Source organism: Lygodium microphyllum, chromosome 30, assembly GCF_053477565.2.
Source record: "Lygodium microphyllum isolate KBCC chromosome 30, Lygodium_microphyllum_v1.1.10, whole genome shotgun sequence".
NCBI lineage: Eukaryota > Viridiplantae > Streptophyta > Polypodiopsida > Schizaeales > Lygodiaceae > Lygodium > Lygodium microphyllum.
This window is the reverse complement of record NC_141164.1, coordinates 96,810,930-96,883,018: the sequence shown is the minus strand read 5'-3', so window position 1 is coordinate 96,883,018 and position 72,089 is coordinate 96,810,930.

Genomic DNA, 72,089 nt, shown 5'->3' with positions numbered 1-72,089 from the left:
AATAACAATTTTATTTATTTCAAATAGAAGTTTTAAGGATCCATCGCTTCTAAAAATTTGAGCTACTTGCAAGCTCGATGAAGGTATCCATGCCAGTCCATTGAACCATAAGGACACAGAAGTGGGATGTAAAATCAGTAAACAATGATAGTCCATTAAAATGACTAGCAATGTGAAGCTCCTATCTTCTATCACAATCTTGTCTACTAGTGGGTGATGGAGCAACTCTTTGGGTGCGATGAGTTTGCAGGCCTCAAGGATAGATTGTAAGGATATTTAATTGTAGTAGGTGGGGTCATTACTCAGCAAATTGACATCAACAACTTGCTGATCTATGGTGAAAAAGTAGTTGCTCTTAATGACCATTTTGAGTGCTATTAGTACCAAGTCCATGAGCAAAGACTAGATGAGATATAATGTTGTTTAAGTTCTTTGATTTTAGAAGGATCTTAAAGCCTTGTAGCACTTACATGGATGGAAATAATATTACATTTTTAAAGTTAGTATTTGGGTATTTCATAAGAGAATTCACTTTTGATAGGGATACTAACACAATATAGGTATGCATGCTCTTCCCATGTGGGATACCACTGGCTTGCAAGCGTGGGCATATTAGCATTAGCTAGACCAAGATCCCTAGTGAGAAAATGCTTTGGAAAGGTGCCAAAGTTAGAGTCTAGTTATAGGAAGCTTTCGATGGGGATGCATTATGTTTTCTAGGCCACTTCTTTTTCCATTTCATAGATGGAGCAATAGAGCCAGATCTTTTCGATCATCAAGGAGAAGTGGCTTATGATTGCTATAGGGAGATGCATTGGAATCTTGTGTGGGGGTAGAATAGCTAGGGGAAATAAGGTACTTTATAAAGCATTTGGTTGTTGGCTAGGCTCATGGTTTCTAATGCCATTGGTGTCTTAGGGAGATTGAGAGGGTCTCAAGGATTTGCTTAGATCGATAAAGCAAGATGGACATAGTATCTTTTTAGGTATCAATGGTGGTGGATAGTCTATCTAGTGTTTGGCACAATGGGGTTTGTGGCTTGGATGGTAAGAGATTTTGGTTAGGTTAGCATGTAATATATCATGAGGTGCACCAGTGCTATAGGGTTTCTATTATTCTGGTCTCCAATTCTTTTGAGTGATTGTGAGGATTACCATATGGAAGGGTAATGGATCCTTACGATACATATATATTAGCATGATTTTCTTAGAAGATAGATGTATAGCCTTGATAATACCTTGAGTGCATACAAGAGCCTAGAGAGCCCATCGCAATGTCATTCGTAGTTTAGAAAGACTAAGATGACACTTAGTATGTGTTTATCTACAACCAACATTGGTCTTGGAATATTTAGTTGGGTCATGTGAGAAGTGACTTGGGGTATTTTGGTGGATTTGAGGTGGCAAATCATCAGTGCATACATGTCCTTGGTTGGTAGTTCATGTATTAGTAGCTATAAGAGAAAGATTGTGTTAATCATGGAAGTAGTTTGATGGGTTGATGTGGTAGAAGTATGATTTGGGTGGATCCTAGAGTTAGTCCCCTAAGGCTAAAGGTTTAGATTTCCCTTGCGCTATTAAATTTTGAGTGAGTGTGTTTGTTAACATAGTTGAAATGGTAATTTGTGACATATTTGAGGAAATGATGCAATAGGTTTTTGGTTCTAGCCCCTTCTCTACTTGTTAGAACATAGAAGGAGATGGTTTTAGTTTCTACTATCAATTGTATTTTACACTTACCTAACAAAATGAAGAATGTTGACCTCCATAGGTATATAGTTTTGTATTAGTGTGTTGTAGCATCAGTTAACCTAATTCTAGTAAATAATAGTAAGGAAGGGTGTTTAAGTAAGGACCTTCATTGATGAATGCATAGGTGATGATATATTTGGTAGAAATTAATTGAATGTGGAGGTAAGAAAGTGGAATTATAATGTTATCCTGTGATCCTAGGTTTTTGATAATGGTGGCATTGAAGTTCCTAGGGAGGAGACTAGGGTTTGTTGGTAGATTATATATATTGCCCCATTTTTTCATACCAAGATTGCTCACTAACCATGCTGGATCACATATGAACATTAGGTTCCTTCATGGGTGACTTGTGTAAGTAGTGTCTTGGAGGATAGTAGAGTTTAAAATGACTATCATCCTTAACGTGACCAACACTTTGCTCTTCCAATCTTTCTAAGTTTACATTAAATGTCCTGCTAATGGCATAGACATGATTGGATCCAATGCCTCAAAAACTAAGTTTCTATTTGTAAACTTTGACTAAATACATCAACATAAGGTCATCTCTCTCAAAGTATCACTACTGAACATGTTTATCAAAACCATCCTTTTGTAGGATTTTCTTAGCAAGGAGGGTGTGACTTGTAAGTGACTATATATTAGTGAAGCATTCAAGTTTAGTAAGAAATTTAGTTTAAGATCTTGTACCTTTTTAGTATTCTTATATTGTGATTCAAAGAATTAGGATAATGGACTCAATTGGTATAGTCATGTCAATCCCTTAAGGTACGTTGAAGGTTGTTTTGCATGCTACCATATTTATAGTCTGTGTGATAAGCCCAAAGTGCATCCATTAGCTTATTATCCCAATCAGATCAAGAAGTTGAGACAATTCTCATCAAAAAATTGAGTAAGACTTTATTACTTACTTCTACTTGGATATTTTCTTGTGGGTAGTAGGGACTGGACTTGTAGCAAGACTAATAATGTGGATAGAAGGTGTTCAATAACATCATTGAGGAAATGAGCTCCTTCATCTCACTGACAATCTCAATAGGGTAGCCAAAGTGTGAGATTACCTAATCCCACAAGAATTTAGTCATGCTTTTGGCTTGGGGAGTTCACTCCTTTTAAAGACACATCAATTGTAAGGAAATAATCTTGAAAAATGTGCTATGTATGGATCATGCAAGAGTGATATGACCCCTCCTTTTACATCTTTATGATCTATCAACAAATATTGTATACCCATTTTTAGATATAAGATTCTATATTATGTTTAGTTTTTGGCATTGATTAAGCTTAAAAGACTAGAATATTTCTAAAACAAGAATTACATGTTTCACTTTAAAGGCAATATATTGCTACGTCACTCCAAAAGTAGCATTTCATGATAATGCATTATGTTGAACGTAAAAAATGTAGTATTTACAAAATATGATAAATAAATAACTTGGCTATGGATAGTTGGAGAGAGGTTTTGGATATTCAAAAATATAACATCAAAGTAGTATGTCCAAAGCCCATTTTGGCATTGATTTGTGCAAACATTATTCACTAGAAGTGATGCAAAATAACTTGGCTTTCGATACTCGAAGAAATTCTGGATATCCAAAGAGATTGAGCAACATTGAAGCCTTTCAAGAGAAGAAAAATCAACATCCTCTTCCATTTTATTCCTCTTAAATGTGCATGCTATTTTATGTTCACTTTTGTAGAGTTTAATAGACTGAAAACAATTTGTGAATGCATTTTATATGTATTTGGTTTGAAGTGGCTATTTTATGCTCAAAGGATAGTCAAAATAAGCTTATAAAGAAATCATATATCTTTGGGAATACTAAAATATCATTTTTTCATCAATTCTATGCTAATGATGCAAATTGAAGTTATGGAAGATTATAATGCAGATGCAAATGTAGTTGTGTAAATTTTTTTCTTTTTTTGGCAGGTTTTTCTGGATTATCTTGTATATTTCTTTGGTGATACTAGTTCTTGTTCAAGATTCAATCTGTTACATTATTATGATATCGGAGCATCATCGATATATATCTTGTTTGATGCAATTACACTTTTTCATTGGAGTATACTTATTTAGTCAAAATTCTATATCTTCATTCTCTATGATATTCTATGGATGTCATTATAGTTACTCATAAATATATGAACAATAGCTTGAGATATATCCATGCTCAAAGTAGACTTTGCATATCTTTTGCATCTTAGATTTAGCTATGATTAAACCTTTCTATAGTTTGCAAATGACCTACTTTTTATTAAGTCAACCCTCCTAGCTTTTCCAATGATGAAGTAGTAGATTTTTAATCTATGATGTTCAAGTTATACTTGCAATTTCTGTAGTTCAAGATGCTTGAAAAACTCTTTTGTAGGTATTGCTTGAAAACTCCTATATTAATCAAATTTCTCTGCCCTATCAGAATGTCTCTAATAATTTTCTATATTTCACATTATTTCTATAATTTTTGTATATCATTCATACTTCAGCATCTCAAGTTATTCTTAAAATTGTTGTTATTTAGTTGTTCATGAATTTTTCGCATTTCAAGGTACTTGTAAAAATTCTTTATTATTTTTCCCAAAGAAAAGTGTATAGTTCTCTGATTCATCTTCTCCTTTTTATTCTTCTAAATTTTTATTTATCTTACTTTCTTCAACATCTTCATGTTCTTCATCATTTGCTTAAGGACTGTGTTTCTTATCAATCGGTTCCCATCCTTCTATTCTCTTGTTGTAATATTCCGATTTGCTAAACACACGCGTGAACTGCCTCAAATGAAAATGAAAATTGGATAAATGAATTTTTTTTTTCCCCCTTATCCCCCCAACCGACTGACGAGCTGGAGGGGGAGGGAAATAGAAGGAGCAATTAAGTTCCTTGGTGGAGCTTGGAGTGACGGGGAAGGCATGCGTCATGACACGCAGGGGAGGGAAGATCCCCCTCCCCTCCCCTATTTATAACCAAGGAGACGCAGGCTGAAGGGGTGCCATCGCCTGTTGTTGCCGTGAGGAAAGAGTGTTGTCGCTGGCTGATCTACGAGGAGAAAGAGAATCTCTCTCTTCAACTCGTGAGGAGAGGGCCATGACTCTGGGCAAGAGAGAGAGGTGGTCTTCGCTTCCAGAAGAGGAAGGTCGCTGTCGTGAAGCCGTTGGGGGACGAGATGTCGCTCAATCGCCATCGTAGCTGTCCCTACAGTCCGACTCTGCCCACATCGCCGCCAGCTGCCTTATCTTTGTCGCCATCTGTCAACGGCCTCCACCTCCCCACGTGCCCTTCGTAAGGCTTCTAGAAGGCCCTTGGAAGCTTCCAAGGGGCCTTCTTAAGCCCCCTTTTCCACACCTTTGCCTATTTTCCCCTCCAAAAATTCCCCTTAGGGCCCTATAAGCCCCCTTTCCCCCCCCTCATAAAAGGTTTTACCCTTAGACCCCCTTTCTTATAAGCCTTTAAGATTACCCCCCTGGAATTTCCCCCTTAGGGCTTTATAAGCCCTTTTCCCCCCAAATTCTCCCTACTATTTCCCCCCCCCCCCCCCCCCCGTGTTTTATTCCACTAAGCCCTTTTCACCCCCTTATAACCCTTTTCACCCCCCTCATAACTCTTTTATTTCCACAACCCCTAAGCTTTTTTCTTAATCCCCCGTATCCCCATTATTATTATTTTTCCCCCCTGAACTTCAAAATCCAAATCATCATCATGGCCTCTGATGATGTCCCGTAAGGAAAAAGTAGCCCGTGAGATAAAAGATAGGGAGGGAAAGTAGAGGAAGTGAAAAGAAGGAGTGAAGGAGGAAGAGTGGGAAAAAGATAAAAGATAGGTAAGGCAAGTAGAGGATAAGGAAGTGAAGTAAAATATAAGGAAGGGAAGTAGGGAGGAGTGAAGGAAAAAAGGGAGTAGTGTGAAAGAAGTAGAGGGTGAGGAAAAGATAAAGAAGAGTAAGAAAGGAGTAAAAGAGTTAGAAAAGAGAAGGAATAGAGGAAGGGCAAGGAAAGAGAATAAGTGCCTTCTATTCCTTTAACCCAAGTCAAAGTCCTCCAAGGGTTCCTGTGGTTGCAAAAACACACTCACCCATAAACTTTTTTTCCAAAGAGACGGTGGAATTCAAGAAGAAAGAGAAAAAGGCTATCTCACATTCGAACTACGATGCCGCCTAAGAAAGTCCAAGGTGTAGCTACGGGAGGGTCATCTCCCGGTATCCATGTGGATATCTCACCCCAAAACCAGGTTTTTCTCCTTGGCTTTAATTCGGTTTTAAGTCGATCATGCAAAGAGAAATTGTTAAGGATACGATATATTTGTTCGAGTTATTTGTAACGAAGGAGTTTAGCTTATGAATGATAATGTATAGAACTTAGTTTCCTTCAAATTGCATCAAGCATTATAGATTACAAGCAAGATTATCCATTTACTTTAGTAGTATATTTTAGTTAAATCCTAAGGGTATGGAAATTATATCTTGCACCATTAGTCTTATTCCTTTCGCAACGAATCATTGTAAATGATTAAATTCATGAAAGGTTTCTTTCGTTGCTCAAATTACTAGGAAGTTATCATTGCTAATTGCACATTGTAGCAAGGGAAATATTTGTTATTTGGCATGAGTTCATCTACAAGGAAAATGAAGTTTAAATTGAACTGTATTGACTGAAAAGTAAATTGTCATGAGGATAGCAAAATCGTGACAAGTTGATTAATATTACCTTCCAAGAGTTAACTAAACCAATCTAAACATAGAAATATTCATACCCTAAGCACTTGACTACTTTCCTTATTGTAGGGTCAATAAATTCGTAAAAATAAAGAACTAGGGTTTGTCCCTAAGGTTCTTAAAAAAAGAAACCCTAGGCCCGACATACGTCAGCTTAAAGGATCTAAAACAGATTATTCCATCGCAGGACTTGCGCAACAAGTACGAAATCATTTAGTCTTGTGATTGATTCATAAGAAGAAAGGGTAATAACCCTCAATAAGGATGGCAGATCCCTACGCAAGTTATCTTGTAAAAAGACGTATTTTTGGATATCCTTCTAAATAAGGAAAGTTGGAAACCAAAAACTAGCATATCTAAGGAACTTTAGGGTTAACCAAGTTGGGTTAATAAGGTACGCCCTACACCGGAATGTAAAAGATCTTGCCAATTTACAAGACACCTTGGGAACGAGTGCTGATACACTCAAAAGGAAAGAACACTTCCTTAGCAGTTTGCCAAACAACTCGGTTGATTAACGGAAATGTTTGTGCTTGCTAGAGATTTTAGGGCTCTGTTTGAATTATGAATTACAAATTAAATGAGTACCTATACTTCAAGTTAAAGGCCTGAAGGGAGAGGCAGCTTCAGTTACCCCCGACTGCCTGCTTGACCCTAACGAAGGGGGTTGTTGACCGCGCCGGGAATGTGGACCGAACCTGTTGCGAGAGGTCTCTCCATGGAGTTCTACTTGGTGCAGGAGGACGCTTGGGTGCCAGGGGGGGCTCTGGCCGTAAATCCCTCGCCTTCCGGGTCTTGCGCAAGAGGCTAACGTGACTCGGGATTGGATCTCGAGGCCCGCATACTAGTTTACGGGCGGAAGCTTGGAATAGTGATCCCTGGGGATTATTGGATAGCCTTCAGGCGGATTATGGACAAGCCTACGAGCGAAACTCCTTGTATTTCAAAGATAAAATGATGAAATGTTTTAAAAAAAGAACTTGCTTGATATTTTTTTTCTATGTCACGTGATAAGATTACGTGAAGGAACCAGTGCTTAACAGGATTAATTAAAGAAGTTGATTGTTATATGTCAAATTAGTGTGTTAGATAATTACATAACTAAAACAAACCAAGGAAAGTGCGGAGGATAGACTATGGGTCCGTCCTACGGTTGGGTGGTCCTAGTTAGCTAGGAACTTTTCTCAAAAATCTCGAAGAATAGCGGGATGATCATCATCAAAACGAATAACGAGAACGATGACCTAGAGTTACGTCTTACCCAATTTACACTGTTTTAGGGGAACGGAATGGGACTATGCCTTATGGCAGAGAGGTTGAGCTTTGCATCCCTCTCATTTCCCATTCTCCTTGAACCAAGTGCAGCATGAATCCGCTTCGGACCTGGCGTTTCTGCGTAAAGTAGTTCACTCGGGTTTGACGCTAGTTGCTGTTAGCTAATGACCAATCAGGAAAACCCTAATTTCGGTCGATCCTAAGTGGGGAATGGCCAGGATACTTCCGCTACGTGGCAGACGTGGAAAGACCTAGATCACAAAACCCATAACATTCCATGGGAGTGTCGGGCGGAGTTTTCTAGACATCCTTTCCGATGGACTGCTAAGACGTGTCCTGGATGATGCTAGGGGACACGTTACAGTTGGTATCAGAGCCGACCAATAACATAATTTCTTTTATAAGATCTCAATAAAATGAAGTAAAGAAATTGTTGCTATCCAAACATTTCCTTACCTTCAATGCTGTCTTGCAGAGTTATGAAGCGTGGAACAAGTTTTTGGTATTTCGGGTCATGTTTATGACTGCAATGCATTCTCCCCTTTATAGACAAAGAATTGGGATGGTGAACATCCTGGAGCAGATTTATAATCCATCACCTTTATACATAGAACGAAGATGGATGGGGTCTTCAGGAATCTACTATATAGCCGCCCACCAGTTTGCTTATCTACAGACCAACCTAAAGAGGATCAAGTGGTTGGAAGACTTGAAAGTCGTGAAGCTGTTCATTTTTGTGGAAGCTCACGTAAATTCGACTTTACATATTCAAGGTCGGAGGATTGAAATGAACTCATATGTATATGAGGAAGTAACCTGTGTAATCCCAGCCGACAAGATTAAATTGTTGGGCCGCCATGAGAAGTATCGATTCCAACAGAAAGGGTATCCTGAACTTCCAATGAACTATCGATTCCTAAAGATCCATGACCCAAAACCCTACTATTACACAGTTCCTATAGAAAAATGCAATACAACGTTGTTCTCCCCAAATTGAATGTAATGATTGGCCTATCATCACATGAAATGTCGTATTCAAAAAGGCTATGCCCATGTAAATACAAATAAAGACTTCTTTTTATCAATATCTGGCTGTGCATAAGAGTTGTTAAAAAGTTAAGTAGCTACATTGTTTACGAGATAGCTGAACTAAAAATGAAAAGCTAACGTCGATTATTATATAATAAACGTTAAGAAAACTTTTATCCTGGCACAACCCCAGGTACAGGTTCCAAATTCGCCTCCTACATCAAGTACTGCTGTGACCCGAGTTTGACGGGAGAGGTAGATTCGTCCAGGCTAATGCTGAAATTTGGATTGAATCTATGGAGGATTACTTTGAAGTAGCTGGTACTGCACCTACGAATCAGGCCATGCTCTCCAAGTTAAAGCTCACCGGCGAAGCCAGACTTTGGTGGAAGCAATGGTGCAGGGATCAAGGGATTTCAGAGGGGTCCGTTGCCTGGGAGAAGTTGAAAAAAGCCGTGCAGGGAAGATATTTACCACCTGCATATCGTACACAGAAATTGAATGAGTTCTACGAGCTAAAACAGCTAGGACTCAATCTTGATGCATACTACTTTAAATTCGTATCACTTTTAAAGTATGCGCCACAGATGGACATGACGCAGCAGGTGTCCAAATTTTGTGTGGGCTTAAATCCACCCATAAATACACGTCTCGAATCTATGCATCCATCAGATCTTCAGGATGCACTCATTCGAGCGGCGCCTATAATTCAGGAGGTGCAAGCTAGACCAAGGGGTAACAAAACTTGGTCCTATAGTGACCCGAACAGAGGAGCATTCAGACCTCAAATGAAGAGAGTTCAAGGTCACAATCAGGGACAAAGGAAGAAAGCAAGGACAAATAACGTCAACAACTTTGTTCCTACTCAAAGTAACGGCCAAAACCTCCGTTGTTTCCACTGTAACGAACCCGGTCACTTCAAGAGGCAATGTCCCAAGCTCAGCGGAGGACATCATCAAACGCCTTTCCAAGGTGCACGCCACGGTCAAGGAGCCGTTACCCATGGAAGAGGAAGAACCGCTTGCATTGCCAATAGGCAAAGATGCGAAGAAGAAGAAGAGGAAGATCCGACTATGGAAGCTGAATTCGAAAAAGCGACAGTCCATGCCGCTTTACACAAGAAAGGGCCGAATCGCCAGTTTTCGGTGATTCAGACACCGTCGGACTATCAAGGTAAAGGTTTCAAAACCTTGATTGATTGTGGCAGTACACATTCCTTTATCTCACCAGCATGTGCAAAAAGTTTAGGAATAACCACAGTAGAAGCACCTACCCTGCTTGTGGAGTTGGCAAACGGTCGTGAGGTAACTTGTACCAAGCAAACTGCTAAGGTGGAATTCTTTCTGGGAGGAAAGAAGACTTCAGTCAAATTCAGAGTCATGAATTTAGGTATCCATGAGTGTCTACTCGGGATGGATTGGCTTAAGCCCAACGACGCTCACATCCACTGTGGAAAGGGTCAAGTTTCCTTTCGAAACTCTGAAAGGGAATTTGTCACAACTCAAGGTGAGGCAGGAGTGCCAAGAATCCAATTAGCCAAAGTATCTTGAATCATAAAAGGAGTCAGAAAAGGATTACCCGTTTACCTGATCAAACTCAACAAGTTAGATCAAAAGCAAGAGTCTCATGAAGGACCTTCTTGGCTAAAGGAATACGCTGACGTATTCCTTGAGGAATTGATTGAACTTCCACCTCAAAGAGAAGTAGATCATGAGATTAGGCTAGTGCCTAGAGCTGCACCAATTGCAAAAAGACCTTATAGAATGTCCATACCAGAAGCAATTGAGTTGAAGGAACAACTCAAGCAACTGTTAGATCAGGGTTACATCCGGCCTAGCAACTCACCATGGGGAGCTCCAGTACTATTGTAGAAAAAGAAAGATGGGACACTTCGACTGTGTATTGATTACCGAGGGTTGAATCAATCAACAGTCAAGAACAAGTATCCTATTCCTAGAATAGATGAGCTTCTTGATCGTCTTCAAGGTGCAAATATTTTCTCCAAGATTGATCTCAGGTCAGGTTACTATCAGATAAGGATCAAGGAAGAAGATATTCCAAAGACGGCCTTCAATACAAGATATGGGCACTTTGAGTTCTTGGTTATGTCATTCCGGCTTACAAATGCACCTGCCACCTTCAATAGATTAATGCAAGATATCTTTAGACCATATCTTGATGATTTCGTGCTTGTATTCTTCGATGACACTTTAGTCTATTCTAAACAGGAAGAAGATCATGAACCTCAACTTCGGATTGTCCTTGAGACAATGAAGTCTCATAAGTTGTATGCAAAAATGAAGAAGTGTGCATTCTTCAAGAGTTAGATTGAATATCTGGGATTCATAGTATCATCAGAAGGAATATTAGTAGACCCAAGCCAAGGTCAGAGATGTGCTTGAATGGCCAATACCAGTATCCATCAAAGAGATACGTAGCTTTCTTGGATTGACAGGATGGTATAGGGTCTTCATAAAAAACTATGCTTTGATTGCAACACCTCTTACAGACTTACTAAAGAAGCAGACTTCCATTACATGGTCAACTTCCGAACAAAATAGCTTCGACAAATTGAAGCAAAGTTTGGTATCAGCACCTATTCTAAAACTTCCTGACCTCAATAAGGAGTTCGAGGTAGTAAATGATGCTAGCATTCTTGCCTTGGGGTGTGTACTTATGCAGGAAGGTCATCCAGTAGCATACTCTTCAAGGAAATTGAAGAGTCATGAAAAGAATTATGCCACGCATGATCTGGAATTACTAGCTGTCATCCATGCTCTAAAGCTTTGGAGACACTACCTGTTGGGTAACAAGTTTACTCTAGTAACTGATCATAAGAGTCTCAAATGGATTTTTACCCAGAACGAGCTCAACATGAGGCAACGTCAGTGGATTGAAGTATTGGAGGAATATGATTTTGAAATCAAGTACCGACCAAGGAAGGAGAATGTAGTTGCCGATGCACTCAGTCGCAAGGCATTCCTAAATTCCCTAATCTTGCAAAATCCATCAACGGCCAGATCTCTGGCTACAAAAGTATCTATGCCAAACAACCCTATACTTGAACTAGCTAGAAAGGAAGCATGCCATGATTTGGCCTACCAAACAATGATAAAGGAAATATCTACCAAGGAGCAGAATCAAAAGTTGCAAGCTAAGTATCAGGAATTTTCCATTGATAATGGACTTGTCTACTACAGAACAAGGCTGTGTATACCAGCAAGCCAGTCACTTAAGCAGAAGATATTATGGGAAGCTCATGATTCTCCTTTCGCAGGACATCCTGGCTATGCTAAGACTCTTAATGCAGTTAGGAAGAGCTACCATTGGGAGAGGCTTAAAGGTGACGTTCTCAAGTATGTCACTGAGTGTTTGTCTTGCCAACGTATCAAGGCCGAACATGTCATGATGCCAGGGAAACTGCAAACGCTTGACATTCCCCAAATGAAATGGGAATTCATCAGTATGGATTTTGTTGTGGGCTTACCCCAAGTCCAAGGAGGATACAATTCCATTATGGTTGTGGTTGACATGCTTACCAAGGTTGCACACCTGATTCCAGTAAAGACAAACTATAAAGCCTCCGACATTGCAAGATTGTTTATCAAGGAGATATTCAAGCTACATGGTTTACCCAGAAGAATCATTAGTGACCGAGATTCTCTCTTCACATCACACTTCTGGAGAGCTATCTTTGAAGCTATTGGGACTCAACTCTGTTTTAGCACCGCTTACCATCCCCAAACGGATGGCCAAACAGAGCGAGTAAATCAAATCATCGAGGATATGCTTAGGGCATACTGTTGTCGAGAGCCAAAGAGGTGGATTCAATACTTGCCTTTGGTTGAATTTTCCTACAATGCTTCTTACGCAGAGCATTCAAATGACCCCTTTTCAAGCATTATATGGTCATGATTGCAGAAGTCCCCTAAACTTTTCTGATCCAACCCTAAGAGTTGAAGCGTCAAGACAGATGTTGGAAGACATGGATGATCAAATAAAGTCAATAAGACAAGACATACAAGCGGCCAAGGATAGACAAAAGGCATACGCGGATTTGAAACGTCAAGAAAGAGTCTTCGTAGAAGGAGACATGGTCTTCATTCGTGTACACCCTAAAAAGAGTTCTCTATCCCTAGGAGAATGCAAGAAGCTAAGTCCAAGGTATTGTGGGCCATACAAAATCCTCAAATGCCTAGGACCCAATGCTTATAGATTGCAACTCCCTGAGAACCTAAAGGTTCACAATGTATTCCATATCAGCCTATTGAAAAAAATATGTACCCAACCCTAATCATGTACTTGATGACCAACAAATTGTAATGCCTAGTCAAGGAGTCCTTGAACTAAGGCCGGATAGGATCTTAGATGTTAGGGAAAGACAATTAAGATCTAGAACCCTCAGAGAATGCCTCGTCCAGTGAAAAGATTATCCCGAAGAGGATGCCACTTGGATAGATGAAAGCTCTCTCAACCATCAATATCCCCAGTTTATCTCGAGATGAGGACATCTCAATTCCTCCAAGGGGGAGAGAATGTAATATTCCGATTTCCTAAACACACGCATGAACTGCCTCAAATGAAAATGAAAATTGGATAAATGAAAAAAAAATTTCCCCCTTATCCCCCCAGCCGACTAACGAGCTAGAGGGGGAGGGAAATAGAAGGAGCAATTAAGCTCCTTGGTGGAGCTTGGAGTGAGGGGGAAGGCATGCGTGATGACACGCAGGGGAGGGAAGATCCCCCTCCCCTCCCCTATTTATAACCAAGGAGGCGCAGGCTGAAGGGGTGCCATCGCCTGTTGTTGCCGTGAGGAAAGAGTGTTGTCGTCGGCTGATCTACGAGGAGAAAGAGAATCTCTCTGTTCAACTCGCGAGGAGAGGGCCATGACTCTGGGCAAGAGAGAGAGGTGGTCTTCGCTTCCAGAAGAGGAAGGTTGCCGTCGTGAAGCCGTTGGGAGACGAGATGCCGCTCAATCGCCATCGTAGTTGTCGTTGCAGTCTGACTCTGCCCACATCGCCACCAGCTGCCTTATCTTTGTCGCCATCTGTCGACGGCCTCCACCTCCCCACGTGCCCTTCGTAAGGCTTCTAGAAGGCCCTTGGAAGCTTCCAAGGGGCCTTCTTAAGCCCCCTTTTCCACACCTTTGCCTATTTTCCCCCTCCAAAAATTTCCCCTTAGGGCCCTATAAGCCCCGTTTCCCCCCCCTCATAAAAGGTTTTACCCTTAGACCCCCTTTCTTATAAGCCTTTAAGATTACCCCACTGGAATTCCCCCCTTAGGGCTCTATAAACCCTTTTCCCCCCAAATTCTCCCTACTATTTCCCCCCCCCCCCCCCCCCCTGTTTTATTCCACTAAGCCCTTTTCCCCCCCCTTATAACCCTTTTAACCCTTTTCACCCCCCTCATAACTCTTTTATTTCCACAACCCCTAAGCTTTTTTCTTAATCCCCCATATCCCCATTATTATTATTTTTTCCCCCTGAACTTCAAAATCCAAATCATCATCATGGCCTCGGATGATGTCCTGTAAGGAAAAAGTAGCCCGTGAGATAAAAGATAGGGAGGGAAAGTAGAGGAAGTGAAAAGAAGGAGTGAAGGAGGAAGAGTGGGAAAAAGATAAAAGATAGGGAAGGCAAGTAGAGGATAAGGAAGTGAAGTAAAATATAAGGAAGGGAAGTAGGGAGGAGTGAAGGAAAAAAGGGAGTAGTGTGAAAGAAGTAGAGGGTGAGGAAAATATAAAGAAGAGTAAGAAAGGAGTAAAAGAGTTAGAAAAGAGAAGGAATAGAGGAAGGGCAAGGAAAGAGAATAAGTGCCTTCTATTCCTTTAACCCAAGTCAAAGTCCTCCAAGGGTTCCTGTGGTTGCAAAACCACACTCACCCATAAACTTTTTTTCCAAAGAGACGGTGGAATTCCATAAGAAAGAGAAAAAGGCTATCTCACATTCGAACTACGATGACGCCTAAGAAAGTCCAAGGTGTAGCTGCGGGAGGGTCATCTCCTGGTATCCATGTGGATATCTCACCCCAAAACCAGGTTTTTCTTCTTGGCTTTAATTCGGTTTTAAGTCGATCATTCAAAGAGAAATTGTTAAGGATAGGATATACTTGTAGTTAAATCCTAAGGGTATAGAAATTATATCTTGCACCATTAGTCTTATTCCTTTCGCAACGAATCATTGTAAATGATTAAATTCATGAAAGGTTTCTTTCGTTGCTCAAATTACTAGGAAGTTATCATTGCTAATTGCACACTGTAGCAAGGGAAATATTTGTTATTTGGCATGAGTTCATCTGCAAGGGAAAAGGAAGTTTCAATTGAACTGTATTGACTGAAAAGTAAATTGTCACGAGGATAGAAAAACCGTGACAAGACGATTAATATTACCTTCCAAGAGTTAACTAAACCAATCTAAACATAGAAATATTCATACCCTAAGCACTTGACTACTTTCCTTATTGTAGGGTCAATAAATTCGTAAAAATAAAGAACTAGGGTTTGTCCCTAAGGTTCTTAAAAAAAGAAACCCTAGGCCCGACATATGTCAGCTTAAAGGATCTAAAACAGATTATTCCATCGCAGGACTTGCGCAGCAAGTACGAAATCATTTAGTCTTGTGATTGATTCACAAGGAGAAAGGGTAATAACCCTCAATAAGGATGGCAGATCCCTACGCAAGTTATCTTGTAAAAAGACGTATTTTTGGATATCCTTCTAAATAAGGAAAGTTGTAAACCGAAAACTAGCATATCTAAGGAGCTTTAGGGTTAACCAAGTTGGGTCAATAAGGTACGCCCTACACCGGAATGTAAAAGATCTTGCCAATTTACAAGACACCTTGGGAACGAGTGCTGATACACTCAAAAGGAAAGAACACTTCCTTAGCAGTTTGCCAAACAACTTGGTTGATTAACGGAAATGTTTGTGCTTGCTAGAGATTTTAGGGCTCTGTTTGAATTATGAATTACAAATTAAATGAGTACCTATACTTCAGGTTAAAGGCCTAAAGGGAGAGGCAGCTTCAATTACCCCCGACTGCCTGCCTGACCCTAACCAAGGGGGTTGTTGACCGCGCCAAGAACGTGGATCGAACCCGCCGCGAGAGGTCTCTCCATTGAGTTCTACTTGGTGCAGGAGGACGCTTGGGTGCCAGGGGGGCTCTGGCCATAAATCCCTTGCCTTCCAGGTCCTGCGCAAGAGGCTAACGTGACTCGGGATTGGATCTCGAGGCCCGCATACTAGTTTACGGGCGGAAGCTTGGAATAGTGATCCCTGGGGATTACTGGATAGCCTTCGGGCGGATTATGGACAAGCCTACCGGCGGAACTCCTTGTATTTCAAAGATAAAATGATGAAATGTTTAAAAAAAAGAACTTGCTTGATATTGTTTTTCTATGTCACGTGATAAGATTACGTGAAGGAACTAGTGCTTAACAAGATTAATTAAAGAAGCTGATTGTCATATGTCAAATTAATGTGTTAGATAATTACATAACTAAAACAAACCGAGGAAAGTGCGGAGGATAGACCATGGGTCCGTCCTACGGTTGGGTGGTCCTGGTTAGCTGGGAACTTTTCTCAAAAATCTCGAAGAATAGCGGGATGATCATCATCAAAACGAATAACGAGAACGATGACCCAGAGTTACGTCTTACCCAATTTACGCTGTTTTAGGGGAACGGAATGGAACTATGCCTTATGGTGGCAGAGAGGTTGAGCTTTGCATCCCTCTCGTTTCCCATTCTCCTTGAACCAAGTGTAGCGTGAATCCGCTTCGGACCTGGCGTTTCTGCGTAAAGTAGTTCGCTCGGATCTGACGCTAGTTGCTGTTAGCTAATGACCAATCAGGAAAACCCTAATTTCGATCGATCCTAAGTGGGGAACGACCAGGATACTTCCGCTAGGTGGCAGATGCAGAAAGACCTAGATCACAAAACCCGTAACATTCCATGGGAGTGTCGGACGGAGTTTTCTAGACATCCTTTCCGATGGACTGCTAAGACGTGTCCTGGATGATACTAGGGGACACGTTACACTTGTAACTACTCTCACTACAAGGATATAGGAGTATAGTGACGACCATTTCTGACACAAAATAGTGATGTCAACAGTACTCATGCCAAAAAAAGCGGGCCAAAACTCGAGTGCAACATTTTGTGCGAAAGAGTGAAAGAGGGAGCAAAAGGAAGAGAAAACTGCATCTTGTGTTTGAGAGGGAGAGGGAGAGAAAGAGAGAAAGAGGGAGAAGGAGAGCTTCTCACCGCCATCACAGCCATTTGTGAAGAAGAGGAGGAAGTGCACAGAGGGTGAAGAGGAGCTGCCGTCGCGAAGAGAAGCTGTTGAATCCATCCTTGGGCCTTTGCAGTGAGTGTATTGTTCCCTCTTGGTTTGTTTTTGTTTTTTCTCCTTTTCTTTTACTTGTTTTTGTTAAAAATGATGTGGATGAGAGAGAAAGAGAGGAAATGAGAGAGGGAGAGGAAGAGAGAAAAAGAAAGAAGAAACGAGAGAGAGAGGGGGAGAGAGAGGGGGAGAGAGAGAGGAGAATGAATGGATAAAAAACAAAGAGAGGGTAAGATATTGTTCTTTAATTTCTTTTTTTCTTGTTTCTAGTAGTAGTAGTAGTAGTAGTAGTAGTAGTAGTAGTAGTAGTTGTTCTTTAATTTCTTCTTTTCTTGTTGGTAGTGGTAGTGGTAGTGGTAGTGGTAGTGGTAGTGGTAGTGGTAGTGGTTGTGGTAGTGGTTGTGGTAGTGGTAGTGGTAGTGGTCGTGGTGATGATGGTGTAGTGGTGGTGGTGTAGTGGTAGTGGTAGTGGTAGTGGTAGTGGTAGTGGTAGTGGTAGTGGTAGTCCTTCCAATTAGCCACTTCTCTTTTTTCATCCCTCTTTGTAACATTTTCAAACTACAAACCATACAAGTAGTATCTTCAATAGAAGAGAAAAGCATACCTAAAAGGTGTACCTTCCACTAGATTTCTCATACCACCTTTCCCAAAACTAACACCAAGTAGCATCCCTAATTTATGAAAATGAATCTTACCATCTTTTAAGGAAATAATACCTTTATTTAAGGCATCCTTGTAAATATCACTATCCTTTTGGGAATTCTTAGTGATATCACATAAAATATATCTATACATAAACCCTTTATGATTTGGAGGTTTAGATCCAAAAGATGTTGAATAATAGCCTTTATTTTTTAAGTTTGCAAAATTTGATTGCGAAATGTGCACTCTTTTCATTATTTTTTCCATCATATCATCCTTCTTTGAAGTTGAAGTTGCAGTTACAACAATCAATTGTTTACTTACATGCTCCATCTTCTATAAAACTGGAGTGATTCCTACATTAGCCAATTTGTCTCTTCATCTCTATATTTTCACCAGCTTAGACACTGCACCCTATACATCTTTCCATTCAATCTCTAGTCCTTATTTTTTGTTTTCATCTAAAAATTTTTCAAGGGCTAACTGGAATGAAGAATCTATAGCTCGAAGAAACAATTCTATTTTCTCCATCATCAAATTCAATTGCACTCTTTTATCTAGCTATGTATATATGTGCTCAAATTCTTGTAGCAATTCTATTGTTGTTAAAATTTTTTAGTCCACTCCAAGAAATTTCTTTTCGTCACTTCTTCTGCATCCTTTATGAAATATTTATCCTTCAGCATTTTTGAAAAATCATCTTGACTTAAGCCATGATCTGCAAAAAATTTGCTTACACATGATCTTGGTTTTGGGTCTACAACTTGAGCAAAGTACCCATGCATCTAATTTATAAGGGCCCCAAAATTTTAAAATTTCTATATGGATCATCGAATACTTATGTATATCTCATCCTCCACATTTCTATGTGAAATTAAACAAGGATTCAAAACATAAAGAGTTAACTAGTAGCAAAGAAGTTTTTCAAAGGAGAGATAGTAGAAGCATTCATCATGACTTGGATCAAGAATTTTCACAATTAGATGGTTGGCATTGAAATACAAGATATTAATGAGGAGCTAACTCAAATGTATCTTTAGATTTGTCCACCAAATTTTGATGGGGACTAGTAACCACCCTAAATAGTCATGTGAGACCCTAAGCTTTGATGTTTGAGAAGTTTTAAGCACTATTAATGGAGGAGTTGCAACTTTAAGCCTAAGAAGGTACTAGTAATGTAGATGTTGCGTTCCCTAACAAAAGTAAAGGCAAAGGTGATTCCTCTATCACACACAGCAAAAAGAAGAAGTGCAGCAAGGAAAAGTTTTTTTGAGTGCGCAACGAAAATGAATAGAAACATAGAGACAAAGGAATAGGGAGAGACTGCAAGAAAAGAAGAATGAAATCTTCACGAAACAAGAAAATATATTGATACAAACGAACACTATACTAGGAAATTTTTAAATTTTTATGTAGTTTGGGAATTCCCAATATAGATAATATTTGGCCACATGATTAACTCTTGTTCCCTTATTTGAAAGTGGAGGCTACCCTAAACACTATATAAGTTGTCTTTCCAAGTCCCATTTTGAAGCATGGATTAAGATTTAGACACATGCCCAAATCTTTACCCCTTATTTGAAAGTGGGACACCGAAGATTCCCAAATTCTCTAATATGGTATTAACAGGAAAGCAGGAGATTGATCAATCCCTTGCACATAGCTTGCAGCATTAGTGAGGACACCAGATCAATCTGATGATGATGTTAGGACTGGCGATAGAGGAAGATGATGAAGTCAGAATATGCACATGTCCAAAAAGGAGAAAGATGAATGAATGAATGTGGAAGGGGCAAGCTATATATAGCCAACTGACTCCAAATCTTGCTGTCTACAATCTGCAACCAAGATTAGTATCTAATGTTGGTATAAAATAACAAAAATTCTCAAGGAAATAGTGAACAATATCTGATAGTAGGTGAGGCAAACTATTGTATGTAAAAACTGCCTAAGAAATGCACACAACATCTCAACTGAAGGAGAAAATGCATTGAAAAGAAATAAAATGAGTACTCTAGAATGAGCTACTCCTTTGTCAAAATAGTTTATAGACAGATCAAAGCTCCTAAAGTCCTCGTTTGTCTCAAACTCAAGCTTACCAGGTGGGAGATGAAAATGCATGATAAACATGATCATTAACACCTTCTCTCTAATCCTAGATGTGGTGAAAGGCCAAGAACGAAATGAATTATAGGGTGGCAAGAGGAATGCCAATGTTGAGGAAGTTTGCTAAGGAATAATGCTGATGAAGAAGCTCCTCACGAACTTGGGAAACCCCCTTTGAAACACTAGGGGTCAATGAGTCCACAACTGCATCACCAAGATGATCCCCCTCTAAAAGGGATGGGGGATATGAGGGAACCACTATAGGAGAGGGTGGGGGATGGGAAGGAACCTATTGAAGAGATGGTGCAAAAGTGGGAGTGGGTGTAGCAATAGACAAATACCTTAGAGAACCTTCATAAGAGAAGGGGAACGAAGCCTATAAAGCCCACTCTCCTACAGACCTATTACGATAATAGCCTCTGTAGAATAACCCTCAATACAAATTGCCTGCTTGATGAAGAAAACTTAGGTACCAAGACACTAAAGGCCATAAACTGAGAGGAGTGGAAAGCCCAAGGCCAAAACATAGAGGGCCTATGAAACGGGACTAGAAGGGTGGTTGAAAAACAAAGGCAAAGTGCCAATGCCACAAATAGGCACCAATACAATGTCACACTAAACTCTTAGAAGGACATAGACCCTACAACAAATCACATCATGGAGTAATATGGCTAGAAGATCCACTATCAACTAACCAAGGCCTCTCAAAAGACAAGGAAACCACTAAAGAAGGCTCCTCCAACTCAAAAATATGAAGAAACATTGACTCATGGGTAATTTTTGAGTAGAGGTAGAAAGCTGGAATGTTTTAATGCCATCCTTTGAGCTTGGACAAAGGTGAGGGTACCTCTTCCAATGAACATCTATAATTTCTTCTTGAGAGTACTCTGGTGGACAAATGTCTTTCGATGGTACAAAGAAGCAAGCTTTGTCTACGCTTTTACTACTTTTCACAACCTACACACATGCAATATGATAAAGTCCTATAAACTCATAATGAGGAAAGATCGGGTTCTATAGTTGAGCCAAACCCATAAGGCTACATGATTGATCAAAGATGGAATCCTCCATTGAATGGGGAATAGGGTTGGTAAAAAAACTCCCAAAGATCAAATGTATCAAGGATACACCTTCTTCTTGAGATAGTGCATTCCAAGTGGTACTAACATCCTCAAAAGGCATAATAGGCTTCCAGCCATACATTAATTCATGATGCATATATCTAGTGGTTGTACTATGTGTATTATGATCAATCCATAAAGTTTAAGAAGGTAATGTAGACCACTCATGAATCTTCTCTCGGTATGCTTTATCCAAAGCTTTCATAATATGCAGATGCTCTCTTTCTCTTTTTCCATTTACTTAGGGATTATAAGGTATAGCAGAAGTAAGATTTATTCCCATTCTTGAGAAGAATTTCCTAGTTTCATTTGTATCCAATACTCCTCTATCTCTGGTTACTTTTCCAACATGACCAGAGCAACATATTACATATTTTGAGAGAAATTCACATGTCATAATAGTAGTCTTCATTATTAGAGCTCTTCCTTCAACTTGATTTGTTAGGTCTTGTCTTGCAATTGCAATGTTTCACATTTACTAAAGACCCTCAACGATAGTCAAAAAGTCAACCACCCACTTATAATGTATAGCTAATGGATATGTAGAATGTAGCCCATCTCAATAGTATGCTGATGAATACATTTGACAGATAATACAAGTCTCCACAAATTGTAATACATCTTTGTAAATATATTTTCAACATATATTTCTTTTATTGTTGTAAATATAGCCAAAACACCTCTACAACTAGCTCACTAACTTTTATGAAATTATTTTATAATCTACTACAAAATTTCTTTGTTGTAAACTACCTTTAGTGAAGTGTCATTTATTTGCTTTGGATGCTTCCATAAATATCCATTCTTCAAAAAAAAAAATGCTTTCCTTCAAAAGCTTTTGAAACCTTGATCAATCCATCCTTCTTGTCTTGATAACGTGGTTAAATAATGTCCAATTAGCTCTCATTAACCATCATTTATGTCTTCTTAAAAAGACCCAATAGAATATTAAGCATAGAACATATGATTAGGGTTGTAGTTCCATTACCCATTTCTTCAACTTTAAAGACTATATCTTCCTCATTATCATATTTGGCTCTTGATAGAATATGTGTAGTTGGATTATCTTTGTTTCTAGTATGACAAAGCTTTGGGCTTAAAGCTTTGATATAAGAAATCCACCATAATATAGCAATATTCAAGTAGAACAACTAGCAATCAAACCAAGGATTGGTAATAAGAAATCTATGTCAATAATGAATGATACTCTTATAAAATATTATTTATAGCACTTTGATTCTATAAGCACTCCCCATAACTCTCTTTTTTTTGTCACACTACACAAGCTTGACCTCGAGACCATTGGATACACTCTTATCGTTTCAAGAGTTTCAATGCATAAAACACATGACTAGATGTCACCTCATCTACTCACATGTTAGATTCATGACTAGAATTAGCAAAACATATTTATATATACTAACCTTATTTTAGTTGTTGTGTTAGTTTCCCTTATCTTGGATCCAAGTGCACATTTCTTCACCTTTGATCTCACGTTCTTGTTGTTTTGATAAAGAGGAAACACCCACAATGAGCTTAAGCAGATGAATAGAAAAATCTAAGCTTCTCATTTTACGTCTCTCATCCTTTCACACTCTCAACTCGTGCACTCCCACTCTCGAAGGTACTTACCATAGAGATCATAGAATGGAGAAGAAGAGGATAGGATGAAAGGAGCTTTACAAAACTTTATCCATCACACTTTATTCACTAAAATAAAGATTGCAAGAAGGTAAGAGAGCAAAGTTTGCATACATATCTTCTTTCATTAGTTTTCATCATTTTTGTACATAGATTTTATAGTTAGGATATTTCCATCCCTCTTCGAGCATCTTGCCCCCCTTTTGTAGATTTTTGATCAGTCATGTCTCCTAGTCTTGATTGGAGATTTGGCTAATACAACTTAAAACTTCAAAGTATCATTTGATTTATACAATTTATATGGGAGGGAAGCCTATATCTCAACAAAATAATAGAATAAATTCTATAGTAACAATTTTTTTTCAACAAATGTAGGTATTTTCTCCATGCAATTAACATTATCCCCCCTCTTAGATGGGTACTAGTTCCATGGTATGCATGCCAAGGATAACATGTTGTATTGTCAAGAAGTGCTCGAATAACTAGTGGAAGGTTTTTGATAGAGGAAAAATGGTGTGTTGAGATAAAGGAACTAAGAAGTTATTGGGGGTTAAAGGCCATATGTGCCTAGTCACCTACATTTACTTGTAGTTACTACCACACAATTATACACTACAACTACAATTGTGCATCACTGTCATTTTATTTTCTATTATTTACATAAAAATTGAATAAGGGAAGGCAAGTCACACATTGTAATTGTTGGAGTTTCCACATACTATTGTTTTGGGAGCGGTGAGAGAGACAAACCCCAAGCACAACCTGAAAACACGTGAGAAAAAGGAGTGCCAAAAAAATTATAAGACTTTATGAAAGAATGGGACTCAACAAGAAAAATGTTTCAAACACAATAAAATTCCAACACTTAAACCTCTTGGATTTGTAGAATATAAACATCCAAAGAAGAAATTCTTGTCCAAGCAACAAAGATCATACCTCAATGTGTCAAAAATTCTGAATAGTACAAAAAGCTTGTTACCTCCTCTATATTCAAATCTCAAATGTATCAAGCTCTTCAAAATAAAGCTTTAGTCTCTACAATCCATTTTTACTTTGGTGTGACCATCCTTCTCTCAAATTAGCATAAGTCTATGGCAACAAGAGAAGGGTCCTAAGTCTTCTAGGGTTTATATAGTTTCCTACCCTCTCAAACATAAACATGCCTTTTAAAAAAGCTTAAAACTTTTACCTTGTAATTTAAAATCCATAATTCTTTTTTATATTTCTTTTGCATTATGATTTTTGTAGAGAGCAAGCTGCCATATAACACCAATCAACCATAATTGTAGGTATGCCTTCCCTAAAGCCATTTGGCCGAATGAAAGAGCCTTCTCAACATTATGTTTGCCATTTGAAGTGCACCATCTCCTCTTAAAAATCTTCTCTTTCCTACTCCTTGTGGTGATGGCCCTCCCAATTTGGTGCGTCATCTCACAGTCCAAAGTCGAGCTACCTCTAATGGAAAACTGCTATCTCACTCTTCTTCAACATTTTTAGCATTCACCTTGGTGCTTCTATGTCATTCACTAGCTCTAAATTCTTGTTGGTCATGTTGGAATAGCTCAAATAATAATTAATCATTTTCTTTCTACAATAATGCAATGCCATGAATTTTAGTGCAGTCACCTTTACTCAGAAGTCCTCCTTATTGCACTTTATTATCTTCATGCCCTCCATGGTATCACATGGCTGCAATTGGTGGGAATTCTCTTTACTATGATAATCCCCACAAAACACGTAGACCATCCCAATTAATGATCACAACTAGCTCGTCTCTATCATAATTCCCTATTCTAACAAAATAAGAAATAGACCATCTCCCACTACTTGCACTGGTTTATATTGTAGTAGATAGCCTCAAAGCTAGCAAGACTACCTCACAAGCAATGAATTAACTATTTGTCAATCCCATAGAGCAATAAATGACCTCTCTCATAATCTCAAGGAGTCCACCTAATAAGAAATCATCTATATAATGTGCATTCAATGGTTATTAAGAAATACCCTTTCTTTACATGCTAGAAGAGCTTAAAATGACCCCTCTTACTTTACAAAACTTAGGGTTTTTTTTTCAAATTGTAATTAAAAAAACCCTTTTTGTAAATGTAATAAAGCTTCTCTTCCGTAAACCACCTTATACGGAGAAAATCAAGTACTCTTTTTTTTGGCTAAATGGTAAGCCCATAATGCGAAGCCCAATATCCCATGTTTAAGAAGGTCTTTAGTCATCTTTGACAACATCCTAATTAGCTCACCATTGAATTGTTAATTCAATCCATTATATTGAGGATAATAAGGTGAAGCAAATTATTTCCTTATCTTCATTTTCTCACAAAGCCAATCAATCAATTCTCCTGTAATATTCCCGTTTGAATAAAAGTATTACTAGACCAACCTCGTGCGCACTGTAAACTCATGAAAAGATTATCACTAGTGCCGGCAGTTGATCTATAACCGTACGCAAGAAATGGAGTATTGCACATTAGTAAACCGTGACCAAGGTGCAAAACTGCATCAACTGCGGGGAAACGTCCTCTTAGGAGGAAGTTAAGAGGATAATGATAGAATTAAAATTCAAATTTTTTTTATTTATTTTCTTCTCCCCCAGCCGATGCACGGCTAGAGAAGAGGGAATGTAGAGAGATGGCCTAGTAGGGCTGCATTTGGAAGGAAGGGAAGAATGCCATGCAAGGGGGCCACGTGGGGGAGGTCCCCTCTCCCCCCTTGTCCTATAAATACACCCCTCTAAGGGAGTGAAAGGGGGAGATTGTGCCAGACTGTGGGAGGCTCGAAGCTGCCATTGTAGACGTGTGTGGAGGAAGGAGGAGTGGAGCAACGAGTTGCCGTGCTGCGCCATGAGGAGGAGAGGGAGCCGCCAGCTAAGACGTGCACCGCCACCTGTGACTGAGCCCGCCGCTGCCATTGTCGAAAGCTGCCAGCTTTGCCTGAGGCTTGATACGCCACCACGTAGCTACCAGAAGCTATTAGAAGCTTCTTAAAAGCTTCTAAAGAAAAGAAGAGGACTTCCTTAGACCCCCTCCCCACTGGATTCCACATAAGCCCGTTCCTACCCCTTTTTCCCCTGGAATTTCAAGGAGAAGAATAGCTCTCAAGCCTCCATTGCCGCAAGGGCCTTCACAAGAACCCTAAGGCCTTCCAAAGACGAATTCCACAAGTCCGTACTTCTGTCAAGGAGCCGTACCTCAAAGGGAATTGCGCGTACGAAGGAGACGGCCAAAGATCATAAGGCTGCAAACCAAGGCAAGTATTCAAATCTGCAAAGGCTAACCGGAGGTCGAATTCACGATGGCCCCTAAAAAGTCACAAGGCGCAACCGCAGGAGGATCATCTCCTAATATTCATGTGGATATTTCACCGAGCCCACAAGTCCAGGTTTTCTTCCTATTTTTGATTTACGTAGAAGTATGGCAATTATGCATGGTTATTTCATGGAATTAGGATGCACTTATGCTTGTCAAATCCACCTAGTTTGATGCAATTGAAATTCATTGGCTATTTTAAAATAAGTAACTCACGATTAAAGATTGGTCATTTGTATTTTTCAATGGAATGGACGAAAAAGATCATAAGATGTCTATGCTTTGTTAGCAAGTTGCCTTTGTGCATTGCAAAGTAACGAATCTAGAACAACTAATGACTATCATTACAAAGTCAAAATTATTGTAGTACGCCTTTGATTATGCATGGAAAGATTAAGTTGCATGTCGCAATTTTTAGAAAAATCTTCTTCGTAATGATTCATTAAAAAAAGTAGTTATCAACCATAGGAAATTGCAAGGCATTGAAAGATTATAGGGGCTGCATGAAGTAGGATATCTCTAGCTTCAATTGGCATAAATATCATTTAACTGCGTAGTAGTTAGGAAAGGTTGCATAATGTCCATTCGTCGTATAAATAATTTTCATTCAGAAATGTAGTTAGGGAAAGGCTGCATGGTTCGTTTTAACATAAAACCTTAAAAGCTTAGTGGCATAAATCGTGAATGCATGTCCTAGTATAATCAATGGAAATTATGCTATAACTTAACATGTGTTTTGGTCTTAACAAGAAGAGTTAGGGATTGTGAATCTAGTCGTACGCAGAGGCAATGGATCGCGTGCTTACGTGAATTGTAACGTAATGCAACTAGTTTTTCCCCTCTTTGATCAAGACAACATCTTTAGGAATGGTTCGTCCTTGTTGTATGACAAGTCAATTGGATTACCCAAAACACCTAAACCGCAAAGGATTCGCATAGGATGGTTAAATTGATACAATATATCCCAAGTGCTAACTAGGGTTTAGCATGTTAAGGACTTGACCTAGTTTCACCCTTGTTGCCAAGTCGAAATCCTCATACCCAAAGGTCCTGTCCACATTCACGGAATGTAGGGACAATTGGACGTACTTGCAAGAAACGATCTAGGGTTTCTACCCTAAGGATCACTCGTTAAAAAGATGAAACTCGGATTGAGTTGGAACCCTAGGCCCCGAACGATGTCGGCCTAGTGCAATTGAGAATGGATTGGATATGAAGACACCCTAAACCATGTTTCTTATCTAATCATGATTCCATGATTAGAAGACGCCGTTCGATGGGTAAAATAGTCCCATGGATTAGATGCGACACTTTGTGCAACAAGTTGCAACGTCGTATGATCTTGTGGTTTGATCACAAGAGAATGGCCAATTCCTCGGAATGAGATTGGCAGATTCTTGCGCAAGTTTATCTTGCAAGAGGATGAGTAGTTGTCCTGATATAGCATCTTTCTTGGGAAAAGTGACCAAGATAAGGGAATTAGGTATTTTCTTGGAAACAAAGGACCAATCAATAATTTGGAGCAACATATTTGCCATGATTTACTGTTAATAGAACTTAAGGTATTGGTTAAGTTGGGTTAATAGGGTATGGTCCTAACCCAAGGACATAAGGGATTAACAAACAAACCCTTGGGTATCTTGCCAAGTCGCAATTTGATCCCGGATCGAATGCTGGGTGCATTCAGAGAGAAGGATTCACTCCTTAGCAGTTGGCCAAATAGACGACCACTGGATATGATTGTGCTTGTAACAGTTTAGAGAGCACTATTTGCTTTGTTTGCTCAAGGAACTAAAGGATGAAAAGATATCTAATGCTTCAGGTTGAAGGCCTGAAGGGACCTCAGTTACCCCCCGATTGTCTGTCTGACCCTAATCAAGGGGGTTATTAGGCCGCGTTGGGAACATGGACCGAACCCACCGTGTGGGGTCTCTCTGTTGAGCACTACTTGGAGCAGGAGGACGCTTGGATGCCATGGGGGCTCTGGCCGTAAATCCCTCGCCTTTCAGGCCCTGCACAAGAGGCCAACATGACTCGGGATTGGATCTCGAGGACCACATACTAGTCTACAGGCAGAATCTTGGATTAGTAATCCCTGTGGATTGCTGGATAGCCTTTTGGTGGATTATGGATAAGCTTGCGGGCTGGACTTTGTGAATGTATTCCAAAGATAAATATGATAACCTGTTGAAAAGGAACTTGTTTGACACTGTTTTTCTATGTCAAGCGCTAAGATTACGTGAAGGAACCGATGTCTAACGGGCTAATTAAGGAAGCTGCTTGATGCACATCCAACTAAATGTGGTAGGTAATTAGACAACTAAAGCAAGCTTGAGGAAAGTGCGGTGGATGTGGCCATGGGTTCGTCCTACGGATGAGTGGTCCTAGTTGGCCGGGAACTTTTCTCAATCATAATGAACAGCAAGGAGATCTTCTCAAAGGAAATGAATAGCAAGGGCACTAACCTAGAGTCTAGGTTATAATAATCCCAGTTTATGCTGTTTTAGGAAAAGGGAATGGGACTATGCCTTATGGCAGAGAGGTCGAGCCTTGCATCCCTCTCGTTTCCCATTCTCCTTGAATCAAGTGCAGCGTGAATCCACTTCGGCCCTAACGTTTCTGCGTAAAGTAGTTCGCTCGGGGTTCGACGCTAGTTGCCGACTAGAAAATGACCATTAGAGAAAACCCTGATTCAGGGTCGGTCCTAAGTGGGAACGGCCAGAATACTTCCGCTACGTGGCAAACGTGGAAAGTCCTAGATCGCAAACCCCGTAACAGTCCATGGAAGTGCCGGGTGGAGCTTTCTAGACCTCCTTTTCGATGGACTGCTAAGACGTGTCCTCACGGGAACAGGTGGACACGTTACATCTCCTTTGAAACTAGGTCCCCTATCAGAAAATATTTCTAAGGTATCCCAAACTTGGAGCATGTCCTCATATATAAAATTTCCCACATCGATGGCTTTGATGTTTTTAACTGCTTTATCTTCTACCCAATGGAAAATGTAATCATCTGCAGTCAAAATATAAATCTTTTCTCTTGATGTATGAGATAAAGGATCAATTATAAAAATTCTCTATTTTTTTAAAATATCATACGCAAGAATAGTCTTTCTTGTTTCTAATTTTAAAATTTTATTACGCATTCTCTAACATTCATGACATGATCTACACCAATGATTTATATCTTTATACAAATTTGGCCACATATATCCCTCAGTTGAAAGTTTTTGAAGTGTGATTTTGTAGGAATAATGCCCTCCATATGAACCCTCATTATTACTTTCAAGAATATGATATATTTCCTCTTTCCATGGCACTCTTCTTAGAATCAAATCATGTCCATTTGCAAAAAGAATGCCATTTACTAATTTCTACCTTCTAGTCCTTCTAAAAAACCGGTTTTTTTTTTCTTTAGGAATACTAGATGATACTTTCCTAGTTAAAAAAAATTATGCTTCCAATTCAAATGTCTCTCTTCCTCTAATAGTGATTTTTAAAGACTATTTTTTGAAGCGACAAAGAGCTCGAGAAGTCGTAAAAAACCATATTTTCATGAAAAATGAAACAGCTCTAGATCGATAAGCTAGAGTTTTCCTAGATGCAGTTTGATGCCAATTCGCCAACACAAGTCTCGGTTCATCAATCTGAGTCCGTTTGGCCCCCCATTTAATCCCTGTAAGGTTTCACGTTATGAAGTATCTACATGATCCTGAAGTTGAAAAGTGTGTCACAGTGGCCAAGTTTATAGATTTCAATGTCATGAAGTAGATCGTCTAGACGGATCTCAATTCTGAGTGTGTTTGTCCCCTCAAAAGCAAAAAAACCACTTGGCAGGAAATGTGAAATCAAAAACTTGAACCAATTTTTTTAAAGCGAAGCTTTAAGCTTGTTAAAGCTTATTGAGACGAAGAGGCATGAAAAAAAAGGGAGACACCATTTTTTTTGTGCCCCTTCCACGATTAAAATAATCAAATTTTGAGTTTTCAATCAATTAAGGAACCACCTTGGCTATGATCTCCATCAATTTCTCACTTCTCATCGCTAGAGGAATGATTGAATTTGATGCACTATTCACCAAGATCTCATTTTAGTATTTCTCTCTCCTCTCTCCTCACTCCTCTTCTGGAAATTCTTATGGATCAATGTAAACGAGAGGGGGATGGGCTACGATGGATATTTTTTATCAAAAGATGATGCAAGAGTGGAGAGACACATGAATTAGAGTTGGATGGATCATCAATGGCGGCTGTGAAAGAGCATCAACGGGCCTCCAACGTCGAAAAGCGTGTATTATAATGAATAGTTATGTGATAGAATTTAGGTTTTACCGTTTATGATGGAATCTTGTTTGAAATTGTTAGTAATACTTGGATTTGATTGCCAATTCCCTATTTGATCAATCATGTTGAAATAATCATTAAAAAAAGTCATATAATAAATGTATGCAAAATTCGAAAAACTCAAGACTAGGTAGTTTTAGAGAAAATATACAGTTTTTGGATTGTGCATTTGCCATTTTCCCATGGAATGAAACATTCTAAGAAAATTATTTTCTACACAGAGTAATCACTCCACACATGAAAATCAATAATTATATGTAGTTTTCTATAAATAAATAGAGAGAATTAAAGAAAAATGAAAAAGATAAGTTTTTTACATCATAAAAATAAGAAAAAATAAGATTAATATATGTGGACATATGATGGATCTGAACCATGAGGTTTTTAGCCTTAGTTGAGTCCCATTTCTTTGTTAGAGTGAGTTTTTTTATCTTTCAATAAACCATGCCTACACCTATCAACACATGAAAAATTTAAACACTAGGGAGTAGGGGGTTGTTAAGGGTTGTAGTAAATTAAATTTTGATGCTTGATGCTGCATGTCATTATATAGAGTTCATCGTTGTTTAAAATTTGAAGGGACTAGTAGCACAAGGAAACTTGGTGCTAGCCCTAAGCAACAAAGCACTATCGTACTGTAGAAAATAAAAATCATGAAAAGAATTGTCTTCGCACTTTCATGTTGTTGATTTTCAATGAATATTTATTTGAGCAAGATATTGGTCATATTCACACTTGCATTGACGCACCTCATGGTATCGTATCCTGGATGCATGGCACCTGTTTGTATGAGTGATGACCTGACACTAAGAGTGTGAGGTATCCTAAGTTGTAGGGCTAGATATTTGGTTCTTTGGGAGTTATTTGGTAAGGATTATCTATCATCTCCTAGATCTTTTATCAAAGGATTTGACTTTGTTTCCAATGTGTTTTATGTTTACAACGCATCTTGGGGCCAATCCCTGAGGTGTACGGAGAGCCACAGTTGTGGAGTTCCAGTGACCAACCGAGGGGTGCTCCCTATATATGTGCTACATCGTGGTGTATAACACCAACATGTTTAGGGACTCCTTTTGAGGAGTAGGGAAAGAATTAGTTGTTGGACTATGAAAAATGGTTTTAGGTGAGTAGTGAGGCCCGGCTAGTGCCTTAGAGCCAGTGTTAGGCCCATTTTAGGTCCTAATAGGTGGTTAATTTTTCAAGAGATGCTAATAGGTGGTGGTTTATGAATCTCAGTAAATAGGGACCAGTTTATTAGTGTATGCCAAAAGACAGTGAGATAGATTCAAAAGACCGTCAAGTGGAACTTCAAAAGCAAGAAAGAGCTGAAAAGGCTAAACAGCAGGCTGAACACATTAGAAAATATTCTCCACAAAGGAGTTCTGCAATATCCTTACAAGGGTATGTTCTTAGTACACCTAGCTCGATGCATAGTCCATTAGGAGGAGGATATTCTAGTACTTCCCCTGATCTTGCAATTAGTTCGTCCACTTCGAGTGGAGTAATAGTTTCAATCGTTCAAACTCCTTTAGTGACTCTGGTTGTTACTATGGGGCAACCCATTGCAATCCCAACAGGAACACTGGACTTGCCACAGTCGCCTTGGAGTTTCCTCTACCTATTTTGGGTTAGCAAGGGAAGATGCAAAAGTTCATATCAATGAATTCCAAAAGTTAATTTTTAATTGTGTCTGTTTGAGTGGAATGAAGCTTGTCAAGTATCCTTTGAGGATGTGAAGTAGGAACTAGCAAAAGTATCCTTTAATATAAAAAGCACCGAGAAAGAGGTAAAGCTTTTTATATATTTTTGGTAGCCACAATGTATAGTATCAGTTGTTGCTCTTTAGCCCAAATTTGGGAAGAGAACTGGTATCATCCAATTTCCTTTGCTAGCAGAAAGGTGAGAATATCAGAAGTTAATAACACTTACATGAAGAAATTGTGCCTTGGAATGGTCTTTGCGATGAAGAAATTTAGGCATTATATTCTCTCTTTACAAATGTAGAAGGCCTTAGATTATTTTTGAATAAGTTTCAATTGCCTAACCATTGAGAAAAGTGGTTAATCACTTCGCACGAGATAACCCCTTTATATTACACCCTTTTATATGTTAAAAATGGTATTTTAAAAATACCTTATTTTGAACCCACGTGATGCACACATATATTCGTAAGTAACTTACCCAAGAGAAAGATATACTTCTCTTGCACATCTTGATGGGATTTCATTGCAAGCTTTAGTACATACAGACGTAGGGAAGTAGAGAATGAAATCCCTTCATGATCTTTGGGCTAAGAAGTACAAATTTGTAAAAGGTCAGTTGGTGTTGTATTATGATGCATGTCATGAGCTATTCTTCCCTAGTAAACTAGAACCCAAGTCGGATGAACCATACAAGATTGTACGTTTAGAAAAAAATGGCTCTACAATCCTTCTAGCAAGTTTGGAGGGGGTAGAGTTTAGGAATAAGGTTAATTTTATTAAGCTGAAGCCTTACTATGTGTAAGGGCTAACATTGGGTTTGGTGCTTGTGCAGGTCCTTCAGGATTTACCTGTAATGTGCAATAGATTTCAAGATGAGCGAATGGTATGAATCATACCTATTTGGAGCATTCGTATCTAGAGAAATATTACCACCAAGGTCAAGTGATATGAAGGAGTAAAGGGTATCAGGTTATTGAGTGGTAAGACAGATCTTTTACGTGGGAGATTAAGGTCTATTACCACCATTGTCAATGAACTTTAACTAGCATTCCTATTGAGTTCAATGAAGAAGGAGGTATTTTTCTTGTTATACATCCTCTCTCTCGGCTTAATTTTGATTATCAAAAGTATGAGTAAGCTTATTAGTATAGTGTGGCCTATCATTGAAGACTAGGTTTATACTCTATATTTTGACGGTCAAAGTTTCTAGAGGGCCCCCTAAACATGCGAGCATTGGTGTGGTCATAAAAGACCCCAAACATAGGGTTGCCATGAAAGTGCGAGTCTATTTAGGACCATGTTTTACTAATAATTTGTCAGAATACAAGGCCTTGATCATGGGGTTGAATGTAGCCCGATGTGATGGTATCTGCTAATTATTGGTTAAAAGTGACTTGTAGTTAGTAATCAATCAGTTGAATGGAACCTATAGTGTGTGAGATCCCATTTTATGGATGTACCATCATGTAGCCTTGGATATATTTCATATTTTTGAGATGGTGACGTGTTAGTTAGTTTATCGATAGTGGTATCGCTTTGCGGATTCCTTGGCTAACTATGCTTTTGTTGAAGATGTCTTTTTCAATTGTGGTCCATAGGAGCCTTTAGAACTACCTCCTAACATTATCCCTAGACTACTTTGGGGTCTTCTTGCTGACACATCATATTTTGGTCGTTGATGGTTAGTTTGGGTTATGAGTCAAGTAGTTAGTGAGCACCTTCCTACTCTGTCATGGACACATAGGATAGTGTATCGTCATATTCTTGATGACACATCATATTTCGGTCATCAATGGATAGTTTGGGTTAGAAGTCAGGTAGTTAGTGAGTACCTTCACACTCTGTCATGCACACATAGAATTTTGTATCATCATATTCATCGGACATCTCTTGCTATTTATGCATGGAGTTAGCTAAAAACCTAATGGATTTAGTATAGGGTCTGAGGAGCCCTTTCCCTTGGTCCATTTTGTGCTTTAGTAAAGTTATGTTCGGAGAACCAAGGGTTTGTTTCAGAAGTACATTGTTGAATGGTAGTGTAGTGTTTTATTCCCTAAGGCTAAGAGGTTCATTTATGTAGGTTCCTAATGTTTTCTTTCCTACAGCCAAGAGGGCCAGCTTGTTGGTTGTGTTAAGGCCAAGAGGGCCATGTGTCTATTTTTTGTAGATATTTTTAATGGTTTTCAGGTTTAGTGGTTGCATCAGGCACATTTGAGGATGAAGTGCTTGGAGGGAGCCTTTGCTACAAGCGAGAGCTTCTTGTGGCCATTCCAGGTGGTGTCATTTCCTTTTCGAGTTTTTCCCTTAACCTGATATTGTTATATATGTATGTGGGGCTTATTTTCTTTTCGTTCATGGGGACCGACAATCAAGGCGGCATGAAGTCCTACGATTTAGTTAGTTATATTTGAGGGAGATTCCAGTAGTCTCCTCTTGTTGTCAAGAGATTGTCCCATTGAAAGATCTATTTTTGAAGGCAGTCCTAGTGACCTTATCCTTCCTAGCCTACAAGGTAATTGTTCTAGGCATTCCTTGCTAGTGTGAAGATAGCTAGAGAAGGTTTCCAAAATAGAACAGAAGAGAAAGTTTTGAATCTATATAAAGATAAAATTACAGAGATGTGTAAAATGGGGTTCTAACCCCTTACATTAGAAAATAAAATAAAATAAAATCCTAAAAGTAGTTTATTATCACATTTCGGAGACCTGGTAGGTTCTTTGGGATGAGTCAAACATCGGAGGGGCCAATGCCTTGTCTTCCTAGGGGTAGCAGCTAGCCAAATAAAGTATAAGGAAGATTAGTGGAGTCCCAAGAAAGACAACAAGGAAAAGGGGTTTCTACTGCAAGAAAATATATCTTGTAACATCAACAAGCTTTTAATTCATTCTTTTGAGAACCACAACAAGGAAAAGAACCACTCTTCACGTAGCATCATAGTAGATTTCTTCCATGGATTCAATAGAATCAACCATAATCTTCAACATCTTCATAAAATCCATCAATAGAACAAGAAACACAAAAGAATACACCATTTTTGAATGAAAATAATCACATAGTATTCATCTTCATTGTCTTCATATTTCTCTCTCTCAATCTTTCATAAATATATACATTGTTTTGATAGAATTGACTATCTTTGACTCTCTCTCTCTCTCAATCAATAGTACATCATCTCCTCACTACAATAATCAATAATCACTCATAATAATCCTTCTTCGATCATGGATGCACCTCCCAAGAGGCATGGGAGGTATGAAAGGGCACCAAAGCCACTACAATGTCTCTTCATAGCTCACTTCTATCTCTGTCACTTCAGTCTGCTCTTCAATCTTTAGGAGCTACTTCTTCCATTTCTTTAAAGATCTTTTGAACTTAGATTTATCCTTTCCAAAAGTTAGAAAACTTTCCCAAATTACAATTGCATATCATAGAACACTTATAGAAGATCTATAGAGGATTTACAGAAATAGAAACAGAGCAGAGACAAAGGCTTTACAGAAGTTCATCAGAGGGTTACACAAGGTCAATAGAAAACAACAGATCCTCATAACTCATACTAAAACCATTCCAAACTATCAAAAACTATTTAATAAGCTTTCAAAAGAGTTCAACCTTCGTCCATCAATCCATGCTTCATACATAAGAAAATCAGAACAAAACAGAAGCTAAACAGAAGGTATCAGAACCAATCAAAACCTCAACAGAACCCATCAGAACATCACAGAGCTTCATATTTCTGCTAAAAATCATCATGAGCTTCCAAAACATAATCAATATCATCCAAAGACACTTCAAACACTTCCAAAATAACCAATCATCACTCAAAATCCATCAAAAATCAACCATTCAGACCTCAAAAATAACAAAAATTAGTCAAAAATTCTGTCTTTTTCCACTCTCAACAATTAGGAACACAATATTAGTGAGTTTGGGAATCTCCCAATTCCCATTTTTTGATTACTAAAAAGGTGGCACCCGGATAACATGCCCATAAGTTTCTCAAAACCATATGATGTGACCTATCATTGGAAAGCGCTTGAAAAATGGAATCTATTGAGCTATAGAGCGCTCGATTTGGAGTTATAGTGTTCAATTTATGACAAATCCAAAGATTTGACCACGCACCCCAATATGGTGTTTAGGGGGAAAATAAAAGAGAGCAAAATAGAAAAATGATTAAGTGGTGCCTCATGAGAGCTTGATAGGTTCTTGGGTGTCGAGTCAAGACCTAAGGCCAATACCCTGTTCTCCTTGGGTCACTTTATGCTCAACTCCCTCCTTTTTACATGCTTGAGTATGAAAACTTTGAAAGGCAAATGTGTTAAAGGAAATATATAATGACTAGGCTATAGGAGTCCTCGACTAGTAGGAGTTCCTGGTCCAATTTTCCTAGTTAGGTAGGTAGGTCACCTAGGATGACCTATTTACTAGTTCTTTTTTCTAGTCTATGTTGGATCAGTTGGTTAGCGACTCGCTCTAGATGTTTGTTAGATTATGTTGGGCCTATCCCTTGTGGATTTTCATGCCTTGATTTTGTCAAGGGGTAGGGTGAGAGTTGTTCTTCTGCTTTATTGAATATATTTTTTGTGGCAGCTTGATGCTTTCTATGGTTGTTGTTTGTGTAGCTTAGTTCGTGGGATCCAAAGGGTTGAGTTGCCCTATCCTGTGGTTGCCAATGAGAGAAGATTTTAAAGACTATTTACTGAAGTGAAAAAAAGCCCGAGATGCCGTAAAAGACTAAATTTTCATGCGTTGCAAATCGATGAGCTAGAGTTTTCCTAGATGGAGTTCAATGCCAAGAAGCCAACACAAGTTTCGGTTCATCGATCGGAGTCCAATTTTCCCTCCATTTAATCCCCACAAGTTTTCGCGTTATGAAGCGCCTACATGATCTGAAAGCTAAAAGGTGCACCATAGTGGACAAGTTTATAGATTTCGACACTCACAAAGGCAGCCATCTAGATGGATCTTAATTTCGAGTGTGTTTGCCCCCTCAAAAGTGAGAAAACCACTTGGCGAGAAGTATTAAACCAAAAAATTGAACTAATTTTTTAAAGCCAAGCTTTAAGCTTGTCAAAGATTATGGGAATGAAGAGGCATGAAAAAAAAATGCGGGCAGAGGAGGGGAGAGGGGGAGGCACCGTTTTTTTCGATGCCCCTTCCATGATTAAAATAATCAAATTTTGAGTCTGCAATCAATCAAGGAACCATCTTTGTTGTGATCTCCATCATATTCTTACTTCTCATCACACTAGAGGAATGACTAAATTTGATGCACTATTTAGCAAGATCTCATTTTAGTCTCTCTCTCCTCTATCCTCTCTCCTCTTGTGGACTATTCTTATGGATAAATGCTAAAAAGAAGGGGATGGGTTGGGATGGACGTATTCTGTCAAATGATGATGAGAAAGTGGAGATTTATACGTGAATTGGAGATCGTCAAAGACTATGAAAGAGTGTCACGGGCTTCCAATGTTGAAAAATGTGTGTCATAATGAGCAGCTTTATGAGAAAATTGTAGATTTTACCGTTTTATGATGGATTCTTATTTGAAATTGTTAGTAATGCTTGGATTTGATTGCCAATTCTCTACTTTATCAATCATGTTGAAAGAATCATAAAAAATCAATCGTATAATAATTGTATGTGAAACACATAACACGAGACTAGGTGGTATTATGAAAAATATGTGGTTTTTGGGTTTTTGGTGTGCATTTTCCATTCCCATGGAATGAAACATGCTAAGAAAATCATTTTCTATAAGAGTAGTCAGTCTACACTTGAAAATCAGTAAATATCCAATATTTTCTATAAATACATAGAGAAAATTAAAGAAAAATGGAGAAATTATATTTTTTACATCATAAAAATAAGAAAAAATATGATCAATGTGTGTGAACATATGATTGAGCTGAAGCATGTTTAGGGACTCCTTTTGAGGAGTAGGAAAATAATTATTCATTGAACTACGAAAAATGCTACAAATGCAAAGTCTTAGATGCTCCTGGTCTCGCGAGGTTGTGTGGGGTGGTTTTAGATGAGTAGTGAGGCCCCTGCCTAGTACCTTAGAGCCAATGTCGCACCCATTGTCATGCCACTACTTGCACATAGTGTGAAAAACTCTAGAGTGCAGCTTTCTTATTGATCTAGAGAGCCAATGCCATATTAGTCATTGATGTCAAGGTTCGTAGTGTGGATGGTTCAAAAATTCTAGATTTTTGGACAAGTTTAGCCAATTTGTGATATTTTAGATATTATCTCTTGTAAAAATCCAAAAACTATAGACAACTTCTCGAATAGGATGACGTGTCAAAGAAAGCAGGTAGCTTTGAGCATTTTTGGGAGGATTTATATAAAAAGAAGGATTGACGAAATCGGGCAACGTGCGATCAAGGTTTTCAGGCACTGAATAGCATTCCCAACTAGGGGAAGAAGAAGAAGTAATCTGGGAGTATTTTGGCTAGTTGTGTTGGTATTTTACCTCCCTATCAAAACCAATGAAAGCATCAGATTGGCGGTTTGAGTAGCACAGAGGAAGGTATTGTTTTTTGCACGTTTTTGTCTATAAGAGATTTATCTTCTCATAATGCAGAAATAAATTAACAGGCTTCACCTCTGAGAGTATTCTTCCACATCTTCCATTTCTTTCAACCCCTTTGGTTGTTTTCCTTTGATCTTCAGGAGCAATGGGTGATTGAAAATAACCAGAATAGTCATCACAAACACTCTACCTTTCTACAACAATTAAATCCAAAATCTTATTTATGAAAGGATGTGGATAATGATCTCTCCTTGTGGTTGCATTTAAAGATTTATAATTGATACAAATTCACCAACCTCCTTTTTTCTTTGGATCTATGACTGTTGTGCTCACCCATTCAGAATATTCAACTGGATAAATAAATCTTGCTTGCAACATCTTTTTAATCTCTTCTCTCAAAATAGTCATTTTTTCTAAAATCAAGGGCTTAAGTTTTTGACAAATACGTTTTGTGTCTTCCTTAAGTTCAATTTTTGGCCCTTTTCCTTGCATACCTTTGATTTCTTTGTAAGAGGTTATAAAGATTTCAAAGACCAAACATGGGCCCAGTACTGGCTCTAGGGCTTTACCTAAGCCTCCTAAACTCACCTAAACAAACCCACAGCCTTGTAGCTAGAAGGGTATAGACATTATGAACTAATTTATCCAAAGAATGCATTTGTAGATATAATCTCTAAATCAAAGTCCAATGTGTTGCTTTTCTTGACTCCAAGAAATTGGAGTACCCAAACATATCGGTGGCTAACACCTTGTAGTACAAACGAAGGGAGCACCCTCGAGCTTATTGCTATGGCCCCACTACAGCTCTCCTACACCCTAGGGATTAGCCTCAGGATGGGTTGTCTAAACATAAAACACATACACTACATAGTCATCTCTTTTAATAAAATGTTCCAAGAGATAATATAATCCTTATCACATGAGCCCCCAACGAAATGATTGTACTAAACCTATAGCTCAAGGGGTCCTTGCACTCCGCATGGTTCAATCATTTGAAACCAAGTGCTATGCATCTAAGAGATAGTTCTCTTGATACCATGTATGAAAATGTGGATGAAAAGTAAATGACATATAGTGCGCAAACAAGTAAACTTATAAATCAAATAGTATGGATGTGCACGAATAGCCCTTTCATGATTTCGCGCATATTGATTCATTGCTAAGGCAACATCAGAATAGCCTCTGCTACTGCCCTTTTAAGACTTAATTCAAAGGAATCCTATATGCTAGAATATGCATAAAATCAGAATTCAAAAGACACTCAACTCCAAAAATCCCATTCTCCCTACCATTGTCGAAGGGATTTTAGTTGAAAGGTTGTATCCACCGGGGATTAGATGATAGAGAAGTAAGTAGAGAATAGGAGATAGAAGAGAAGAAAAAGAATATTCAAGAGGTACACAAGATAAAGATAAAGCTCAATGATTTGAAGCACTATGTGTTGATAGATTGTGAGAAGATTAAAAAAATCCTTGTATAGAACTCCAAATACACTTCAGCCTTATGTATTTCTTATTATTATAGTATTCATAAGCTGATTGTTTGATGGTTAGATGCTAAGAAAAATGGTTCTTCGATTATCTAGATAATGCCTACTACTACTTGGAAGAAATGTCCAAGCATTAGATCTCCTAGAGCTCCCTATTATACCAAAAATGTGCAAGAAACACTTGCTTCTTCTCTACAGCTCAGATGGCAAGTCATATGGTTTCCTTGGCTTTGAAAGGGGGGTAAAACCCCAAGACACCTACTCCAAATTCTCTCTGATCACTTTTTTCTTTTCCCTAGTTTGAAGTGTTGTTTGTTGCCTAAAAATTTCAATCGTGCATTGCACGAATTTGAGAGCCCTTCTTTTTGCATGAGATCTTTGAGAAAATGGCTGAAAAGAAATTTTGTTTTTGCATGATATCCTATTCTCAAAGTTTACTATACCTTTTGAGGCTATTTACAAGAAATGATATCCAAATTATCAAAAACAGGTTAAAATTATCCAAAAATATTTTATTTTGAAATTATCTAAGCTATAGACACTAACATTAATGACTAATATGACATTGACTCTCTAGATTAATAAGAAATATATATGATGATGTACTCCAAGTTTTTCACATTTTGCCCATGTAGCAGCATGACATCCATCCCCTTTGAACATGCACATCCTCCCGTATGTGCCAAAGTCCTAGTTGTCATCAAGTTCTGAGTTCTCCTTATCCTCTACAAAAACCATATCATTCGCTTCTTTAGCTTCCATATCTTCTTGGCTAGCCCTTGTATCATGATGTCCCAATGCATAGGGTTGAAGGTCACCATAGGGGTTTGGCAAAAAAACTGGACAAGATAGATAGAGATGTGTCTTCAAGAGATAAGTAGATTATAGTGAATGTTTAAAGGTTCAAGAGGTACTTCACGGTCAATCATAGAGGTTTGAGAGAGAAGAATGTATGGGGGTTCAAGAGCTTAGACTTAGAAGATGGTAGAGATAAGAGAAAGGTTGAAGGTTTCAAGCCAAGTTCTTGAAGATGTTAATAGAGCTTCCAAGTGCATGTTCTTAGCAAAGATCACAAGAGTATTATCTCATAAGTTCTAACTCAAATCAAGCTTGTTTTCTTGAACATAAGAGTAATCAAAAATCATAAAATCAAGTACAATATGCTGTCATGTATCATACAAAACTCTGCATCATCCCATCATTCATACATGACACCGTAGCATGAATCAACTTTGCATGATTACATTCAATGTAGACTGTTAGGGACAAAAGCTTATGAGTCAATTACAAGGCTTGTAGGGCAAAGAGACTTGCTTCAAGAGAGCTTTAAATTGATTTCCTGGTAAGGATAACTTACCACAGCCAAGAAATAAGAGAAAAAGCTCCTCTTAATTCAACTCAAAGCATCTATGAATGATCTACAAACATTGCCCTGCCATAGGGGCAAATAATACTTGCATATTTTGACAAGATGACTTTTGTAGAGTAAGAAATGAATTAAAAGAACAATGTTGTAGCTAATTCTTTGAATATGGTTGAAGATATTAGCCCCAAATAAGCCCAAATATATTCCAGAATTCACCTCTGATGATAGCATAAACTTCCCCTAACACGGTGTCGATGTGTTTGGTGTGGAGAGTCCACCATGGGGGTAAGAGACAATATGGTGAAGGTAGATTTAGGGAGTGGAGTAGACAGAAGAGAAGGGGTTCGAAGAAATTGAGGACGTAAAAGAATACTCCCAAAAATAATTAGAAAATGTAGAAGAATACTAACAGAGATGAAGCTTGTCATTTTCTTTCAGCATTATGAGATGATAAAACTCTAGTAGATGAAAACATGTATAAAATAATACATTCCTCTATACTACTGAGATCGCCAAAATGTTGCTTTCATTGGCTCTAAAAGGGGGTAAAATATTAGGACACCTATCCAGAATTCATCCTGATCACTCTTTCTTCATCTCCCACTTTAGAGTGCTGTTCATTGCCTAAAAATAGTGATCATGCATCTCACGATTTTGTCAATCTCTCTTTTTTACATAAAATCCTCTCAGATCGGCTGAAAGCTACACGTTTTCTTTTACATGTTATCATAATCTAGAAGTTGTCTACAGTTTTATGGTGTTTTACAAGAGATAATATCTAAAATATAAAAAAATGGCTAAAATCTAATATTTTTGAACCATGGATACTAATACTAATGTCTAAAATGACATTGGCTCTCTAAATCTGTAAAGAAGCCGCACTCTAGAGTTTTTCACACGATGTGCGCATAGCAGCATGACATCCACCCCCTCCTAACCTGCACATCCTCTAGCATGTGCCAAAGTCTTATGGATCTACAGTGTCAGAAGAAGTATCTTCTACCATGTCAACGTCTTCATCTTCTGCCTCTTCTTCTTCCTCTATGTCTTCATGCTCTTAAAATTATATCCAAGTCTTCTAACTCATATGTTTAAGTTTCTCTTCTTTTGAAGAGCTTGATTCTTTTTCCAGCTAGGGGTATCTTCATCCTTGTTCTGTCCAATTCACCCAATAAATATCTGGCATTGTCATGAAGGACCTTTACCACATACGGGCCAAACCAACACTTTACCATCTTCCTAGAAGAATTGTATCGATTGTCTAGGTTTCTATCATAGACAAGCATCTAGTCATTTTCTTGAATTGCTCTTGGCCGAAGTTGATGTTGCTTATCAAATCTTTTTTTTCTCTTTAGTCTTGCTATCTTTAGCTTCTCAATAGCTGCTTGAACATCTTTAGGCCTTCTTTCTAGCTGCCACATTATGCGCAAAGTCAACAACTCTTCTCTACTGATGCCTTCCTCCCAAGGTAGAAGACTCCATGTGAGAATAGATTCTTCAATTGGCATAATCGGTTGTTGTCCATGCATAAGTTTAGCAGGCATATAGCGATTCACTATACTGTGAGTAGTCTAGTTAGCCCATAATGCAAAAGGTAGCATTTTAGGCCATTCTTTGATCTTTCCTCTACAAGACTTTGCTAGAGCTTTGAGAATAGGTTGATGTCCTCTCTCACTCTTTCCATTGCCTTCATGATTGTAGGTTGATGTCAAAGGCAACTTGATACGCAATTGAGCAAAGAAGTTGCGTGCCTCATCAGCATCCAATTCTCCTTTATCTGCGGTTACCTTGCTAACATAGCCATATCTACAAAATACTTCTCTGACAAGCCTTTCAAAAGGCAGTTTTTGAATTGCATTATCCAAATCCTTCATTGCACTTCTAATCTCCTTTAGGCATCTAACATGCCTTGAAAACCTTCTCCTTGGCTTGATTTCCTTGTAATTTTGGAAGACTTGGAGGACTAATGAATCTTTGAGGCAAGACCTCTAGGATCAAATTTCTATTTCCTTGTAGTGGCCTTAGTTCTAGCCATCTGAAATATCCAAAAAAAACAAAACAAAACTAAAAATTAGGATAGATCTCCAAATCTTTGATATAATGCCATTTGCAATCACTTAGTGGTAAACAAATACTACTCAGATAGTCTTAATCCCAGACCAATTATATATTTACTACTTGACAATGCAACCCCGACAACTGTTACACAAGTGAATTAGGTTTCAAGATTGAGACTTGAACTCATAAACACAATCTTGTGTATGGACAAAAATGACACAAACACTTGACATAAGAGACAATTACTATTGCATTATCATCATATGAAAGTGATAGTTCAAGTACATCATTATATAGAGTTCTTTGCTAGCACTTAACATCCACTGTGCATATGGGATTTTGTCTCTCTTCCTAGAATGGATTGCATCTTCCTTGCCTAGCTGTCCTATACAAAGGGACTAGAGTAGGTGTGATTGTAAGTATCTCAACAAGATCCACACAGGCCCTGTGTATTTGTACCATGCCAGACATTCCACTGATGATGTCCATAAGTGTTTGGAGTGTCTCCTTGACCTCGAAAAGAGCCACGGCCTCTGTCATCTCTATCACGCTGGCTAGAGTAAAATTATATAAGATCAATAACCCATCTATAATGTATAGACAAGGGATAAGTTGATTGTAACCCATCTCGATACTTGACCATAGAATACATCTGACACACATAACAAGTTTCAACAAAATGCTCTATATCTCGATACATGTTCTGTCACCAGTATTTTTATTTGACTTTAATAAAGGTTCCCCATATACCTCTATGACCAGCCCACAAGCTTTCATGAAATTCCTTCATTACTTGTAGTTGCAACCTTTTATTATCTAAAACTCGGACAAGCACTCCTTTCTTCTTCTTTGCATGCTTCCATAGATGCCCTTCTTTAAGAAAAAATCCATAAGCTTTCCTCTTGATATGCTTGAACTCCTCATCGGTCCAAGTCTCCTTCTTCTTCAGCATGCTCAAATATTGGCCAATCTTCAGCCAATCTTCTTCATAATCTTCTTCAAGGAAATGAACTAGAACTTGAGGAATGCAATGAGCATGTTGGCTTCTAGTTGACCACCCTATTGTTTTCAACTTTGGACCAGTATATGCATTAACTTAAAAGGTATTTTCAACAGCCATGGAATGAAATTCAACAAGTATAGATTCTTAGCTTCATCTTCTTCCATAAGCTCTTCTTCATTGTCATATCTTGCACGTGATAGCATGTCAGCAACTAGATTCACCTTTCCTGCAATATGCTTTAATTCGGGGTTGAGGGATTTAATATATGCAATCCATCTTAGTATAGCAATGTCGGGTGTAGAGCAGTTGGCAATCATGCCAAGAGTGGAAGACAACCAGTTTCTACCACTAGGAAAGCACTTATAAAGTATTCATGATTAAACTTTAATGATGTTACAACTCCCCACAATTCCCTTTTTACTTGTGCATACCTTCTTTGACGTTCATTGAGAACCTTTTCTCCAAAATGAATTGCATACGTGTTACCTTCAAAGTCTTCTTGGCCAACAACCCATCCTATCCCAATGGGACTTGTATCCATAATAAGGATGATAAGTTGACCATTTGAATAATCAGCCCTTTTGAGAGTGGAGACTAAAATTAACAACTTCTTTAGTTTGGGTGCATTGAGATAATACTCTTTCCTCCAAGAGAATCTTTGTTCTTTTCTTAATAATTGATAGAGATTTTTGGCTACATAAGCAAAATGTGGTATCCATATGAGATAGAATACTCATGCGCCAATAAATCTTCTTACCTCTGAGATATTTGTGCATTTTTCTTGCATTCTGTTGATGGCATCTATCTTGATTGGTGAAGGTTTATGTCCATAGGGGCCACATAGATGTCTGTCAACCACCAGGACTTATTCTACTCCAAAAATCGACTTAGCTCCAGAAAGGGTAAGATATACCTCTTCTAGCCTTGTCAAAATCCTATCACAATCATGAATATGGTTAACTACAAATGTCTTGCAACCATCTTTGTCAAGCTCCTCATTCTTTCCATTGACTTTACATCCCTTGATAGGTATATCATCAAGAAATGGAAGAGTAAGTTCTGGAATAAAGTCCCTTAAGACTTTCTGCATGGCATCCATCATATGGGCTACCGAGTTTGTTGCACCTTGTGGTAGAGTGCACATGCGGACCAATCCAAGAGGTGTCTTCATTGTGGTAATATCTTGGCTTTCTAATGAAAGCTAAAATTGGTGATATGCTGAATATAGGTCACCCATACAATAAATTACTCTACGTGCAAAAGCTTCAACAAACTCGTCAATGATTGGACCTGAACCAACATTTTTTATTGTGACGCTGTAACGTGTCCACTAGAGTCATCTAGGACACGTCTTAGCAGTCCATCGGGAAGCATGTTTAGAAAACTCCGCCCGGCACTCCCATGGAATGTTACGGGTTTTGCAATCTAGGTCTTTCCGCGTCTGCCACGTAGTGGAAGTATCCTGGCCGTTTCCCACTTAGGATCGACCGGAATTAGTGTTTCCTGTTTGGTCATTAGCTAACAGCAACTAGCGTCAGACCCGAGCGAACTACTTTACGTAGAAGCGCCAGTCTGAAGCGGATTCATGCTGCACTTGGTTCAAGGAGAATGGGAAACGAGAGGGATGCAAGGCTCAACCTCTCTGCCATAAGGCATAGTCCCATTCCGTTCCCCTAAAATAGCGTAAATCGGGTAAGATGTACCTCTAGGTCAACGTTCTCGTTATTTGCTTTGATGATGATGATCATCCTATTGTTTTTCAAGATTTTTGAGAAAAGTTCCCGGCCAACCGGGACCACCCATCCATAGGACGGACCCATGGTCCATCCTCCGCACTTTCCTCGGTTTGTTTTAGTTATGTAATTACCTAACACATTAATTTGACATATAACAAACAGCTCCCTTGATTAATCTCGTTAAGCACTGGTTCCTTCACGTAATCTTATCACGTGACATAGAAAAACAATATCAAACAACTTCTTTATTATCATATCATCATTTATCTTTGGAATACAAGGAGTTCCACCCGTAGGCTTGTCTATAATCCGCCCGAAGGCTTATCCAGTAATCCGCTAGGGATCACTATTCCAAGCTTCTGCCCGTAGACTAGTATACGGGCCTCGAGATCCAATCCCGAGTCGCGTTAGCCTCTTGTGCAGGACTCGGAAGGCGAGGGATTTACGGCCAGAGCCCCCCCTGGCACCCAAGCGTCCTCCTGCTCCAAGTAGAGCTCAACGGAAAGACCTCTCGCGGCGGGTTCGGTCCACGTTCCCGGCGCGGTCAAAAACCCCCTTGGTTAGGGTCAGGCAGACAGTCGGGGGTAACTGAGGCTGCCTCTCCCTTCAGGCCTTCAACCTGAAGCATTTATATATCTTTTCATCCTTTAGTTCCTTGAGCAAACAATGCAAACAATGCTTTCTAAACCGTTACAAGCACAATCAATTCCAGTGGTTGTTTATTTGGCAAACTGTTAAGGAGTGAATCCTTCTCTCCGAATGCATCCAGCATTCGATCCGGAATCAATTGCAACTTGGCAAGATTCCTATTGTCCTTGGGTTAGGGTCATACCCTGTTAACCCAACTTAACCAATACCTTAGGTTTTATTAATAGTAAATCCCGGCGGCCATGTCACTTTAATTTATTGATTAATCATTTGCGTCTAAGCAAATACCTAACTTCCCTTAACTTGGCAAATTTCCCCTAATGAGGGCGAAGTAACAGGATGACTACCCATCCCCTTGCAAGTTAAACTTGCGCAGGAACCTGCCAACCTCATTCCAAGGAATGGCAAAACTTTCTTGTGATCAAACCACAAGGCTATGCGACGTTGCAACTTGTTGCACAAGTGTCACCTCCATTTCAAGAAATCATTTCACCTATTGAATGGTGTTTTCTGGTCAAGAATTATGATTAGACTCGAAGTAGGGTTTAGGGTGTCTTCTCACTCACCCCAATCCTAATTGCACTAGACCGACAATGTTCGGTCCTAGGGATTCCAACTCAATCCAAGTTCTAGCACTAGGTCGAATGATCCTTAGGGTAGAAACCCTAGATCATTATTTGCGTGTGCGTCCCATTGGCTCAACTTTCCGGGAAGGTGGGTAGGACCTTTGGGTTTGAGGACTTCGACTTGGTGTCCAAGTACGATACTTGGCTACATCTCTAACGTGCGAAGCCCTAGCTAGTACTTGAGGTTATTATTAAATCGGCTAGCTATGCCTATACGAAACCCTAGCCATCATGATACCACAAATGACTTGGGTAAATTGACCTACTTGTCTTTGACAAGGACAATTTTTTTCCTAGAGATGATATACTTGATCTAAAGTAGGAAAATAGTTGCAAAATGTTACAATACATGTAAATATGTAATTCCTTACTTCCACGCACCATATGATCCGCAATAGCCCTATCCCTTTTTTGTTAAAGTCAAAAGGCTAGATAATTTGAAGAATATCCTACATAGGGCTTACTAGGATTTAAATCAAGAGATAACACCTACAACCTTGTGTCTAAGTATTTGCATTTCATGTTTTTTTATAAGCCATGCAATCATTCTAAATACTACATGATGGAATGAAATTTGCGAAAGTATAAGTGCGACCCTTAGATACAACAACATCGTGAATGAAGTTCATGCAATACTAAGGCAAGTGTTGATTTAATCTAATTGCAAGCATCTTTTTCCATGCAACTTATAAGATCGGGGTTCTTTATCATGCCGTGCAAAAGAATCCAACAATTTCCTAATTAAACCTAGGCAATATGTGGCTTTCCTTCGAAAATGCACGACAAGGCAATTAAGGTCGTAAGATGGATGGACAATTTGCGTTTATATTGAAAATACCAATTTCTCCCTATTGTAATTAACTAGGTTAGGTGCATTTAAACATGCACGGGTGCTTCTTAATCCGTGGAATCGTCATGCTTAATGCATTACTTTAATACGAAATCACAATAGAAAAAAAACCTGGGTCTGTGGGCTCGGGGAGATGTCCACTTGAATGCTAGGAGAAGAACCTCCCGCAGGCGCGCCTTGCAACTTCTTGGGAGCCATCGTTAGCGTGCTTACGGACTTCCAGTTTGCCTTTACCCTTACTCGTTCGGTGAGTCTTCTCCTACTGTTGCGAGCGCTTCAAAATTGTACGCCGGAGATCCCTTCCAAAGCGCGGATCCTTGAGAGTACCGGGCTCACGGGTTTTTGGGTTTATGGAAGGCCCGGTTTTAAAACTGAAAAGCCCGCATAGGACCAAGGCTTATGGCCTTATCCTTAGAAGCTTCTTAAAGAAGCTTCTAAGAAGCTTCTGGGAATCAGCAGCGACGTGGGGGGGGGGTCCCAATGATTGGGAAGAAAAAGGCGTGGTCAAGGCGAGGATGGCGGCGGCCTGGTGGTCTCCAGCAAGGCGGCGACGTCCTGACGGCGGCTCCCCAGCGGGATAGCGACTCCCCCCTCCTCTTTCCATGCAGCCTCTGGTCTACGGTGATGGCAGCAGCCTCGTCTCCCTCCCTTCCCCAACAACGGCGTGGCAGCAGCATCCGTTTTTTTCCTCCCCTCCCTCCTTCTCTCCTTAGAGGGAGTATATATAGGCAAGGGGGGGAGAAGGGCTCCACCACGTGGCCCCTTGCATGGGTTCCCCCCCTCCCATGCGGCCCACGACTCTTCCATGTCCCATCCCCCCACACCCCCTCTTCTCCAGCCGTGCATCGGCTGGGGAAAAAGGGATAAAAATAAAAAAAATTTGCCTTGATAATATTCAATTTGCCCCTCCCAAGAGGGTGTTTACGTGTGATTTTGCGGGTTTGAACTCTCGGGTTTGCCTTGCCAAAGCGGAGGTCCTGATTTCTCGCGTGCAGGTCACAGATCACACTGCCGGAAATTTCAATATGAAAGATAACCTTTGCACGAGGTTTATGCAGTGTGCGGGAAGTCAATATTCACGGGTGGGGAATATTACATCCTCTCCCCCTTAGATGAATCGAGATGTCCTCATCTCGAGATAAACTGGGGATATTGAAGATAGAGAGAGCTTTCATCCATCCAGGTAGCATCCTCTTCGGGATAATCTTTCCACTGGACGAGGCATTCTTTCAAGGTTCTAGATCTTAACTGTCTCTCCCTAACATCTAAAATCTTTTCCGGTCTTAGTTCAAGGACTCCTTGACTAGGCATTACAATTTGTTGGTCATCAAGTACATGATTAGGGTTGGGCACATATTTTTTTAAGAGACTAATATGGAATACATTGTGAACTTTTAGGTTATTCGGAAGTTGCAATTTATAAGCATTGGGTCCCAGGCATTTGAGGATTTTATATGGCCCACAATACCTTGGACTTAGCTTCTTGCATTCTCCTAGAGATAGAGAACTCCTTTTTGGACGTACACGAATGAAGACCATGTCTCCTTCTCCGAAGACCCTCTCTTGGCGTTTCAAATCCGCATATGCCTTTTGTCTATCTTTGGCTGCTTGTATGTCTTGTCTTATTGACCTTATTTGGTCATCCATGTCCTCCAACATTTGTCTTGAAGCTTCCACTCTTAGGGTTGGATCAGAAAAGTTTAGGGGACTTCGACAATCATGACCATACAATGCCTGGAAAGGGGTCATTTGAATGCTCTGCTGGTAAGAAGCATTGTAGGAAAATTCTACTAACGGCAAGTATTGAATCCACCTCTTCGGCTCTCGACAGCAGTAAGCCCTAAGCATATCCTCAATAATTTGATTCACTCGCTCTGTTTGTCCATCCGTTTGGGGATGGTAGCCGGTGCTAAAATAGAGTTGAGTTCCAATAGCTTCAAAGATAGCTCTCCAGAAGTGAGAAGTGAAGAGAGAGTCTCGATCGCTAATGATCCTTTTAGGTAACCCATGTAGCTTGAATATCTCCTTGATAAACACTCTTGCAATGTCGGAGGCTTTATAGTTTGTCTTTACTGGAATCAGGTGTGCAACCTTAGTAAGCATGTCAACTACAACCATAATGGAGTTATATCCCCCTTGGACTTGGGGTAAGCCCACCACAAAATCCATACTGATGAATTCCCATTTCATTTGGGGAATGTCAAGTGGTTGCAATTTTCCTGTCATCATGACATGTTCAGCCTTGATACGTTGGCAAGACAAACATTCAGTGACATATTTGAGAACGTCACCTTTGAGCCTCTCCCAATGGTAGCTCTTCCTAACTGCATTAAGAGTTTTTGCGTAGCCAGGATGTCCTGCGAAAGGGGAATCATGAGCTTCCCATAATATCTTCTGCTTAAGTGACTGGCTTGTTGGTATACACAGCCTTGTTCTGTAGTAGATAAGTCCATTATCAATGGAAAATTCCTGATACTTAGCTTGTGACTTTAGACTCTGCTCCTTGGTAGATATTTCTTTTATCATGGTTTGGTAGGCCAAATCATGGCATGCTTCCTCTCTAGCTAGTTCGAGTATAGGGTTGCTTGGCATAGATACCTTTGTAGCCAGAGATCTGGCTATTGATGGATTCTGCAAGATTAGGGAATTTAGGAATGCCTTGCGACTAAGTGCATCGGCAACTACATTCTCTTTCCCTGGTCGATACTTGATTTCAAAATCATACTCCTCCAATACTTCAATCCATCGACGTTGCCTCATGTTGAGCTCGTTCTGGGTAAAAATCCATTTGAGACTCTTATGATCGGTTACTAGAGTAAACCTGTTACCCAACAGGTAATGTCTCCAAAGCTTTAGAGCATGAATGACAGCTAATAACTCCAGATCATGCGTGGCATAATTCCTTTCATGACTCTTCAATTTCCTTGAAGAATATGCTACTGGATGACCTTCCTGCATAAGTACACACCCCAAGGCAAGAATGCTGGCATCAGTTACTAACTCGAACTCCTTATTGAGGTCAGGAAGTTTTAGAATAGGTGCTGATACCAAACATTGCTTCAATTGGTCGAAGCTATTTTGCTCGGGAGTTGACCATGTAATAGAAGTCTGCTTCTTTAGTAAGTCGGTAAGAGGTGCTGCAATCAAAGCATAGTTTTTGATAAAGACCCTATACCATCCTGTCAAGCCAAGAAAACTACGTATTTCTTTGACGGATACTGGTATTGGCCATTCAAGCACATCTCTGACTTTTGCTGGGTCTACTGATATCCCTTCCGATGATACTATGAATCCTAGATATTCAATCTGACGCTTGAAGAATGCACACTTCTTCATTTTTGCATACAGCTTATGAGACCTCATTGTTTCAAGGACAATCCGAAGTTGAGGTTCATGTTCTTCTTCCTGTTTAGAATAAACTAAAGTGTCATCGAAGAAGGCAAGCACGAAATCATCAAGATATGGTCTAAAAATATCCTGCATTAATCTATTGGAGGTGGCAGGTGTATTTGTAAGCCCGAATGACATAACCAAGAACTCGAAGTGCCCATATCTTGTATTGAAGGCCGTTTTTGGAATATCTTCATCCTTGATCCTAATTTGATAGTAACCTGACCTGAGATCAATTTTGGAGAAGATCTTTGCACCTTGAAGGCGATGAAGAAGCTCATCTATTCTAGGAATAGGATACTTATTCTTGACTGTTGATTGATTCAGCCCACGGTAATCAATACATAGTCGAAGTGTCCCATCTTTCTTTTTCTGGAATAGTACTGGAGCTCCCCATGGTGAGTTGCTAGGCCGGATGTAACCCTGATCTAACAGTTGCTTGAGTTGTTCCTTCAACTCAATAGCTTCTGGTATGGACATTCTATAAGGTCTCTTTGCAATTGGCGCAGCTCCAGGCATTAGCCTTATTTCATGATCAACTTCTCTTGGAGGTGGAAGTTCAGTTAATTCCTCAGGGAATACGTCAGCGTATTCCTTTAGCCAAGAGGGTCCCTCATGAAACTCTTGCCTTTGATCTAATTTGTTGAGTTTGATTAGGTAAACAGGTAATCCTTTTCTAACCCCTTTTATGATCCGCGATACTTTGGCTAACTGGATTCTTGGCACTCCTGCCTCACCTTGAGTTGTAACAAACTCTCTTTCAGAGTTTCGAAAGGAAACTTGACCCTTTCCACAGTGGATGTGAGCGTCATTAGGCTTAAGCCAATCCATCCTGAGTAGACACTCATGGATACCTAAATTCATGACTCTGAATTTGACTGAGGTTTTCTTTCCTCCCAGATAGAACTCCTCCCTAGCAGTTTGCCTTGTACAAGTTACCTCACGACCGTTTACCAATTCCACAAGTAGGGTAGGAGCTTCTACTGTGGCTATTCCTAATCTTTTAGCACACGCTAGTGAGATAAAGGAATGTGTACTGCCACAATCAATCAAGGTTTTGAAACCTTTACCTTGATAGTCCGACGGTGTTTGAATCACCGAGAACTGGCGATTCGGCCCCTTCTTGTGTAAAGCGGTATGGACTGTCGCTCTTTCGAATTCCGCTTCCATAGTCGGATCTTCCTCTTCCTCTGCTTCACATCTTTGCCTATTGGTAATGCAGGCAGTTCTCCCTCTTCCACGGGTGGCGGCTCCTTGACCGCGGCCTGCACCTTGACGGTGTCCCTCGCTCAGCTTGGGACATTGCCTTTTGAAGTGACCGAGTTCGTTGCAGTGGAAACATCGGAGGTTTCGGCCATTACTGTGAGTAGGAACAAAGTTATTGACGTTAGTTGTCCTTGCTTTCTTCCTTTGTCCCTGATTGTGGCCTTGAACTCTCTTTACTTGGGGTCTGAATGCTCCTCTGTTCGGGTCGCTATAAGACCAATTCTTAATACCCCTTGGTCTAGCTTGCACTTCGTGAATTATAGGTGCCGCTCGAATGAGTGCATCCTGAAGATCTGATGGTCGCATAGATTCGAGACGAGTATTTACAGGTGGATTTAAGCCCGCGCAAAATTTGGACACCTGCTGCGTCGTGTCCATTTGAGGCGCATACTTTAAGAGTGAGACAAATTTAGAGTAGTATGCGTCAAGGATGAGTCCTAACTGTTTTAGCTCATAGAACTCATTCATTTTCTGTGTACGATATGCAGGTGGCAAATATCTCCCTTGCACGGCTTGCTTTAACTTCTTCCAGGTAACGGACCCCTCTGAAGTCCCTTGATCCCTGCACCATTGTTTCCACCATAGTCTAGCTTCACCGGTGAGTTTTAATTTGGCGAGCATGGCCTGATTGGTAGGTGCAGTACCAGCTGCTTCAAAGTAATCCTCCATAGATTCAATCCAAATTTCAGCATCAGACTGGACGAATCTGCCTTTCCCGTCAAACTCGGGTGGCTTTATCTGCTTGAGGAGGAACTTCTTCTCCTGGATCACAGCAGTACTTGATGTAGGGGGCGAATTTGGAACTTGTACCTGGGGTTGTGCCTGGGTAAAAGTTTTCTTAACATTATTGTATGATAATTGACATTAGCTTATCTTTAGTTCAGCTATCTCGTAAATCATGAAGCTACTTAACTTTTTTGTAACAACCCTGATGCACAATCGGATATTGATAAAAGAAGTCTTTATTTATATTTACATGGGCGTAGCCTTATACAGCATCTTGTGTGATGATAATCCAATCATTACATTTAGTTTGGGGAGAACAACGTTGTATTGGATTTGTCTACAGGAACTGTGTAATAGTAGGGTTTTGGGTCATGGATCTTTAGGAATCGATAATTCATCGGAAGTTCAGGATATCCTTTCCGCTGGAATCCATACTTCCCATGGCGGCCCAATACCTTAATCCTGTCGGCTGGAATTACACGGGTTACTTCCTCATATACATATGAGTTCAATTCAACCCTCCGACCTTGAATATGTAAAGTCGAATTTACGTGAGCTTCCACAAAAATGAACAGCTTCACGACTTTCAAATCTTCCAACCACTTGATCCTCTTTAGGTTGGTTTGTAGATAAGCGAACCGGTGGGCAGCTATGTAATAGATTCCTGAAGATCCAGTCCATCTTCGTTCTATATATAAAGGTGATGGATTATAAATCTGCTCCAGGATGTTCATCATTTCAACTCTCTGCCTATAATGCGGAGAATGCATTGCAGTCATAAACATGATCCGGAACACCAAAAACTTGTTCCATGCTTCATAGTTCTGCAAGACAGTATTGAGGATGAGGAAATGTTTGGACAGCAACAATTTCTTTACTTCATTTTATTGAGATCTCACGAAACAATTCCATTGTTGGTCGGCTCTGATACCAACTGTAACGTGTCCACTAGAGTCATCTAGGACACGTCTTAGCAGTCCATCGGGAAGAATGTTTAGAAAACTCCGCCCGGCACTCCCATGGAATGTTACGGGTTTTGCAATCTAGGTCTTTCCGCGTCTGCCACGTAGCGGAAGTATCCTAGCCGTTTCCCACTTAGGATCGACCGGAATTAGTGTTTCCTGTTTGGTCATTAGCTAACAGCAACTAGCGTCAGACCCGAGCAAACTACTTTACGCAGAAGCGCCAGTCCGAAGCGGATTCACGCTGCACTTGGTTCAAGGAGAATGGGAAACGAGAGGGATGCAAGGCTCAACCTCTCTGCCATAAGGCATAGTCCCATTCCGTTCCCCTAAAACAGCGTAAATCGGGTAAGATGTACCTCTAGGTCATCGTTCTCGTTATTTGCTTTGATGATGATCATCATCCTGTTATTTTTCAAGATTTTTGAGAAAAGTTCCCGGCCAACCGGGACCACCCATCCATAGGACGGACCCATGGTCCATCCTCCACACTTTCCTCGGTTTGTTTTAGTTATGTAATTACCTAACACATTAATTTAACATATAACAAACAGCTCCCTTGATTAATCCCGTTAAGCACTGGTTCCTTCACGTAATCTTATCACGTGACATAGAAAAACAATATCAAACAACTTCTTTATTATCATAACATCATTTATCTTTGGAATACAAGGAGTTCCGCCCGTAGGCTTGTCTATAATCCGCCCGAAGGCTTATCCAGTAATCCGCTAGGGATCACTATTCCAAGCTTCTGCCCGTAGACTAGTATACGGGCCTCGAGATCCAATCCCGAGTCGCGTTAGCCTCTTGTGCAGGACCCGGAAGGCGAGGGATTTACGGCCAGAGCCCCCGTGGCACCCAAGCGTCCTCCTGCTCCAAGTAGAGCTCAACGGAAAGACCTCTCGCGGCGGGTTCGGTCCACGTTCCCGGCGCGGTCAACAACCCCCTTGGTTAGGGTCAGGCAGGCAATCGGGGGTAACTGAGGCTGCCTCTCCCTTCAGGCCTTCAACCTGAAGCATTTATATATCTTTTCATCCTTTAGTTCCTTGAGCAAACAATGCAAACAATGCTTTCTAAACCGTTACAAGCACAATCAATTCCAGTGGTTGTTTATTTGGCAAACTGTTAAGGAGTGAATCCTTCTCTCCGAATGCATCCAGCATTCGATCCGGAATCAATTGCAACTTGGCAAGATTCCTATTGTCCTTGGGTTAGGGTCATACCCTGTTAACCCAACTTAACCAATACCTTAGGTTTTATTAATAGTAAATCCCGGCGGCCATGTCACTTTAATTTATTGATTAATCATTTGCGTCTAAGCAAATACCTAACTTCCCTTAACTTGGCAAATTTCCCCTAATGAGGGCGAAGTAACAGGATGACTACCCATCCCCTTGCAAGTTAAACTTGCGCAGGAACCTGCCAACCTCATTCCAAGGAATGGCAAAACTTTCTTGTGATCAAACCACAAGGCTATGCGACGTTGCAACTTGTTGCACAAGTGTCGCCTCCATTTCAAGAAATCATTTCACCTATTGAATGGTGTTTTCTGGTCAAGAATTATGATTAGACTCGAAGTAGGGTTTAGGGTGTCTTCTCACTCACCCCAATCCTAATTGCACTAGATCGACAACGTTCGGTCCTAGGGATTCCAACTCAATCCAAGTTCTAGCACTAGGTCGAATGATCCTTAGGGTAGAAACCCTAGATCATTATTTGCGTGTGCGTCCCATTGGCTCAACTTTCCGGGAAGGTGGGTAGGACCTTTGGGTTTGAGGACTTCGACTTGGTGTCCAAGTACGATACTTGGCTACATCTCTAACGTGCCAAGCCCTAGCTAGTACTTGAGGTTATTATTAAATCGGCTAGCTATGCCTATACGAAACCCTAGCCGTCATGATACCACAAATGACTTGGGTAAATTGACCTACTTGTCTTTGACAAGGACAATTTTTTTCCTAGAGATGATATACTTGATCTAAAGTAGGAAAATAGTTGCAAAATGTTACAATACATGTAAATATGTAATTCCTTACTTCCACGCACCATATGATCTGCAATAGCCCTATCCCTTTTTTGTTAAAGTCAAAAGGCTAGATAATTTGAAGAATATCCTACATAGGGCTTACTAGGATTTAAATCAAGAGATAACACCTACAACCTTGTGTCTAAGTATTTGCATTTCATGTTTTTTTATAAGCCATGCAATCATTCTAAATACTACATGATGGAATGAAATTTGCGAAAGTATAAGTGCGACCCTTAGATACAACAACATCGTGAATGAAGTTCATGCAATACTAAGGCAAGTGTTGATTTAATCTAATTGCAAGCATCTTTTTCCATGCAACTTCTAAGATCGGGGTTCTTTATCATGCCCTGCAAAAGAATCCAACAATTTCCTAATTAAACCTAGGCAATATGTGGCTTTCCTTTGAAAATGCACGACAAGGCAATTAAGGTCGTAAGATGGATGGACAATTTGCGTTTATATTGAAAATACCAATTTCTCCCTATTGTAATTAACTAGGTTAGGTGCATTTAAACATGCACGGGTGCTTCTTAATCCGTGGAATCGTCATGCTTAATGCATTACTTTAATACGAAATCACAATAGAAAAAAAACCTGGGTCTGTGGGCTCGGGGAGATGTCCACTTGAATGCTAGGAGAAGAACCTCCCGCAGGCGCGCCTTGCAACTTCTTGGGATCCATCGTTAGCGTGCTTACGGACTTCCGGTTTGCCTTTACCCTTACTCGTTCGGTGAGTCTTCTCCAACTGTTGCGAGCGCTTCAAAATTGTACGCCGGAGATCCCTTCCAAAGCGCGGATCCTTGAGAGTACCGGGCTCACGGGTTTTTGGGTTTATGGAAGGCCCGGTTTTAAAACTGAAAAGCCCGCATAGGACCAAGGCTTATGGCCTTATCCTTAGAAGCTTCTTAGAAGCTTCTAAGAAACTTCTGGGGGGGGGGTCCCAATGATTGGGAAGAAAAAGGCGTGGTCAAGGCGAGGATGGCGGCGGCTTGGTGGTCTCCAGCAAGGCGGCGACGTCCTGACGGCGGCTCCCCAGCGGGATAGCGACTCCCCCCTCCTCTTTCCACGCAGCCTCTGGTCTACGGCGATGGCAGCAGCCTCGTCTCCCTCCCTTCCCCAACAACGGCGTGGCAGCAGCATCCGTTTTTTTCCTCCCCTCCCTCCTTCTCTCCTTAGAGGGAGTATATATAGGCAAGGGGGGGAGAAGGGCTCCACCACGTGGCCCCTTGCATGGGTTCCCCCCCCTCCCATGCGGCCCACGACTCTTCCATGTCCCATCCCCCCACACCCCCTCTTCTCCAGCCGTGCATCGGCTGGGGAAAAAGGGATAAAAATAAAAAAAATTTGCCTTGATAATATTCAATTTGCCCCTCCCAAGAGGGTGTTTACGTGTGATTTTGCGGGTTTGAACTCTCGGGTTTGCCTTGCCAAAGCGGAGGTCCTGATTTCTCGCGTGCAGGTCACAGATCACACTGCCGAAAATTTCAATATGAAAGATAACCTTTGCACGAGGTTTATGCAGTGTGCGGGAAGTCAATATTCACGGGTGGGGAATATTACAGACGCGATTAACAAGCTATCGATCTTGGATAAATCGTAAAGATCCATTTTTCTTGGCTATGGTAAACTATCAATTTGAGTAAGGTGCTGATGATGCCAGGAGGCATATTTCACGGTGGATTCCATGCCACGGTGGATTTCGTAAGGTTTTACGGTGGATTCTGTAAACTTTGATGACCGGGGCTCATACACAAAGTGGATTCTTTGTGCGAGAAGTTGATGGGGACGCCTATCCTTTTCGGGCGTTTCATTAATTTAGTGTGTACATGGGTAATTCCATAGCGGGTGATTCGGTAAAATGCATATTAAATTAATAAACGTTTATGAGTTTAGAGTGCGCACTCGTAATAAATTCAGGTTAGGATTGATTTCTAACCAGTTGATTTATTTATGTAGCTGAAGACTGCTAGATATTCACTTTTGTTGGTTTAATTGTATTATTTTACTAACGATTGTGAATGCTTCAGTTGATGTGTAGAGATAGCAGCAATGGCGGAGGAAAGCATTGGAGGATAGCGAGTATTTGAGTTATCACTTATATTTTGATGGGCACATACCTTAGGCATGGCGCCTATATTTTTTCGCACCTATTTATTGAGGCGTTGGATATTTATTTATTATTTTGTATGCGCATGGGCGCACGATTATGATATTTGTATTTGGACATTGTATTGGGTATGCCTAACGCTTTGGGCGCTCGCCCACTAGCTTTATTTCTATTTTGTGCTAAAGCAAACTCAAAAGAAAAAAGCGTGCTATTTTGTAATTTTGGCTATTATTTTGAGCTTGAAGATGATTAATGCATAAAATACATGCTTTGTGGAGCGCTCACACAAGGCATGGGGGGAGATTGCACCCAATTGGTCTCTTGTTCATGTTGTGCATGCTTTTTACCTTGAGTTTTGTGCAAAAAGTAGAGTTCTTTTGTTCTTGGGGACCTTCCGACATTCACTACGCAAGCATACAATGTCCGATCTGCGCACCAGTGGTATCAGAGCAAAGCTAAGATCGAGAGCTTCCAATCGCTACCCATCTTGTGCGAAGGCGGAGCTCCTGGAACGATCGATCTCTACAGTCAATCTCATCGCGAACGGTCGATATGGGTGGATTCCTGGCGGTCAAGAACCTATGTTTCCAACCTTTGATCGCCAACGACCGGCCTGCAACGGCAGAGGACCACTCCTACATCCTCTTCTACAAGTCGTGGATAAACAGAGATAAGCCATATCTTTTCTTAAGCTTCAAAGCTTAAGTTTTAAAGTTTTAAAGCTTAGCTTAACTTGAAGCTTTAAAAAAAAGCTTCAAATCATTGATCAACGGTGGCGGCAGGACGTTCAGGGCACCGAAAATTCTGCCGAGGACATATTCATGTCCTAAAAGTCAACGATTTGCTGAGAAGCTTAAAGCTTCTTAATACTCTAAGTCTACTAAGGCTCCCCAACTACTCAAGTTCAAAGTTACTTATCCTGCAAGTTCTGTTAGTCAACAGTCACATAAATCTACCAAGTTGATCAAGTTTCGTAAGTCTGTAGCTCTGCAAGTCTGTCAAGTAGCCTAAAGTCAGAACTGACTTGTGCCCAAAACTCCTATAAGGACTGTTCCTGCGCAGAAGTTTTGAATTGCAAAGTTATTCTCTGGAAGGTACTATTCACATATGCAGACTTGCTGAACCAGTTTCAGCACATGCAGAAGGTCAAAACACAGATTTTTCAAAGATTACAAATTTTGCAATAGCCAAAGACGAAGATTGTGAAAGCCACACACAAAAATATATAAGCCTTGTATACCCGATCTTGAGCTACGCTCATCCCGCTAATTGGATTTTGAGAGTGTGAGGTCTTTTGAAGTTTTGCAGGATGACGGAACCACATATGGATGATTTAATGGCTGAAGGCGATCTTCCTTAACCTACAATGGAGCAAAAGCTGGATTTAATTATGATGCAGTTGGACGAAGAATGAAGAGCCCGGCAAGCATTGCAAGTTCAATTGGCCAATTTACAAAGATCAACTACTACTGACAAAGAGGAACCACAATCTGAGCTCTTATCGGACGTACCATCGATGCGACTCTCGAAGCTCAATCCATCCACAAAGAAACAAAGATAAGTAAAAGAAATTTCAAATTCTGTACTTTCAATGGCACTTGAGAGGGAAAAACTATTCTTGCATTCATCAGTTAGTTTGATGATTACTTTCATGAGGAAACACATGCAGAAAAAGATAAAATCAAGTGTGTCACTAATCATTTAGTGGATAGAGCATCTCTTCGGTCACAACTGTGGTTTGTAAGAGCATAGATTGTCCCACTACCTGGGAGAGTTTCAAGAAGAAGTTTATGCAGAATTTCCTTCCTCCACAATTTCATGAAAAAGCCATAAAGCAATGGGACCTTATTCAGCAAAGAGATCGTGAGCCTATTCCTTAGTACACCGAATGCTTTTGGAATGCATTACTCCAATTACGCATGCTTGAAGACATACTTGAAGTGACACACAGCCACAAGTATATGTCTGGATTACTTGGGCATTACTACGTTGAAGTCAATATGTTCAAGTGTGCAACTCTTGAAGACGCAATTTCTTTAGCTCATGACACTGAAGATAAGCTTCGAAGAAGAGACAAGCGTCCACAGCAATTTCAAGCCAATGGTAACTATGGATCTAAGCAATTCAATTCAAATTTTAGAAGATTTAATCAAGGTCGATTTCCTTCATCATCTTTCCATAAGACTTGGGCAAAACCACCTGCGTTACTATCCAATACCAATCAAAACCTTAAGCCAATTTCACAGCCAAATCCTAATATTCCTAGACTTCCTGCCATTGCAAACAACGTATCTAAAGCCAAACCTATAGTGTGTTACAAATGCCATCAACCTGGACATCTAGCAGCTAATTGCCAATCGAAGAAGCCACCTGTCCATATCAACTATCTTGGAGCAATGGAAGATGAAGAACATGAAGAAATGCCTGATTTCACGGAAGATGAAGACGACATTACTACTCCTTCCGATACTTTACCAGGTATGCCAACTCCACATTCTTTATTGACAATGAAATGTTTAGTGCATGAAAAAGAAAAGATTATTTTGCATGATGATGGTAGTACTCATGATTTTATTTCTGCAAAGTTAGTGAAATAATTGAAATTACAGACTGTTTCTACGCATTATCGCATCAAAGCAGCATTCTTAGGTACAAGGTATAATGGAACACAGGAGGTGCATGATTTAGAAATTCAAATTGGTGAATATACTGAAAGAAGGATTTTTCTAGTTGTACCACTAGAGTCTAGTGATATTATTTTAGGTATGCCTTGGCGTCATCAGCATAACCCTGATATAGATTATTCCACGCATTCAATTAATATTCATTTTCAAGGAAAACATATTACATTGTATGGTATGTATGCATCTAGTGCTTTTCCACTACTTTCTCATACTCAAGCTAAACGTGGATTACGCAAAAGTAGTAAATCTTATCTAATTTGGGTGAATGAACTACAAGTTAAAGAAAACAATTTAAAGACCGTTTTGCAGAAGATCTATCACCTAGTTTACCTCCTTCACATCCAGAAGACCACAAAATAGATTTAGTTCCTGGTACACAACCACCTTGTAAAGCACCATATAGGCATAACCAGATAGAGCAAAAAGAAATTCAAAATCAAGTTGAGAAATTACTAAATAGAGGATTGATTAGACCTAGGAGTTCTCCATTTGGTGCACCTATTTTGTTGGTAAAGAAGAAGAATAATACTTATCGTATGTGCATTGACTATCGTGCTTTAAATAAGATTACTGTAAAGAATAGATATCCAATTACTAGAGTCGATGACCTTATGGATAAACTGCAAGGTTCTGCCATATTTAGTAAAATAGATATTAAATCTGGTTATCATCAGGTGAGATTAGATAAGTCTAACATATTCAAGATTGCATTTAGAACACAATTTGGTCATAATGAATTTTTAGTGATGCCTTTTGGATTGACTAATGCACTTGCTACATTTAGTAGAATGATGAATCGTATATTTTTGAAATATCAGCATTGTGTTATTGTATTCTTTGATGATATCTTGGTGTTTAGTAAAAACGAGAAAGAACATTATGAACATCTGTCTTTGGTTTTCAAGTTGTTGAAAGATAATCAATTGTATGAGAATCTGAAAAAGAGTGAGTTCTTTCAAACAGAAATTGAATATTTAGGTCATATTGTATCATCAGATGGTATTAAGGTTGACCCTAAGAAGATAGAAGCAATATTGAACTGGCCTATACCTAAAAATGTGCATGCGTTACGTTCTTTTCTAGGTCTTGCTAGTTTTTACAGAAAATTCGTGTGAAATTTTTCATTACTTGCTTTGCCTTTGACTAAACTTTTAAAGAAAGGTATTGTTTATCATTGGTCTGATAATCAACAGAAATCTTTTGATTTATTGAAACATGCATTAACCCATGCTCCTGTATTACAACTGCCTGATTTTAATAGACCATTCTTTTTAGTAGTTACTGATGCTAGTGGATCTGGAATAGGAGCCGTACTTATGCAAGATAATCATCCCATAGCCCATTCTAGTTGTAAACTGAAACCCTCCGAACTTAAATATTCCACATATGATAAAGAATTATTAGCTGTGGTACAAGATTTAAGACAATGGAAACATTACTTAATGGGTTCTGAGTTTATGATTAAGACTGATCAACAAAGTATTAGACATTTACTTAGCCAACCCCAAATATCTGACCGACATATCAAATGGGCAGCCTTTATTCAGAGTTTTCATCCAATTATCCAATATCAACCAAGTAAAGAAAATGTAGTGGCTGATGCATTAAGTAGAAGACCCACCATTCATAATATTTCTGTTATATCATTTGATTCTCTAACTCCTATGAAAGATACTTATCATCAGGACATTACTTTTCATGCTGATTGGAATAAATTAGTTGGAAATAACTAGATTCCTATTGATTCACTGTCTTATAATGATGGATTTATGTTTTATGAAAAGAGATTATGTGTTACAGTTCCATTTAGATCTTTTGTTTTAAATGAAATTCATTGTCCTCCATACCAAGGTCATAGAGGTATCATATCTACTTTACGTACATTAACTGAAGTTTTTTATTGGCCACATATGGACACTGATGTATCTAACTTTGTTTCTGAATGTTTGATTTGTCAAAGAGTTAAGAGACATCATGGTAAACAGTATGGATTACTTATGCCTTTATCTATTCCATCAAGACCATGGGAATAAATATCTATGGATTTTATTACTGGTTTACCTAATACTAAAGCTAACCATGACATGATTTGGACTGTACTAGACAGGTTTAGTAAACAAGCATATTTCATTCCATGTAAGAAAACTTTAACAGCATCTCAGGCAGCACAATTGTTTTTGAAAACTGTTTTCACTAATCATGGATTACCAAAAGTTATTATTTCTGATCGTGATTCTAGATTTTGCAACAACTTTTGGATTACTCTGTTTGCTAGCTTAGGAACAAAAATTGATTTTTCATCTGCATTTTATCTTAAACTAATGGACAAACAGAAGCCACTAATAGTACTATTCTAGATCTTTTACGTGCTTACACTATTTCTAAACCACAGACATGGGACACACATTTGCATTTACTGCAGTTTGCATATAACAATACACCACACACATCTACAAAGAAAGCACCGTTTGAAGTGATTTACGGTTATAGATTGTCTACACTTGTTGCATCTTTATAAAATAGAATTCAGAGTGCTGATGATATTGCTACTATGCACGCTACTATTTTTGATGAGGTTAAAGATATGATTGCCAAAGCCCAACAATCATAAACCAAACAAGCCAATAAGAAAAGACAAGCAATGAATTTCAAAGTTGATGACTATGTTTGGTTGAGAATAGAAAAACGTAGATTACAAAGTGTAGATAAACATCCCGTTGTGAAATTAGCACCTAGATTTTATGGACCATTTAAGATCATTCACAAAATCAATGACAATGCATTCAAGTTAGAATTACCACCTCACTGAAAAATTCACAACACATTTCACATTAGTTTATTACGACCCTTTAGGGGCCAATTACCTGTACACCCTGTTTATGAAAACCCACCATTGTTAGATGAAGAGACTGAAATACTTGAACCTCAAGCTATCATAGATACTGACTTTATGACTATTAGAATTGGCCGAAGATATTCTAGATATTTAGTCAAGTTTAAGAACCATCCTGTAGAAGAAGCCCAATGGATGCATGCTAGAGACTTAAATGCTTTCCCCACTCTGTTAGCTCCACATTGAGCTAATAGCAATTGAGGTCAATTGCTATCCCACCCCGGGGGTATGATGCCAAGAGGCATATTTCACGGTGGATTCCGTGCCACGGTGGATTCCGTAAACTTTGATGACCGGGGCTCATACACAAAGTGGATTCTTTGTGCGAGAAGTTGATGGGGATGCCTATCCTTTTTGGGCGTTTCATTAATTTAGTGTGTACATGGGTGATTCCATAGCGGGTGATTCCGCAAAATGCATATTAAATTAATAAACGTTTATGAGTTTAGAGTGCGCACTCGTAATAAATTAAGGTTAGGATTGATTTCTAACCAGTTGATTTATTTATGTAGCCGAAGACTTCTAGGTATTCACTTTTGTCGGTTTAATTGTATTATTTTATTAACGATTGTGAATGCTTCAGTTGATGTGTAGAGATAGCAGCAGTGGCGGAGGAAAGCATTGGAGGATAGCGAGTATTTGAGTTATCACTTATATTTTGATGGGCGCATACCTTAGGCATGGCGCCTATATTTTGTCGCGCCTATTTATTGAGGCGTTGGATATTTATTTATTATTTTATATGCGGATGGGCGCACGATTATGATATTTGTATTTGGACATTGTATTGGGTACGCCTAACGCTTTGGGTGCTCGCCCACTAGCTTTATTTCTATTTTGTGCTAAAGCAAACTCAAAAGCCAAAAGCGTGCTATTTTGTGATTTGGGCTATTATTTTGAGCTTGAAGATGATTAATACATAAAATACATGCTTTGTGGAGCGCTCACTCAAGGCATGGGGGGAGATTGCACCCAATTGGTCTCTTGTTCATGTCGTGCATGATTTTTACCTTGAGTTTTGTGCAAAAAGTAGAGTTCTTTTGTTCTTGGGGACCTTCCGGCATTCACTACGCAAGGATACAGCGTCCGATTTGTGCACCAGCTGAAGAAGGTTCTAAAATCTTCATTTTGATCTTCTCATTTAGAAGTTCCAATAATTTGGACAAATGCACCCTTGGAATAGGAATGGGCTTGAGGTTCTGTAATGTGTTCACCTCTTATCTTCAGGACACGTCTTAGCAGTCCATCGGAAAGTATATCTAGAAGGCTCTACCCGGCACTCCCATGGAATGTTATGGGGTTTGCGATCTAGGACTCTCCGCGTCTACCATGTAGCGAAAGTATTCTGGCTGTTCCCACTTAGGACCCCCACTTAGGACCGACCTCAATTAGGGTTTTCCATATTGGGCATTTCCTAACGGCAACTAATGTCGAACCCAAGCGAACTACTTTACGCAGAAACGCCAAGTTCGAAGCAGATTCATGCTGCACTTGGTTCAAGGAGACTGGGAAACGAGAGGGATGCCAAGCTCAACCTCTTTGCCATAAGGCATAGTCCCATTCCGTTCCCCTAAAATAGTGTAAATCGGGATTAGTTATAACTCTAGGTCAACGCTCTTGTCATTCGTATTCTTTTGAACGATCTTCCTGCTGTCTATCATGATTTAAGAAAAGTTCCTGGCCAACCGGGACCACCAATCTCTAGGATAGACCTATGGCCCATCCATCGCACTTTCCTTGGGTTGTTTTAGTTATTAAATTACCTAACACATTTAGTTGGACATGTATCAATCAGCTTCCTTAATTAGCCCGTTAGGCACTGGTTCCTTCACGAAATCATATCACTTGACATAGAAAAGCAATGTCAAACAAGTTCCTTGTTAACAGGTTATCATATTTATCTTGGAAATACATAAAGTCCAGCCCATAGGCTTATCCACAATCAGTCCGAAGGCTATCCAGCAATCCACATGGATCACTAATCCAAGATTCCACTCATAGACTAGTATGGGGGCCTCGAGATCCAATGCCGAGTCACGTTAGCCTCTTGTGCAGGGCCCGGAAGGCGAGTGATTTATGGCCAGAGCCCCCCCTGGCACCCAAGCATCCTCCTGCTCCAAGTAGCGCTCAACGTAGAGACCTCTCGCGGTAGGTTTAGTCCACCTTCCCGGCGCGGTTGAGAACCCCCTTGGTTAGGGTGAGGCAGGCAGTCGGGGGTAACTGAAGCTGCCTCTCCCTTCAGGCCTTCAACCTGAAGCATTAGATATCCATTTGTCCTTTAATTCATTGATCAACCAAAGCAAAACACTGCTATTAAATCTGCAACAAGCACAATCATTTCAATTGGTCGTTATTGTTAGCAAATTGCTAAGGAATGAATCCTTCTTTTCGAATGCATCCAGCACTCGATCCGGGATGACTTGCAACTTGGCAAGATCCCCTATATCCTGGGTTAGGGTTGTACCCTATTAACCCGACTTGGTCAATACCTTAAGTTCATATGTTATTCCAATTTATTGGTTTGTCCTTTGCTCCAAGCAATTATCTTTGCCCCATAAAGATACTATATTAGGATGATTATTCATCCTCTTGCAAGATAACTTGCGTAAGAATCTGACAACGTCATTCTGAAAGTTGGCCATTCCCTTGTGATCCAATCACAAGATCATACGACTCTGCACTTGTTGCACAACTGTCGCATCAAACTATGGGACTATTCTACCCATCAAATGGAGTCGTGAAACAATCTATTCCTGATTACATTAGGCTGACATTGTCAGTCCTAGGGTTCCAAGTTCCATCTTTTTAGTGAAAGATTCTTAGGGACAAACCCTAGATTACTTCTTAAGTATGTTCCGCTGTCCCTACATTCGGTGAATGTGGGCAAGTATTTAGGGTATAGGAGTTTCAGTTTTAGCAATACATGCGACTAGGTCACGATTAAATCCTAGTGAGTTCTTTGGAATTGAATTAACTCTTTCTAAAATGAGTACTCCGCGGGTTTAGGTGTTTAGGTTTATGCCAATTTGTTTAATTCTTGAAGATAATTACGCTATCATTTCCATAAACACATGACTCATTGCCTATGCGTAAATTGATTTTCAACCCTAACTTATCAAATTAAGATCAAGCATAGGTTAGGTTATACCCTAATTCCAATTAATCATCCTATAACTTGCGAACAAGATTCATGCTAAACAAGCAACCTTTTATTAATAATTATGCAGTTGAAAAAAGATAATTGACCAATTTATGCAACTTAGGAATCATTTCATGCCTTGCACTTTCCTATGGATTCTTAGCACTTCCCATGATGACTCATTGCCAAGAAGAGAAGCTCTTTGAAGGGATACTTGTGGAGGAGGGGAGAAACCACGGAAATGGTTTAAAAACCCGAGAAGGGGGGATTTTAAAATCCTCCGCGAGTAAGGCTCGTTAAAGCCACGAGAAAGGGCTTAATGGCCTTTTAAAGACTTACAAGAAAGGGGAAAATGGAAAGTGTAAAAGACCCTTATGAGGGCTTTTGGTATGGGAAAGATGGTGTCAAAAAAAACCCTTAACACCCTCTTTTGTTTTTGTGTGTGGGGGGGGTGGAGGCAGTCGACAATTGGCAGCCCCATGGCGTGATTCCTGTGGCGGCAACCTTGGTGGGCTGATGGCGATGACCTCCTGGCTCACGGCAACAGTCCGCAGGGTCTCGACTGCACTCTCCTCTCCACGCCTCCTCTCCCTCTCATGGCTAGCATCAAACTTTCTCACTCCACGGCAGCCCTCTTATGGTAGCAGCCACGCTCTCAATCTCTCCCTTTCTCACGATTTGCACAAAGAGCCTCACTCTTTCTCTCTATGCAGTTGGATGGCATCCTCGTTAGGCTCTCATGATAGCGCCTCTATAGCCTCACCCAGATTGCAGCATGATTTAAATAGGTGAGGGGAGGGGGGTCCTCCCTCCCCTGCGTGGCATCATGCATGCGCTCCTTTCTCCTCCAAGCTCCATTGAGGAGCTTAATCACACTTCCTATTCCCCTCCCCCCTCTAGCATGACAGTCGGCTGGGGGGAATAAGGGGAATAATAAATAATTTTTTTATCATTTACTTAATTCAATTAAACTTTATAGAGGCGGTTGACGCGTGAAGTTCGGAATGTTACATTCTCTCACCCTTGGAGGAATCGAGATGTCCTCATCTCGAGATAAACTGGGGATATTGGTGGTTGAGAGTGCTTTCATCTATCCAAGTGGCATCCTCTTTGGGATAATCTTTCCATTGGACGAGGCATTCTCTCAAGGTTCTGGATCTCAGTTGTCTCTCCCTAATATCTAAGATCCTGTCAGGCCTTAGTTCAAGGACTCCTTGACTAGGCATTACAACTTGTTGGTCATCAAGTACATGGTTACGATTAGGTACATACTTTTTCAATAGGCTGATATGGAATACATTATGAACCTTTAGGTTCTCCGGGAGTTGGAGTTTATAAGCATTAGGTCCCAGGCACTTGAGGATCTTGTACGGTCCACAATACCTTGGACTTAGCTTTTTGCAATCTCCTAAGGATAGGGAACTCTTCTTTGGGCGTACGCGAATGAAGACCATGTCTCCTTCTTCGAAGACTCTATCTTGACGCTTCAAATCCGCGTATGCCTTATGTATATCCTTGGCGGCTTGGATGTCCTATCTTATTGACTTTATTTGCTCATCCATCTCTTCCAACATCTGCCTTGAAGCTTCAACCCTTAAGGTTGGATCTGAGAAGTTTAGGGGACTTCGACAGTCATAGTGAGGGTTTATATGAGAAAGTATGAAGGCAGGCAAGTTTATGAGATCCTAAAAGATATAGGCCATCATTTTACAAGCTGAAATATTACAAGAACTAAAAGTTTGTGCAGAAGAGTTTCTTTTACATGTGCTGAAAGAGACTATTTTATACAGATGTTGGCTAGGCATGGAAAAGAGTTTGCAGTTCATCTAGCTAAAATAGGTTGTGTGGATATGAATGTTGTCTCTCCTATGGTAATATTTACTATGCCACATGTACCATGGAACTTGAGTCATATTCTAGTACCTAAATCTTACTTGCCAAAGCTAATGGATTTGCTAAATGGAAAGATACGCATGAAGATATTGGAGCCCTCTTCAACTTCGTAATCAAATCATTGGTTTACTGTATCCAAAAAGAATGGGGCTTTAAGATTTATTCAAGATACATAGCTAGTCAATAAAGTGACCATAAGAAATGTAGGTGCAAGTCCTATGGTTGATGAATTTGCAGAGTCTTTTGTAGATAGAATGATCTTTTCTTTGGGTGATCTTTACTTTGGATATGATTAGTTTTAGCTTGCAGATGAGAGCAAGGATATCACAACCATGAAGACTCCCTTTGGGTTAGTATAGATGTGTACCCTCTTGTAGGGTGCAATGAACTCAATGGAGGACATGACAGATGCTATGATTAGGAACTCATGGATTTTATAGCACAATTGCAATGCCCTTCTTGGATGATGTTCAGATCAAAGAGTGTGTAGTGGATGAAAAGAATGAAGAGATGAATGCTCACGGGTGCACATAGTTTGTTGCAAAACATATTGTTGGCTGTGAAAGAATTTTGATGCTCTAGAAAGTGCATTTAACTATTTCTAGACAAAATTCAATCTTTGGAGTTAAAGAGGTTTTTATTATTGGGCATATATGTGGGGCTTATGGGCAAAGACCATCACCAGTGAAAATAGATGGGATTGATAGAATGCAAGATGCATGTATGAATGTATATGAGGTGCATAGTTCTTGGGTGCATGTGGATTCTTCACGTTCCACATGTAGATGATGCTCTATATCAGCTCTTGAGGAAAGGATAAATGTTTCACTAGGAAAGAAAGCATAAAAAAGCAATGAAGAAATTGAAGCGGCTCTTAAAATCTACTCCTACATTGAGAAAGGCTAATTATTCACATGGGAAGCCTACCATTATTACTATTGATATGAGCCCAATTAGGATTGGATGGAAAATTGGGCAAGATGATGAGGAAGGGAAAATATATGCAATTCAGTTTCATACTAAAGTATTGACCGAATGGTAGAGAAGGTATCCATAGGTAAAAAGAGAATTATGGGGAATTGTGACAGCCATTAAATGTGATAAGGAGTATTTTATGGGTGCTCACATAGTCATTGAGACCGATTGTTTTCTGTATTAGGTATGATTACTAGTTGTGCTACCCTAGACATTGCTATGCTCCAATGGATTGCATACATCAAATCTTTGAACCTTGAATTTCAACATATTGTAGGAGGAGATAACCTAGTAACAGACATGTTCTCTTGGGCGTGCTATAAGAATGAAGATGGGATGATGGATGAGGAGGAAGAAGAAGACTTTCTTGCTATTGAAAATGATATTTTGATTGATGAAACTGAATTGGAAGCTACTTTAACTACAGGTACAACTCTCATAAATGCAAGGACAACATCAAATGCAATAAATATATCAGTTCTTTTTATCAAGTACAAGTGGTGTAAGAGTAAATTCAATAATGCAAGGAGTTGCTACAGCACTAACAAAATCTTAGACAGCAAAGAGAAAACACTTAAGATGCTATGTATCTTGTGTAGAAGTATTTCTCAAATATAAATATGTAGGAGAGTAATTGAGAAATGGTAAATACCTCATCATATTAACAAAGAGAGAAGAGTGGTCGGATGAGAAGTTCAAGAAGATCAAGAGGAAAGCTTGTGGGTTTTTCTTAAAAGATGGGTACTTGTGGAAACATGCTAAGAAGAAACAAGTTATGCCATTGCAAGTTCTGTGTGACTGAACTTCACAAGTAAACATTATAAAGGAGTTTCATAAAAGCTTATGGGCTAAACATAGAGGTGTTTGGGGAACTTTTGCAAAGATCAAAGGATATTGGTGGCAGGGCATGTATAAGGATGTTGCTCACTATTTTACAAGACCAATAGATCACACTAGAAAATAATGAGACTCTAAGACATCGGGATGGATTGCAGCCCACATATCCCTTGTCTATTTATTTTATGTGGGTGGTGGATCTAGTCATGATGCCTACAAGTCTTTGGAAAATGAAATATCTTGTACTTTCGCATAAAGACTTGACTAATCAAGTGGAAGGGAGAGCTCTACATACCAAGAAGACAAATGCAACATGTACTTTTCTCTTAGATTTTTCTCTTAGAAGATATCTTTTGTCGATATGTATAAGTGGGAAAAATTACAATAGATAGGGGTGAACTAGATGTAGATGAAGCCCATGATTTCTTTGCACGATTGGGGATAAAGCTTGCTTTAACTTTAGCTTATAACCTTGAATAAAATGGTAAAAGTGAAAGATGTCACGTGCCTATTGTGAAGGCATTGGCAAAAGCATGTGGAGAGAAGATAAAAGAGTAGCCATGATTGCTCCCTTATGCTTTGTAGGCTAATAGAATAGCTCATAGTGCTATTACAAGATATACATCTTTTGAATTGATGTGGTAAAAAATCCATCATGCCGATAGAAGAGATTATAGACACATGGAGTGTGCTACCTTAGGAAGAGGAGTTGAATTTAGAGGATTTGTTGTCCTTACATATTAAATAGTTGGAAAGGAAGTCAAAAGATACAAAGGTAGTAGTTGCAAAGTTAAGGATAGCAAGGATACAAAACAAGAAACTGTTTGACAAAAGACATAGATTGAGACCAAGAACCATACAAGATGGGGATTGGGTACTAGGTTATAATAATAT